This window comes from Leucopleurus acutus, assembly GCF_964270905.1.
Source record: "Leucopleurus acutus genome assembly, chromosome: 2".
NCBI lineage: Eukaryota > Metazoa > Chordata > Mammalia > Artiodactyla > Delphinidae > Leucopleurus > Leucopleurus acutus.
The window spans coordinates 96,096,096-96,168,184 of NC_139143.1; the positions used below are offsets into that span (position 1 = coordinate 96,096,096).

General features: G+C 39.1%; 2 protein-coding genes and 1 pseudogene across 3 annotated transcripts; 1 reads left to right on the plus strand and 2 right to left on the minus strand.

Moving 5' to 3' along the window:
- The first annotated feature begins 16,655 nt into the window (after positions 1 to 16,655).
- Positions 16,656 to 18,247, plus strand: LOC309957649 (polyadenylate-binding protein 2-like; annotated as a pseudogene). The gene has a single exon. The product of its transcript is annotated as a polyadenylate-binding protein 2-like (transcript).
- Positions 18,248 to 21,570: 3,323 nt separating this feature from the next.
- Positions 21,571 to 52,880, minus strand: CD53 (CD53 molecule). The gene is made up of 8 exons (XM_082833406.1): positions 52,802 to 52,880; positions 35,995 to 36,074; positions 34,914 to 35,102; positions 32,763 to 32,837; positions 32,093 to 32,188; positions 24,384 to 24,464; positions 23,271 to 23,354; positions 21,571 to 22,412 (listed from the first exon to the last, which is right to left on the minus strand). The coding sequence occupies exons 2-8, from the start codon at positions 36,055 to 36,057 to the stop codon at positions 22,341 to 22,343; spliced, it is 660 nt and encodes a 219-aa protein (XP_082689532.1). The 5' UTR covers positions 36,058 to 36,074; positions 52,802 to 52,880; the 3' UTR covers positions 21,571 to 22,340.
- Positions 52,881 to 66,161: 13,281 nt separating this feature from the next.
- LOC309958097 (olfactory receptor 1468-like) lies at positions 66,162 to 66,668 on the minus strand (the record flags this gene model as incomplete). Its single annotated transcript, XM_082833732.1, has 1 exon — positions 66,162 to 66,668. One exon carries the CDS (start codon positions 66,666 to 66,668, stop codon positions 66,162 to 66,164), a length of 507 nt encoding a protein of 168 aa, XP_082689858.1.
- Between the last annotated feature and the right edge of the window lie 5,421 nt (positions 66,669 to 72,089).

Genomic DNA, 72,089 nt, shown 5'->3' on the forward strand with positions numbered 1-72,089 from the left:
AAAACGAGTTTGGAAGTGCCCCCCCTCTTTTATTTTTTGGAAAAGTTTGAGAAGGATGTATAGTAATTCTTCAAATGTTTGGTAGAGTTTATCAGTGAAGTCTTCTGATTATAAACTTTTCTTTCTTGGGAGGTTTTTGATTACTGACTCAAGCTCTTTACTAGTAATTGGACTGCTCGTATTCTTCATGATTCAATCTTGGAAGGTTTTATGTTTCTAGGAATTTATTGCTTTCTTCTAGATTGTTCAATAAACAAGCATATACTTGTTTTTATGATTCTTTGTATTTCTGTGGCATCAGTTGTAATGACTCTTCTTCCATTTCCAAGTTTATTTATTTGAATCCTTTCTCTTTTTTTCTTGGTAAATATAACTAAAGGTTTGTATATTTTCTTTTTCTTTTAAAAAAACAGCTCTTGGTTTCATTGATTTTTTTTCTATTTTCTTTTTAGTCTCTATTTATTTCCACTCTGATCTTTATTATTTCCTTCCTTCTACTAACTTGGGGTTTAGTTTCTTCTTATTATTCTAGTTCCTTGAGGTTTACAGTTAGTTTATGTCAGATCATCCTTTTTTCTTAATGTAGGCATTTATCACTCTAAACTTTCCCCTTAGAACTGCTTTTGCTCCATCCCATAGTTTTGGTATGTTGTGTTTCCATTTTTATTTGTTTCAAGTTTTTTTTTAAATTTTTATTTCGATTTCTTCTTTGACCCTTGGTTGTTCAGGAACATGTTTATTCTCCACATGTTTGTGAATTTTCTAGTTTTCTTTTTGTATTTGATTTCTAATTTCATACCATTGTGGTAGGAACAGATGCTGGATATAATATCAATATTCTTAAATTTATTAAGACTTTTGTGGCCTAAATTATGATCTGTCTTGGAGAATGCTTCATGTGAGCTTGAGAAAAATGTGTATTGTACTACTGTTGAATGGAATGTTAAGTGTCTGATATGACCATCTGATCTAATGTGTAGTTAAAATTGAATATTTCTATATGGATTTTCTGTCAGGATGATCTATCCATTATTGAATTGTGGTATTTAAGTTCTTTACTATTATTGTATTGCTGTCAATTTCTCTCTTCAGATCTGTTAATATTTTCTTTATATATTTATGTGCTTCTATATTTGGTTCAGAAATATTTACTACTTTTATATACCCTTTGGTGAATTGATCCATTTTTCATTACAGAAAAACCTTCTGTGTCTCTTGTAACAGTCATTAGCTTAAAGTGTATTTTGTCTGATATAAGTATAGGTACCCCTGATTTCTTTTGATTTCTATTTGCATTGAATATCTTTGTTCCATCCCTTCACTTTCAGTTATGTGTGTCCTTAAAGCTGAGGTACATCTCTGGTACACAGCATATAGTTGGGTCTTGGTTTTTGTTTTCTGGGTTTTTTGAATCCATGTAGTCACTCTGTGTGTTTTGATTGGAAAATTTAGTCCATTTACATTTAAAGTAATTATTGATAGACGTGGACTTACTATTGCCATTTTTTTGTAGTGGTATTGTTTGATTCCTTTATCTTCTGTGTATCTACTATAAGCTTTAACTTTGTGGTTATTTTGAGACATATAAAATATATTTATAGCAGTCTCTTTTAAGCTGATCACTTGTCTTTGAATGCATACAAATGTTCTACATTTTTACACTCCCTCTCTCCACATTTGGTTTTGATATCACTAATTTATATCTTTTTACAATGTGTATCCATTAACAAATTGATGTAATTATAGCTGTTTTTTAATACTGTTGTTTTATACTTTCATATATTTTTCTGTTATTAATTAGAGCCCTTTTGTTTCAACTTGGAGATGTTCTTTAACATTTCGTGTTAGGTTATTCTATTGGTAATTAATTTCATAAGCTTTTGCTTGTCTGGAAAACTCTTTATCCTTCCTTCAGTTCTAAAGGCACACCTTGCCAGGTAGTGTATTCTTGGTTGGCAGATTTTTGTTCAACACTTTGAATACATCTTCCTGTCTGCAAAGTTTCTGCTTAAATATCTGCTGAAAGTTTATGGGAGTTCCCTTGTAAATTATAAGTTGCTTTCCTCTGGCTATTTAAGATTTTCTCCTTGTTTTTAACTTTTTGGCAAGTTAATTATAATGTGTCTTGGTATGGTTCTTTGGGTTTATTTATTTGGGTCCCTCTCTGGGATTCCTGAACCTAGATATCTTTATCTTTCTCCAGGTTAAGGCAGTTTTCAACCATTATTTTTTAAAAATAAGCTTTCTTCCCCCTTTCTCTCTCTTGTCTCCTTGTGGGACCTCTATAATGCATATATTGGTTGGCTTGATGATGTCTTCTATCATCATCAGGCTATATTCACTTTTTTCATTCTTTTTTATTTACTCATCTGATTGGATGAACTCCACTGCCTTGGAATTCTTTCTTCTACTTGGTCTAGTCTGCTATTGAATGCTTCTAGTGAAATTTTCAGTTTAGTTATATTTTTCATCTCTATGATTTCTTTTTGGTACTGTTTAATATTTTCTATCTCTTCATTAAAATTCTCCCTTTGTTCTTGCATTACCCTTCTGATATCAGTGAGCATCTTTATGACTATTATTTTGAACTCTCTATCAGGTAAGTCACTTATCTCCAATTCATTAAGATCTGTTTCTGGAGCTTTATCTTGCTTTTTTGTTTGGTACTTACTCCTCTGTTTCTTCATCTTCTTTGACTGTGTTTGTTTCTGTGCATTAGATAAAATAGCCACCTCTCCCCATCTTGATAGAGTGGTCTTTTATAGGAGATTGAACCTCATTGATGGTTTGGCCTGAGCTCCTAGCTGTCTTTCAATCTTCTGTGACTGTCCAAGCCTCCTTCTCCATTTTCAGTGGCTCCCGGTAGTTTAGGGTATGTTAAGACATCTCAGTGTCCCAAAAGGGAGGATTTCAATCAGCACCTAGATGCAGGTTGATTAGAACCTGGATCCTCAGGTAGCAGCTGGGAAAGTATGCATTTAACCTCCTCCAAGGGAGAAACTGGGAGATGGCCATTTTGCCTGTTCTGTCTGTACTGATCCTTGATGTACAGCCACAGAGAAGGGGATGCCCCTACACCTGTTAAGAAAGTGTTTCTATATTTGTTACAGTCCTGTGGGACTCATGAATGCAAGCAACACTGGCTATAGAGCCAAGTGATCCAGTGACCCATACCTCATATGGGACCTGCAAATCCTGGGGCACTATATGTGTGTACAAGCTCCTTTCAGGAAGACACTGTCAACTTAATCTTGTTATTGGATCAGGGTGTACATAAGCTTTCTTGGCCTCTGGGGAAGATGGCAGCCAGTCCCTAGTGCCTGCTAAATTAGAAGTCTGACCTTCAGACAATAGTTTTTAAAGTATGCAAATAAACCTCTTTCAGGGAAAGATTTGGAGATGTATGATTTTGCCTGCTCCCTTTGCACTAAGCCTTGGAGGATAGCCTGTTAAGAATTGTTTCTTTATATGCTGTATGAGACCTGTGGGACTTTTGAAGGAAGTCTCTTTGGTTATCAGAGCCACGCAATCTGGGGACATTCCCCTTTTGTGGAAGCTCTAAAAACTGGGTTGCACACATGTGTACAATCTCCTTCCAGTCAGATACTAATAATTTGGAATGGGCTGAAGGGAGAAGGTGGAATGGGTGTCTGCCATCTTCCCTGGTCTTTGGGGAGAATTGCAGCCAGTCCCTAGTACCTGCAAAACTGGAAGGCTGGCCCTCAGATAGTAGATTTCAAAGTATTCTGATAAGCTTCTTTCAAGGAAATACTAGGAGATGCGTGATTTTACCTGCTTCATCTGTGCTGAACCCTGGAGGGAGAGGCATGGTGAGTTCTCATGTGCCCATTAGGAATTGCTTTTTTGTGTTTTCCATTGTATTGTGGGTCTCTTGGACACAAGCCCCACTGGGTTTCAGAGCTAGGTATTTTGGGAACCTGTCCCTCTGATGGGAGTCCAAAAGTTGGGATCCAAACTTTTGTGGGGTCCAAACTCTTCACTCTTTGAGAAGAATCTGGGAGTTGGGTGTTCCCTCCCAACTGTATGGTACTGTGCTAAAGGTGGGGTTTATGGTGTAAGAGAGTGTCTCAGTCTTTCCTACCCATTTCAGTGTCAGTATTTTCTCATTAGTCTGTTGTGTAGAAATCACTCAGCTAGTTTCTGGATCTCTTTCAGAGGGAATTTCTATGTGTGTAACTGTACATTCATTGCATCCGTGGGAGGAGGGAAACTCAAGATCCTCCTATGTCAACATCTTGTTGACTCCCAATCTAGAATTTCTTTTAATGAGGTTTTCCTGGTGATAAATGCCTGTATTATTTTTGCCTCAAATTGTCTTTGCTTCACTTTTATTTTTTAGATTGCAAACTTTATTTTTTAAGAGTAGTTTTAGATTCACAGAAAAATTTAGCAGAAAGTACAGAGTTTCCATATACTTCATGTCCCCATACATGCACATCCTCCCCCCACTGTTGGCATCCTTCTCCACAGTTGTACATTTGTTAAACTTGATGCATCTATATTGACAAATCATGATCATCCAAAGCCCATAATTTACATAAGTGTTCACTTTGGTGAACATTCTATGGGTTTTGGCAAATGTATAATGACATGTATCAACCATTATAGTATCGTACATAATGGTTTCACTGCCCTAAAAATACTATTTGCTCTGCCTATTCATCCTCCTTTCCCCCAACCCCTGGTGATCACTAATCATTTTTACTGTCTCCATAGATTTTCCTTCTCCAGAATGTCATATAGTTGGAATCATACAATATGTAGCTTTCAGATTGGCTTCTTTCACTTTGAATATACATTTAAGATTCCTCCATGTCTTTTCATGACTTGATAGCTAATTTCTTTCTAGCACTGAATAATATTCTATTGCCTGGATGTACCACAGTGTGTTTATCCATTCACCTACTGAAGGACATCTTGCTTGCTTCCAAGCTTTTGCAATTCTGAATAAAATTGCTATAAACCTGTGCACAGGTTTATTTGTGGGCATAAATTTCAACTCCATTAGCTAGGGTGTCTGAGTGACTTCAGTGAGAAGTGGCCCTCTCCCAATAATAAATATGTAACACAAGCAAGAAATAAATCTGTGTTGTTTTCTGCTACTGTAGAATTATCTAGTTTATTCTAAAGATGGTGCTCTTATTATCTGTTTAATGTCATTGCAGCATCTGTAATGATGTCCCCTTTTCCATTCCTGTTATTTGCCTTTTCTCTCTGGCTTTCTCTCTCTCTCTCTCTCTCTCTCTCTCTCTCTCTCTCTCTCTCTCCCCCACCCTCTCTTTCTCCTTTCTCCCCACCCCACCCGAAGTCTCACCACCAGAAGTTTGTCTTTTCAAAGAGCATACTTTGGACTTTGCTTATTTTTTAACTTCTGCTCCTTTGTTTAATTTTCTTCCTTCTGCTTTAAAAAAATGTTTACGTTTAATTATTTTGCTTCTCTTTTTCTAACTTCTTGAGATGTTAGCTCATTAATTCTCATCTTTTCTCTTTTTCTAATATATGCATTTAAGGCTGTAAATTCTCTCCAAATTGCAGTGCCTTCCCATAGATCATGATATATAGTATTAGTGTTATCATTCAGTTCAAAATATATTCTAATTTATATTTAAAAATTTATATGTAATTTATATTTCTTCTCTGTTCCATGGGTTTCTAGGAAGTGTACTTCTTAAATTCTAAATGAATGCAAGTGCTTTTTTGTCTTTCTTTAGTAGATTTCCAGTCTAAATGGATTATGAGCAAAGGACATATCCTATATATTTTCATTCCTCTGAAATTTTAGATATTTCTCTTGTAAACAATATATAGTTTAATGTTAAAAAAATTCAGTATGATAATTTGTCCTTTGACTAGTTAATATCATTCATTTACATTCAATTTAATTACTTATAAATTAGAGTTTCTTTCTACCCTCTTATTTTGTCCTTTACATTTATCATATATGTTCACTCTTTTTTTTCTTGACTTTGCTTTAATTGACTAAATATTATTTTATCATTATTATATTCTCTTGGAAGTTTTAAAATGTTATTTCTCCTCTTATGGTGCCTACTCTAGAAATTATAACATGTACACTTTACTTTTCAAAGTCTGAATTTAAAAAATATTTATCTACCTCTTAGATATACAATGAACATTTTAACTCCATTTATCCTCTTCTTGACTTGTTGTTGTCTAGTGTTTTAAATCCATCTCTTTTTCCACCCCAATAATACATTATTATAATTATTTTATATAGAATCAATGGTCATTTACATTTACCCACATATTTACTACTATTTTTTTCTCCTTGATTCTATTTGTATTTCAGACCTTCCATCTAGGATCACTTTCTTTATGCCTGAAATTTATCCTTTATAATTTTCTTTAATGAGCATCTGCTGATGACAAATTCTCTTGACTTATTTCTCTAAGAACATTCTTATTTCAAACTCAGCACTTTGAAATCCACTGTCTTTGGAGAGATTTACTACTGATCAATGGTCAATCTGTCATTTCTTCAGAAATAATCTTTCTTTGGCTGCTGTCAAGATTTTTCTGTCTTTGGTTTTCTTCAGTTTTCATATGATAGTCATGACTGTGGATTTATTTTTACTTGTCCTTGAAATTAAATGGACCTTTTCAATCTATACATTGGAGCCTTTCATCAATTCTTAGATATATTCTCTTCAAATATTTCCTTTGGCTCATTTCTCTCTATTCCTTCCAGGACTAAAATCAAATGAACTCAAACTGTATTTTATGTATCTCTTGTCCTCTGTACATTTTCTATATTTATATATATCTATGCCGCATTCTCAATATATTTTTCTCTTCTATCTTCCTGGTCACATATTTTGTCGTTTGTTTGTATTCAATCTGTTACCACATACATCTGTTGAGGTTTTTAATTTCAGTTATTGCCTTTTTTCATTTCTAGATGTTATTTGGTTCTTTTTAAAGTCTGTGTTTTTTTATAGTTTCCTATTTCTGGTAGAAATTTTAACATTTGTGACTTACTTTTATAACATGGTAAACACAATTGATTTAAAACATGTGTCTGAAAAGTTCAACATCTGAACTCTGTCTCTGCTGACTCTGGTTTATGTTGGTTCTTGCTCATGTTATATTGTTGCTTTCTTTTTTGGCTCAGAAACTTTGATTACTTGCTAGCCATTGTCCTTGAAAAGTTATTTTGGGACACTTCCTGAGGCATAAGATGGATTTTCCCTCCTCAATATAGGTTTTTGATTTACCTCTCTTAGGTCTCTGAGCATGTTTAGTTGGGACAACTTCAAACCAAATTTAAGTTCTGTGAGTCATTACTCCACCTAGACCTTGCTTACCTAGTGTGCAACAACATGGGAGACTTGTCTGCTGTTATAACCACACAAGTATGTTTCTTTTTGATTTTCCTGTTCTTTTTCCTTTCCTACTTGGTTCAAAACCACAGCAGTCCATTCCACAAATAATCAGAGTTTGAAGGAAATATAGTGGGTCAACCTCTCTTTTGTTATGACTGAGGGTGTGGTTCAATATAAAGGTCTCCCACAAGACTTCTTCCCCACACCCAAAATATCAAAATGCAAGTACTTGTAGCATTAGTTCATACCTTTGGACATAGGCAACTTTGGTGTTCTAATATTATACTTCTGTTTGCCCATTACTAGAACCACAAATTCTATGGCTGTTTTAAAATTCTTTATTTTTACTGGGCGTCATCATGCTATGTCTAGGCATGAGTTTCTATTTTCCCTCATGAAAATAATTCATTGGACTTCTTATTTATTAATTGTATTTTCATCATTTCTGGAATACTCTCAGCTGTTATCACTTCAGGTATTGTGTCTACCATGCTTTGTATCTCCTCTCTCTGGAACTCCAGTTACATTTACGTTAGACTCTCTAATTCAGTCCTCATCATTTCTTAACTTCACTTTAATATTTTTCACTCTTTCTGTGTGATACTGTGTTCATTTGCTAGAGTTGCTGGAACAAATTACCGTAAATTTGGTGCCTTCAAACCACAGAAATTTATTCTCTCATGGTTCTGAAGGGTTGAAGTCCAAAATCAAGGTGTCTTCAGGGTTTGCTCCTTCTGGATGCTCTGGGGAAGAATCTGTTCCATGTCACTCTCTTACTTCTTGTGGTTGTTGGCAATTCTTGGTGTTCCTTGGCTTGTAGACCCATCACTCCATTCCCTGCCTCTGACTTTACATGGTCTTTCCTTATGGGTCTTCTCATCTGTATCTGTGTTTCAAATCTTCCTCTCCTTTCTCTTATAGAGACAACAGACATTGGATTTAGAGCCCACCCTAAATTTAGGATGAACTCATCTCAAGATTATTAACAATCACATCTGCAAAAACCCTATTTCTCAATAAGGTCATATTCATAGGTGCCAAGGATTTTCTTTAAGATTTATTTATTCATTAATTTATTTATTTTTGGCTGCGTTGGGTCTTAGTTGCAGTGCACGGGATCTTCACTGAGGCATGCAGGATCTTTCATTGCAGCACATTGGCTTCTCTCTAGTTGTGGCGTGTGGGTTTTCTCTTCTCTAGTTGTGGTGCACAGGCTCCAGGGTGCGTGGACTCTGTAGTGGTGCACGGGTTCCAGAGCATGTGGGCTCTGTAGTTTGTGGCACGCAGGCTCTCTAGTTGAGGTGTGCAAGCTCAGAGGTCGTGGCACGTGGGCTTAGTTGCCTCATGGAATGTGCGATCTTAGTTCCCTGACCAGGGATTGAACCCATGTCCCCTGCATTTTAAGGCAGATTCTTTACCACTGAACCACCAGGGAAGTCCCAGTGCCAAGGATTTGAACATATCTTTTTTGGGGACACAATTTAACACACTGCAGCTACATTCTGATTAATCTACTTGTATAAATCTTCCTGTTTATTAATCTATCTTTAGTTGAATCAAATCTGCTGTTCAATGTATTCATTTATGTTTTAAAATTTTCAATTATTAAATTTTCATTATTCAAAATGCTTAGTCTTTTAGATTCTTCTCTGCACATTTTGAAAACCAGTCCTTAATTTTTGTAAATATATAATAACATGACTATCTATATTTTGTGTCAAGTTACTGCAATATCTGGAGCTTCATGCATCCTTTCCTATTTTGTTGTTTCTCTTGGTTAAGAGTGCCTTGTTTTCTCATGTGTTTAGTGAATTTTGTCTGAGTAGTTCAATTTCATTGAAAATTTGCTTTTAAAAATTCATGGAGACCTGGTATTATGTGGGTTCCTTCAGAAAGTGTGTGCATTTTGTTTCTGCCAGAGCTAAGGATAACATTTTATTTGGAACTACATTAAATTTTTAGTTTGAGAGTTTAAGAATGATTCAGACACTATAAATTTGCACCTTAAGTGCAAATTTAATCTCACACCTTAAGCCAGATTATGAATTCAGTGTTTTAGGACTGTTGCTTTCCTCTGCTAAACTGCCAAGTTTCAGACAGATTTTCATGTAATCTTTGGTGAAAGTGAGCAGTATTTCTAGTTCTCTCTTACATTAAGGTGAAACCCTTTGGGGTCTTTGACTTAAATGGGGAAAGATCTCTTCTTATACTCCCCATTTTGAGCAGATCACAAAATTTTCCTCCTGTACTCCATGTGCCATGAGACTATGAAAACTGATACCCAAGTTCACCTAGTTTAGCAAAGGCCCTCAAATTCCTTTTACCTACCTGGTTCACACCATCACTATATCCCTGGATTGAGAATTTCTTACTTTCTTTGCTGCTCAAAAGTGCTTTTTTTTTTTTTTTAATATGGAATGCTTCACAAATTTGTGTATTATCCTTGTGCAGGGGCCATGCTAATCTTCTCTGTATCATTCCAATTTTAGCATGTTTGCTGCCAAAGCAAGCATTCAACAGTGTTCTTAATAAAACATTTTAAAGTTTTTATCTAGCAGCTTAGTTATTTAAAATAAGAAGTTTAGTCTAGTAATATTGTCTGTTGTCTTATCAGAAACAGAAATCCTCTTTTTCTTTTTTAATCAATTTGGATGATTTCTATTATTTTAGAACATTATCTCCACCACATACATTTAAAAAATTGATTGGCCTAATTTTTTTTTACCATGTTCTCTCAAGGGCTGTAAAATTTTAACTATATCTGTGGTTATGGCCCAATTTTTATTTATAGTTAATTTTTACATTTCCCCTCTCTTTTTCTAATGTGATCAGGCCAATATAATTAATATAGACAAATAGTTGATTAAAAAATGTGATAAGAACTATGGAATTTCTATGAGTGTGTTATGGAGGTAAACACAAGAGACATTTTGTCAAGACTAAATAGGAATATGTATGTAAAGTTCTTAGCACACTGTCTCATACTTGATAAAACCTCAATAGATATTGATGCTGAAATCTCAGCCTCTGTGCACCAATGCCAAATTGAATCTTGGAGACAGAGTTTTGGTTGAAGTAGAAAAGAATAGCTTTATTGCTTTGCCAGGCAAAGGTGGACACAATGAGCTCCTGCCCCAACAACTATGTGTCCCAACAGGGGAGGATTTGATGAGGAGTTTTATAGCAATGGTTCAAGGGTGAGGTTGCTGATAAGATTAGTGTGTATGCAGGGCCTCTACTCCTCTAATCTGATCTCAGGTAATCTTCTTGATGAGTTTCTCTGGTTCCTTTAATGTAGCCTCAGGAGGCCTTTCTCTGGTATGAAGAATAATGACATGTTAAAGAGCTTAAAGACATTGTTATGTGCATCCCTTGAGGTGGAACCAGGACCATGCCTTAAGGCTGCACTATTGTTTCCTGGCTGCCCCTCCCTTGTCTTTGCATCCCTTCCTTTCCCAGGTTAGCAACTGTTGGAATCTGCCCTTTGGAACTCAGGGAAGGTCATGGAGACAGAGCCAAGAAACAGGAGACAGAAAGGATTTTGTGCCCAGGAGCCCCTCAGGGGTTCTGCTCAATTTCAATATTAAACTTTACAGTATTAAGGAAAGCTTTCTTAGAGAAAGCAGAGGGTAAGAATTGTCCAGACAAAGGGTATCAGTGGATGAGTGGGAAAAGTTTAGTACTGATAAAACTTAGAGCAACTAAATAAATTTTAACATAATTAAAGCATAGAATAAAAGAGTGGTAATGGCAGGGGTTGAGGTTGAAGACCTAAGAGTAAAGCATATCATGTAGAGCCTGGTAGGCATAATAAGGAATCTGGACTTTATTCTAAGAGAAACATAGTTATTGAAGGGTTTCAAGCAGGAAAGTCTCCTGATTTTTTTAAAGTAATTTTTTAAATTGTGGTAAAAGTCACATAATATAAAACACATGATTTTAACCATATTTAACTGTACAGTTCAGTGGCACTAAGTACATTCACATTGTTGTGCAAATCTCACCATCATTCATCTCCAGAATTTTTCAACTTCCTAAACTGAAATTTTGTTCTCATTAAACACTAAATCCCCATTCCCCCTCCCCAACCCACCCCTCACCCCTTGGTCCCTGGCATCTTTCAATGTACATTCTGACTCTATGAATTTGACTATTATAGGTACCTCGTATAAGTGGAATCAAACAGTATTTGTCTACACCTAGTGTATATTAGAATGCATTTTTAAGGTTACCTTAAAATATGTCTAACAAACAGATTGTATCTTCTTTTTCTTTTCCCCTGTGCTATACGGGAGGTTCTCATTAGTTATCTATTTTATACATAGTAGTGTATATATATCAATCCCAATCTCCAAATTTATCCCACCCCCCCCCACCCTTTCCTCCCTTGGTGTCCATAAGTTTGTTCTTTATGTCTCTGTCTCTACTTCTGCTTTGCAAATAGGTTCATCTTTACTATTTTTCTAAATTCCACATATATGTGTTAATACGATATTTGTTTTTCTCTTGCTGACTTACTTCATCCTGTATGACAGTATCTAGGTCCATCCATGTCTCTGCATATGGCACAATTTTATTCCTTTTTATGGCTGAATAATATTCCATTGTATATATGTACCACAACTTCTTTATCCATTCCACTGTTGATGGATATTTAGGTTGCTTCCATGTCCTGGCAATTGTAAATAGAGCTGCAATGAATATTGGGGTGCATGCATCTTTTGGAATTATGGTTTTCTCTGGGTATATACCCAGTAGTGAGATTGCTGGGTCATATGGAAGTTCTATTTTTAGATTTTTAAGGAACCTCCATACTGTTCTCCATAGTGGCTGTATCAGTTTGCATTCCCACCAACAGTGTAAGAGGCTTCCCTTTCTCCACACCCTCTCCAGCACTTATTGTTTGTAGAATTTTTGATGATGGCCATTTTGACCGGTGTGAGGTGATACTTCATTGTAGTTGTGATTTGCATTTCTCTAATAATTAGTGATGTTGAGAATCTTTTCATGTGCCTCTTGGCCACCTGTATGTCTTCTTTGGAGAAATGTCTATTTAGCACTTCCACCCATTTTTTGATTGGGTTGTTTGTTTATTTGATATTGAGCTGCACGTGTTATTTGTATATTTTGGACATTAATCCCTTCTCAGCTGCTTCATTTGCGTATACTTTCTCCCATTCTGAGGGTTGTTTTTTCATCTCATTTATGGTTTCCTTTGCTGTGCAAAAGATTTTAAGTTTCATTTCATCCCATTTGTTTATTATTGTTTTTATTTTCATTACTCTAGGAGGTGGTCAAAAAGATCTTGTAATTTATGTCAAAGAATGTTCTGCCTATGTTTTCCTCTAAGAGTTCTGTAGTGTCTGGTCTTACCTTTATGTCTTTAATCCATTTTGGGTTTATTTTTGTGTATGGTGTTAGAGAGTGTCCTAATTTCATTCTTTTACATGTAGCTGTCCAGTTTTCCCAGCACCACTTATTGAAGGGGCTGTCTTTTCTCCACTGTATATTCCTGCCTCCTTTATCAAAGATAAGGTGACCATATGTGTGTTGGTTTCTCTCTGGGCTTTCTATCCTGTTCCATTGATCTATATTTCTGTTTTTGTGCCAGTACCCTACTGTCTTGATTACTGTAGCTTTGTAGTATTGTCTTAAGTCAAGGAGTCTGATTCCTTCACCTCCATGTTTGTTTGTTTGTTTTGTTCTGTTTTGTGTTTTTCTCAAGATTGCTTTGGCTATTTGGGGTCTTTTGTGTTTCCATACAAATTGTAAAATTTTTTGTTCTGGTTCTGTGAAAAATACCATTGGTAATTTGATAGGGATTGCATTGAATCTGTAGACTGCTTTGGGTAATATAATCATTTTGACAAACTTGTTGCTTCCAATCTAAGAACATCGTATATCTCTCCATCTGTTTGTGTCATTTTTGATTTCTTTCAGCAGTATCTTATAGTTTTCTGCATACAGGTCTTTTGCCTCCTTAGGTAATTTTATTCCTAGCTATTTTACTCTTTTTGTTGCACTGGTAAATGGGATTGTTCCCTTAATTTATATTTCTGCTAATTCATTGCTAGTGTATAGGAATGCAAGAGATTTCTGTGCATTAATTTTGTACCCTGCAACTTTACCAAATTCATTGACTAGCATCAGTAGTTTTCTGGTGGCATTGTTAGGATTTTCTATGTATAGTATCATGTCATCTGCAAACAGTGACATTTTACTTCTTTTCCAATTTGTATTCCTTTTATTTCTTTTTCTTCTCTGTTTGCCATGGTTAGGATTTCCAAAACTATGTTGAATAATAGTGTCAAGAGTGGACATCCTTGTCTTGTTCCTGATCTTAGAGGAAATGCTTTCAATTTTTCACCATTGAGAATGATGTTTGCTGTGGGTTTGTCATATATGGCCTTTATTATGTTGAGGTAGGTTCCCACCATGCCCACTTTCTGGTGAGTTTTTATCATAAATGGGTGTTGAGTTTTTTCAAAAGTTTTTCTGCATCTATTGAGATTATCATATGGTTTTTATCCTTCAATTTGTTAATATGGTGTATACGTTGTTTGATTTGCATATGGTGAAGAATCCTTGCATTCCTGGGATAAACCCTACTTGATCATGGTGTATGATCCTTTTAATGTGCTGCTTGATTCTGTTTGCTAGTATTTTGTTGAGGATTTTTGCATCTATATTCATCAGTGATATTGGTCTGTAATTTTCTTTTTTTGTAGTATCTTTGTCTGGTTTTGGTATCAGGGTGATGGTGGCCTCGTAGAATGAGTTTGGGAGTGTTCCTCCCTCTGCTATATTTTGGAAGAGTTTGAGAAGGATAGGTGCTAGGTCTTCTCTAAATGTTTGATAGAATTCTCCTGTGAAGCCATCTGTTCCTGGGCTTTTGTTTGTTGGAAGATTTTTAATCACAGTCTCAATTTCAGTGCTTGTGATTGGTCTGTTTATATTTTCTATTTCTTCCTGGTTCAGTCTTGGAAGTTTGTGTTTTTCTGTGAATTTTTCCATTTCTTCCAGGTTGTCCATTTTATTGGCATATAGTTGCATGTAGTAATCTCTCATGATCCTTTGTATTTATGCAGTGTCAATTGTTACTTCTTTTTCATTTCTAATTCTATTTTTCTGAGTCTTCTCCCTTTTTTTCTTGATGACTCTTGTTAAAGGTTTATAAATTTTGTTTATCTTCTCAAAGAACCAGCTTTTAGTTTCATTGATCTTTGCTACTGCTTCCTTTGTTTCTATTTCATTTATTTCTCCCCTAATTTTTATGATTTCTTTCCTTCTACTAACTTTGGGTTTTGTTTGTTCTTCTTTCTCTAGTTCCTTTAGGTGTAAGGTTAGATTGTTTATTTGAGATTTTTCTCATATCTTGAGGTAGGATTGTATTGCTATACACTTCCCTCTTAGGACTGCTTTTGCTGCATCCCAGAGGTTTTGGATGGTTGTGTTTTGTTTGTCATTTGTCTCTATGTATTTTTTGGTTTCCTCTTTGATTTCTTCAGTGATCTCTTGGTTATTTAGTAATGTATTGTTTAGCTTCCAAGTGTTTGTGGTTTTTAAGCGTTTTTCCCCCCTGTAATTGATTTCTAATCTCATAGCATTGTGGTCAGTAAAGATGCTTGATAAGATTTCAATTTTCTTAAATTTACTGAGGCTGGATTTGTGACCCAAGGTGTGATCTATCCTGGAGAATGGTCTGTGTGCACTTGAGAAGAAAGTGTAATCTGTTGTTTTTGGATGGAATGGCCTATAAATATCAATTAAATCTATCTGGTCTATTGTGTCATTTAAAGCTTGTGTTTCCTTATTCATATTCTGTTCAGATGATCTGTCCATTGGTGTAAGTGAGGTGTTAAAGTCCCCCACTATTATTGTGTTACTCTCAATCTCCTCTTTTATAGCTGTTAGCAGTTGCCTTATGTATTGAGGTGCTCCTATGTTGGGAGCATATATATTTAAAATTGCCATATCTTCTTCTTGGATTGATCCCTTGATCATTATGTAGTGTCCTTCTTTGTCTCTTGTAATAGTCTTTATTTTAAAGTCTCTTTTGTCTGATATGAGTATTGCTACTCCAGCTTTCTTTTGATTTCTATTTGTGTGGAATATCTTTTTCCATCCCTTCACTTTCAGTCTGTATGTGTCCTTAGGTCTGAAGTGGGACTCTTGTACACAGCATATATACAGGTCTTATGTTTGTATCCATTCAGGGAGTCTGTGTCTTTTGGTTGGGGCATTTAATCCATTCACATTTAAGGTAATTATCGATATGTATGTTCCTAGTACCATTTTCCTAATTGTTTTGGGTTTGTTTTTGTAATTCCTTTTCTTCTCTTGTGTGTCCCACTTAGAGAAGATCCTTTAGCATTTGTTGTATAGCTAGTTTTGTGGTGCTGAATTCTCTTAGCTTTTGCTTGTCTATAAAGCTTTTTATTTCTCTGTCGAATCTGAATGAGATCCTTGCTGGGTAGAGTAATCTTGGTTGTAGGTTCTTCCCTTTCATCACTTTAAATATATCGTGCCACTCTATTCTGGACTGAAGAATTTCTGCTGAAAAATCAGTTGATAACCTTATGGGGTTTCCCTTGTCTGTTATTTATTGCTTTTCCCTTGCTGCTTTTAATATTTCTTTGAATTTAAGTTTTGTTAGTTTGATTAATAGGTGTCTCAACATATTTATCCCTGGATTTATCCTGTGTGGGATTCTCTGCCCTTCCTGGACTTGGGTGGCTATTTCCTTTCCTATGTTAAGGAAGTTTTCAGCTATAATCTCTTCAAGTATTTTCTCAGGTCTTTTCTCTCTTTCTTCTTCTTCTGGGACCCCTATAATTCGAATATTGGTGCATTTAATGTTGTTGCAGAAGTCTCTGTGACTGTCCTCATTTCTTTTCATTCTTTTTTCTGCTCCTAGACAGTTATTTCCACCATTCTGTCTTCCAGCTCACTCATTCATTCTTCTCCCTCAATTATTCTGCTATTCATTCCCTCTAGTGTATTTTTCATTTCAATTATTGTGTTGTTCATCACTGATTGTTTGTTCTTTAGTTCTTCTAGGTCCTTGTTAAACATTTCTTGTATTTTCTAGACCCATGCCTCCATTCTATATCTGAGATTTTGGATCATGTTTACTATCATTACTCTGAATTTTTTTTTAGGTAGATTGCCTATTTCCTCTTCATTTATTTGGTCTTACAGGCTTTTGCCTTGCTCCTCTATCTGTAACATATTTCTCTGTCATCTCATTTTTGTTGATGGGTGGGGTTATGTTCCTGTCTCGCTGCTTGTTTGTCTTGTGGCATCCAACACTGGAGTTTGCAGGCAGTTGGGTGGAGTTGGGTCTTGGTGCCAAGGTGAGGATCTCTGTGAGAGCTCACAGAGATTAATGTTCCCTGGTGTCTGAAGTTCTCTGTTAGTTCAGTGCTGCCACCACAGGTGCTCAGGCTCAACTTCCAGCCTGGAAACTAAGATCCCACAAGCCATGAGGTGCAGCAAAAAGAAACAAAAAAAGACAACAAGCAAAAAAGAGCAGAACAATAACAAAGAATGAAAAATAAAATAAGAAAAATAAAAAATATATTAGGAAAAATAAAAATAAAAATGAAACAACAAAACACAACAGCCAAAAAAATTTTTTTAACTCTAGGGTGATGGTGGTGGTGGTGGCGGTGGCAGCAGCAGTGGAGGCTGCGGGTGGTTGGGGCTCCGGGCTGGGGCGGTGGCACCATCTTGTGCCCAGGGCTGGTGGGGAGGCCAGGGAGGGGGTCCCGGGGGGCACAGGGTACTATGGGAATGGCTTGAAGTCTGAGGAACTGGAGCCTGAGGATCTGCTGCTGGAGCCTGAGCCAGAGCCCGAGCCCGAAAAGGAGCCATCCTGGCCCCGTGTCCCCCTGGGAGCTCCAGGCCCTAGGCCCGGGTCGGGAGGCCCCAGCAGCCAGGAGGAGGAGAAGCCAGGACTGGTCGAGGGTGACCTGAGGGATGGCGCCATTGAGGACCCAGAGCTGGAAGTGATCAAAGCTCAAGTCAGGGAGATGGAGGAAGAAACTGAGAAGCTAAAGGAGCTACAGAACAAGGTAGAGAAGCAGATGAATATGAGTCTACCTGCAGGCAATGCTGGCTCAGTGATCATGTCCACTGAGGAGAAGATGGAGGCCGATTCCTGTTCCATCTATGTTGGCAATGTGGACTATGGTGCAACAGCAGAAGAGCTGGAAGCACACTTTCATGGCTGTGGTTCAATCAACTGTGTTACTATACTATGTGACAAATTTAGTGGCCATCCCAAAGGGTTTGCATATATAGAGTTCTCAGACAAAGAGTCAGTGAGGACTTCCTTGGCCTTAGATGAGTCCCTATTTAGAGGAAGACAAATCAAGGTGATCCCAAAACAAACCAACAGACCAGGCATCAGCACAACAGACTGGAGTTTCCCGCGAGCCTGATACCGTGCCCAGACCACCAACTACAACAGTTCCTGCTCTCGATTCTACAGTGGTTTTAACAACAGGCCCTGGGGTCATGTCTACAGGGGCCGGGCTAGAGCAACATCATGGTATTCCCCTTACTAAAAAAAAGTGTGTATTAGGAGGAGAGAGAGGAAAAAAAGAGAAAAGAAGGAAAAAAATGAATTAAGAAAAAAAAGAAAAGCAGAAGATGACCTTGATAGAAAAAAAATATTAAAAAAAAGGATGGGGCTTCCCTGGTGGCGCAGTGGTTGATAGCCTGCCTGCTGATGCAGGGGACGCAGGTTCGTGCCCCGGTCCAGGAGGATCCCACATGCTGTGGAGCGGCTGGGCCCGTGAGCCATGGCCGCTGAGCCTGCACATCCGGAGCCTGTGCTCCACAATGGGAGAGGCCACAACACTGAGAGGCCCGCGTACCGCAAAAAAAAAAAAAAAAAGATATACTGTGGAAGGGGGTAACTCTAACTGCTGAGGAGGGACCTGCTTTCGGGAGTAAGGGAAGGCCCAGGGAGTGGGGCAGGGGGCTGCTCATTCACTCTGGGGATTCGCCATGGACACGTCTCAACCGCGTAAGCTGCTCCCCCTGTTTCCCTGTTCCCCTTTGCCCCCTTGCGGGCTGCTCAAGGGTAGGTGGGCATGGGTGGTAGGAGGTTTTTTTTTTACCCAGGGCTCTGGAAGGACACCAAACTGTTCTGCTTGTTACCTTCCCTCCATCTTCTCCCTAGCTTTCACAGTCCCCTCCTGCCTGTTCCTGTCCTGCCAGGTCTACCACCCACCCCACCCCTCTTTTCTGGCTCCCTGCCCCTCCAGATTGCCTGGTGATCTATTTTGTTTCCTTTTGTGTTTCTTTTTCTGTTTTGAGTGTCTGTCTTTCTTTGCAGGATTCTGTAGCCAGAGGATCTCCTATCCACTCCCAGTGGCTCCAGTGTAATTTCCCCTTTCCCCTGGGGAAATGCACTACCTTGTTTTGGGGGGTTTTGGGGTTTTTTTTGTTTTGTTTTATTTTCCTTTGCCTTTTTTCCCCTTTTGTTTGGAGGGAATGGAAGGAAGTGGGGACATGGAGGTGGGAGGTAGATTTTGTTTATTTTTTTAGCTCATTTCCAGGGGGTGGGAGTTTTTTTTAATATGTGTCATGAATAAAGTTGGTTTTGAAAAAAAAGTTTTTTTAATTAAAAAATTAAAATTCCCTGGTGCTTCTGCTATCAGTTTCATTGCCCCCACAGTGAGCTACATCCAACCTCTGCCTCCCCAGGAGGGCCTCCAACACCTTTAGGTAGTTATCTGTACCCTCTGTGTCAGCCCCACTTCTGCGTGTGTTTCTTTCACCAGTGTCTGCTCCTGAAGTTGACCCAGAGCACATGTGCTCATGCAAGCCAGCTTGGGGGCAGGTTTCCATGGGTGTGTCCACAGGGGCCATCATGGCTTGAGGAGGCTTTGGAAAATGGTGGTGCTCGACCTGCCTGGACCCTCACAGCCCTAGGAGGGGCTTTGTCAGGGGCGGCACATGGGCCACCAGGACCTGCGCAGCCTTTGTAGGCTTTGTGGGGGACAGTCCTCAGGTCCACCAGGACCCGAGCGGCCCCCAGAAGCCCTGGGGGGTGTTGTACTTGGGTCCATTGGGACCTGAGAAGCCAGAGGAGGCCTCAGCAGGGGCAGGGCTCAGGCATGGGACCTATATGGCCTGAAGAGACCTCCATGAGGTTAGGGCTCAGGCCCAGCACCCTAGCAGGCTTGCTGGGGCCTCAGTGGTGGGGGGAAACCCTGGTTTGAGGGGTGGTTGAGCCTGCTTAGGTGTGTGCCCCTGCCACTGCCCAAGGAGGCCAGGCTGGTGGGCAGAGAAGGGTGTTGCAATGGTGGCCTTGCCCTCTGTGCATCACTCAACAATTGTGTCCCACTTTCCTGGTGGCCTGGGCCTCCTCCACCAACCTTCCTGGCTGTGGAACACTTCCCCCTGCCACCCCAGGTCATCTCCCCACCTCCCACAGTGGTCCCCTCCCTGGGTCCACCCTCCAAACCCCACTGTCCAGCACTCAGCCCTTCTCCCCACCAGGGGACACACAACCCAGGCTGGGGTGTGTAGGGGCCTGGCACAGACCACACACACAGGCCCCACCCCGTCCCTACCCCCACAGACCTTTGCAGGGCACCCCTCTGACCCCCCGCCCCTTGAAGGTCCCCCCTGTCCCTGCTGATCCCCCTGCCACTAGTGTGTCCCCCTGAGTGCTGAAACCTCTCTTCTCCCCCAGCCCCTCCCCTTAGGGGTGCCAGCCCTGTCCCGTCTCCATCACTCTTCCCTCCCTCCTTCCCTCTCTCCTCCCCTCCCATGTCCCACCCAGCTGCACAGAGACCCCTCCTGTCCCCCAGGTGTCCAAGGTTCCCCATCAATGCCTAGAAGGTGCTCGGCAAGAACTGTTCTGATGTACCCCTGCTGTACCTGTGAGGAGATGCAAACTCCACTTTCTCCTACTCTGCCATCTTGACCCAGGGTTCGAAAGTCTCCTGATTATATTTATGTTTTAGAAATATTATTTTGGCTACTGTATGGAGAATAGCTTAGATGGGGTCAATAGTGGGTACTAGGAGAACAGATAGTAGACAACTGAAGGCATATAGGTAAGAAATGAAATGGGGAGAGTGGATGAATTAGGTATTTTGTAGCTGAATCCTTAGACCTTTATGACTGACTGGATGTTGGGAGTGAAGGGCAGGCTAGAGTTAGGACAAAGCCCAGGGTTCTGGCTATGGCAACCAGAAGGTGGTCTTATCACTCACTGATATGGGGGAACAAAGAAGAGAAACAGGCTTGGAAGATATAATAAGTTTTATTTTGTGCATGTTGAATGTGAGACATGTTTGATACTTGTGATAATCATGAGAATGTCTCCTCTGCTCCTTTGCCTCAGGAAAGTGCAAAAGATATACATTTCCCTATAAACTACTATGAATTTGACCAATTTTCCTAAAAGAAAGTTGGAGATCCCACACAAATCTTTGAGAATAGAAACCAATTCTGTCACCCCTTTCTTTAACTTCTCTACATTTGACTCTGTATTAGATGTGGTCTGATCTTTTGCTTTCAAAGTATGGTTATCATATAGACAATTAAATTTAGCTTCTCCTGACCCAAGAAACATGGTGTAGTTGACCACCTCTAAGATAGCCCCCAGTGATCTCCACCCCATAGTATCTACACACTTGTGTAATTTCCTCCCCTTGAGTGTGAACTTTTCAACTTACTTCTAAGGAATAGTATACAGCAGGACTGATGTGATGGCACTTCTGAGTTAGGTTATAAAAGGAGTGTATGGCTTGTTTTGGGTGCTGTATTTCATGCTGTCTCTTGAATACCTTGCTATGGGGAGAATCAGCTTCCATGTCATAAGGCAGTGCTATGGAAAGGTGCATGTGGCAAAGAATTGATGCCTATCAGGAGCCATATGAGAACTTGGAAGTGTATCCTCTTCTAGTTGAGACTTGAGATGACTGCAGCTGACATCTTGATTGTAGTCATGTGAGCGATCACGAGCCATAATCACCCAATAAAGCTGCTCCCAGATTCATGATCAACAAAAATTGCCAGATAATAAATGTTCATTGTTCTCAGCGACAAGTTTTGGAGTAATTCATTATGCAGCAATAGATAACTAATATCCCTAACTTGCTGGCAGGGCAATTAGGCTGAGTCATGGAAATTATATTTGAGACAAAGGAATGAGAATGTAGTGATTGACAGAGCATAAGCTATTTTATTTATTGAAGAATTAAAACAGTACATTAACAAAACCTTATCTGAAAGAGAAATAACACCAGAACTCTTTTGAATGTAATTATTACCTAAACCACCAGAAATACCTATCCTGCTGAATTCCTTCATAGTTATGTAAATCAAAGGCTAAGAGATTGGCTGAAATCAGGGTGTGAGTCATTGGATAGTTTATTTTGGAAAGACTTAGATGAATCAATAAGACCCTTTAATAAAGAAATTGAAATGAAACCTAACCTTTGGAGAAAGGGTACTCTGTCATTCCTGTAGCCAAGGCCCCCAGTCAAAAGGAAACAGGATTGTGACAATGATCCAATGAACCTGGCCCCAGAGCTCCCTTAAGCTTATCTCTTGGTTGACTTTGGAGAGTGGACTGGGCATGATTTAGAGGCCAGAGACTTGTTTGACAATGGGAAGATGCAAAAACCCAAGCTGCAGACCCATCCTTTGATCTTGAGCCATTAGTACCACAGGTTCTCTTGGACTTTCATGTCTGACAAATGTTCAGTTATTAATGAGTGACAAGGCTGCTGCCATGAATGATAAAGGATTGTCTTGCTATCTGAGATGGGAAGTGCCTGACCAACACCCTCTTCTCTGGTTGTATGAGACAGGGACTCAACAGGGAAGAGGTGGGAGGGGGACAAAGACACCAGTTCAGGAGTTGGTCATTTAGAGCTTCATGTTACAAGTGGTTTTGGATTTCCAGTGATGAAACAAGTCTTTCCAGCACAAGGCAGCCACAGGTCATAATCCTAGGACCTGGCTGGTTTTGTCAATCTGGCAGTTCAACGTCAGTGCAAAGGACATCCCCAATACCTGAGGAAACAGTTGGGAAAGTGTGAGGTCTTTACAGGTGGAAACATCTCACCCACAGTCCCTGGAATCAGTCTCAGAGAAAAAGAAATTGTCCATCACACTGAGACTACCCTTCCTACTCTCACTTCTAATTCTTTCTCAGGAGTTTTCTCCTTTAGCTTTAGAATGGCAGTGGGGAGACAAGTGGGGGTAATGATGGCAAGACAGTAGAGTATAAAGTGTTGGGACATCTTTTGTCTCCTTAATAAATCACAGAAGTCCTGCTGCTGGTATAATCAAGCTCTGCACAGGTCAATAATGTGCAGTGAGTGATCTTTACCCTTGCCTTAGGCCTCCTTGGTTTTCAAGTAGAGAAAAATCATTTCTCTCTGAGCTTCTTGATTAGATCTTAGCTAATCTGTGATATACTTATGAAACTTGGGTATAAAAATGGTAGAAATATCACATAATAATAATAATAAAAAAAAACTATCACCCATTCACCCCTGACTTGTCAAACTAAGCAGAGAAGCAATGAGGAAATTGATTACAGTTTTCATCACCAATTCCTGCTTAGCACACAAGGCCAATTTTTCAAGCAGAATGCTTTATTCCTCACAGGCTTTTCCAGACCAGCTCTGTGAGGGACCAAAGTAAGGTTCTGCTTGGTGGCTTTTAATTTGACAATGAAACACTCATTTCTCTTAGGGATAAATTGACCAGATAGATCTTACAGCATATTTTCTGTATGCCTTAAACTGGTAATAACATCATTTTCTACTTTACTGGGGGAGCTCATATTTTTGTACCTGGTACCATTCTAAAAATTACATGACATCTCATTTAATCCTCAAAGTAATCCTCTGGTTAAGCTCTTACCTGGATTACACATACACAGATAGTGATGATTCCGATATACAGGAAATTGGAGTGAAACCACAGTTTTGCTTTTACATAGCAACCCTAGAAAAAATTACAAGTACAAATGACGCTACTATATTACTCAACTTTATCAGGAGGTTTATTTGGGAAGATAGTTTGTATTTTGCCTTATGCCAAGAGACTTAGGCCAGGCATTATATTTTTATTATTTTTATGTGGATGAAGAAATGGGCATAAAATAGAAAACATTAAACTAGAGACTTTTCTGGTATTATTATCATTACAGTGTCATCTAAAGTAGAAGTCTTAGATCTTTACACACTGAGTTAAACTAGATCCTAAGAGGCAGGTCAACAACATATGTCTTTGTGTTTTTTGAATATTCATTAGTGTCTTGGGATTGGCAAATGGGAATATAGGCTATGCAATCCTAGGACTGGTTGCATTTCAGCTTCTGCTTCAAAAGCCAGTAAACATAATAGGCCTGCCAAGCTGCAGGGCAGTTGCTGGTTGGTAGGTGTCCCAGTCCTTCTTCACAGACCCTCCCAAATTCCAGAGATTTCCAAACAACCTCAAGTGAGGACCTTAGGGACTTAGTCTATTTGAAAGTTGATTTGGGCTTCTTCTCTGGGTCTAGTCAGAAGTTCTGTCAACTCTCTCTTCCCCAACTCCTCACTCCTTCACTTATGATGCATTCTGCTAAAGGGTTGGATGCTGCCATCTCCAAGGAAGGAGAGCAGGGAAACAGGTAGAGAGAAGCTTTTCTGCTTCAACCTTACAATTTCACTTTCAACCATAAGAAGACCTAATTCTTGCTCAAGAAAAATCTAGACATAGTCTTCTGCCACTATCACATAAATTTTCCCCTCTAATGTAATAGTTTAGAGTAGCAAGATTCTTCATGGCATCTCTAATCTAGATGAACTTATTTTTTTCTTGTTTGTTTTTCTTATTTGTCTAGTTATATGAGTTGTTTCCCTGGTCTCTCTTTTGTTTAAGGTTTCCTGTTTCTGGCTGGGAGGACTAGGTCCTGTACGACTGGAGTTTCTAAGGTAATTAAAAGTTTAACCACAGTGGCCAATAGCAGAAAAGTTTCTGAAAATAAATTACCTTAACTTGTGGGTCTGAGGGGCAAGATGCTGGTGGGCTGCCCATCCAATCACTTGTGCCATTTACACCACAACATTGCAGCTGAAAGCCAAACCCCAAACAAGTGTTGGTTAGTAAGATAACAGAAAGAAAACCATGGGCCTTGGAGAAACGGTAGGCCCTTCAGATCTGACTCTCTAGCAGAAAATCCAGAATTGGCCTGACTACTATGGCTCCTTAGAACTAAGTACTTTCAAACCTGTGATACCATTCCCTTCACACAAAACTTCTTGAAGTAGAGAGGGCATATTTAATTTATTCACATTTTACAAATAAAAAAATTAGGCACACAGGAGACTTTATCATGGAGGGATCAGGCTGACCACACCTAGACCCACTGTATGGCTGTTAGCATAGCTGATGCTATCTTGGGCCCTTACAGTTTCTCCTGTCCTACCGCTGACCCTACCCAGGGTACAATAAATCACTTCTATGTCATAAAGAGCTTTGTAATTAATAGATATTGTGGCCTCTATGCTCTGTTAGTCCCAAAACAATGGTGATAACATTTGCTGATGTACTCCCAGTGCCCACAAGACTAGTTACCATTCATTCTGACTTAGGAATGAATGTCCTGTTCCCAAGCATCTACCTCCATACCCTAAGTTAACTATAAAATTGTCCCAACGGCTCCTTGGCAGTGTGGAGTGTAGCTGCGAATGCTTCCTGATCGTTGTCCTCCAGATCCTAATACTACCCTGTGAGTAAGTTACCCTATAATAAATTGATCCAGTGATTATATGGAGCTGCCTGCCTTGTTTTTTGGTCTCAAGATGCCTCCTCAGTTCACTGGGCACTTTTTGTTCCCTCCATCCTTGGACAATTGGCAAGCCAGGCAGGAGACTGAAAATAATGCAGGAATGGGTGAAGGGGCCAAACAGGGAAAACTTGTTGTCTGTGGGGGAAATTCCAGGCTGGCCAGCCATTTCCATGTGGGGTGATCTGGCTATATTTATGGAACACTTCAGGCTGGTGCAAGAGTAGAGGGATACCCTGAAAACACCAAAGGGCATACTAGATATATTAACCAAAGAGGTAGCAAAGCAAAAGTGGGGTGAAAAAAAAGTGAGCAAGCTATTGCAACTGTTGCATGGTCTTTGTTATGTACTCTAAATATTAGCACAGAAAAGAAATTACAGTTCACCTGGGAACTAGAGAAGACTAAAGAGGCGCTGGCACTAGAGAAGACCGTCTGGATGGCATGTTCTGCAACTTAGGACATTATGTCAAAGAAAATACAACAACAAGAAGAACATATTGAAGTGACAGAATGTAAGATGGTTAATCTTGACTTAGGAATGCATATCCTGTTTCCAAGTATCTACCCCCATACCCTAGGTTACCTATAAGACCATCCCAATGGCCCCTTGGCAGTGTGGAATACATCTGCAAATGCCTCCAAATCATCTGCCCACTCCCAATCCCACTCTGTAAGTTATCCTATAATAAGCTGATCCATTGATTATATGGAGCTGCATGCCTCACTTTTTGGTCTCAAGATGCCTTCTCAGTTTGTTGGGCAGTTTTTGTTCCCTCTGTCCTCCGACACTCACCAACAAGTCTTAAGATCACAAAAAGTAGGACAATCAGATATTCTGTGCCTGCTTACGTGATGCTGTAGGAAATATGTATGTTAGTCTCACCACAAATGGAAACTTTATCAAGCCTCTAGATTCACAAGTATAGGAGACAGAGACTCCCTGATGCTAAAATCCTTTGAGAAGCAAATAGCCAAATCCAGAAATTGGGGAATTCTATAGGACAAACAACCTAATTTATTTCCACAAGTAAATAGCATGAACACAGAGAGATACTATCATAAATTAAAAGAGATTTAGAAATGTATTATCCAAATATAATATGTGGACCTTGTTTGGATCTTGGTTGGAAGAAACCAATTAAAAATAATATTTTTAGATAAATGATTATAGACATTTATTAATGATATTAAAGAATTATTGTAAAATTTTAGATGTATTAAATAGACCTTATTTTACAAGAAGATTAAACAACACACTTCTAAATAACACATGATCAGAGAAGAAATCTCAAGAGAAATTTAAAAATATTGGAAAACGTATACAAAAATGAAAACACATGTGAAAACACAACTTATAAAAATATATGGGATGCAGCAAAAGCAGTGCTTAGAGGGAAATTGATACACTGAATAAAAATATTAGAAAAGAAGAAAGATCAAAAAATCAATAATCTCAGTGTATATCTTAGAAAACTAGAAAAAGAAGAGCAAATTAAGTTCAAAGTAAGAAGAAAAATAAATGAGAATTAAAGCAGAAATCAATGAAATTGAAAATAGGAAATCAATAGAGAAAATCATCAAAATTAAAAGGTGGTCTGGAGAGATTGATCAAGATGGTGGAGTATGAGGACGTGAAGCTCACCTCCCCCTATGAACACATCAAAAATACATCTACATGTGGAAAAATTCTCACTGAGGGCTTCCCTGGTGGCGCAGTGGTTGAGAGTTCACCTGCTGATGCAGGGGACATGGGTTCGTGCCCCGGTCCGGGAAGATCCCACATGCCACAGAGCGGCTGGTCCGTGAGCAATGGCCGCTGAGCTTGCGCGTCCGGAGCCTGTGCTCCGCAACGGGAGAGGCCACAACAGTGAGAGGCATGCGTACCGCAAAAAAAAAAAAAAAAAAAAAAAACACTGAAAACTAACTAAAAACTGGCTGAAGGAATCCTGTACAACCAAGGCTGTAAAAAAATACACATATAATTGGGTAGGAAGGGGAAAAAAGTGATTAGGTCAGGACCTGTGCCCCTGGGAGGGAACTCAGAGTAAAAGGGAGAATGCATGGGTGGGATACCGATGCTGGGGAGTGAGTGGTGAGAACCCCAAATTTGGAGCCCCAGTCGTGGGTTCCTATGCTTGGGAGAAAAGGTACCTTGTCTGACTGGAGTACTGGTTGGATCAACAGGAGGGCTGTGGAAGTCTGGACTCCACTCGTGAGGAGTGCATGCATGCTGGCTTGCCTCCAAGGCAGGGTGGAGAGATGTTTACTTTAACAGCTGCCAGATTTCTTGCAACCACCTGCTCACAGGTCCTAACCCAAGCCAAGCAAATGCTCTGGCCCCATTCATTCCATGTCACAGTGCAGCACTTGATCTGGGGTGGCCATGACCAAGGAGAAGATGGAAACCATGGGACACAGAGGTGACCCAGTATCGGGGTGGAGCCTGGGTGGAGCAGCAGCTGCCATTGTTGGTGTTTACTCAAGCAGTGCATCAGAAACATCCTAGATCTCTGATGGAGGCTGTTCCACCACCTTCCCTCCGCCCACCATACACTGAGAGTTCATGCGGACCCCACCTGCCCTGAAGTGTGGCTCCACAACAGGGCAGGGGAAGCAGAGGCTGGGGGCAGTGATTGGCTGTGAGGGACAAGGGGTTTTGCACCCAAGGCTGCTTCTGAGCAGAATGAGGGAAACAATTGCAGGTGTCTGTGAAGCAGCACATCAAAGACAGCTCAGATGCCTGTCTTCAGCTGACATGAGCCAAGAGCCCACAGGGGTCCCATTTGCTTCAGCACTTCCTCTTTCTGGGTCAAGGGCCCCAGTGCAGGCAGAGGGGAAAACACACACTTAAAGGGAACAGAGCCAGTTCAGGTCTGACTCTCAGGGCTTTGGCTCCAGCAACTGGATTAGACCCTGCCACTGATAGGGCAGTGATGATCACTGAGCAGAGGGGAAGTTCCACCTTACATCTGGCTCTAGATCTAGCCCTTCCATCTCTAGCCCCACTCGCCACCAAGGTGATAGCTGTCAGCACACACTAAGGAAAGATGTGACTTGCATCCACATCAAATCCAGGTCTCCCACCAAAGGCTTTGGGCATGCATAGTCTATACAGGGACACTCCCACATAACAACACCCCTTCAAGACTGCAATAGGTAACTCTTTCACCTAAATTCATAGAGGCAGAGAAAGTTAAGCAAAATGAAAAGGCAGAGGACCTGCTCTCAATTGAAAGAGCAAAAGAAAACCTCTGAATAAATAAATAATGCAATAGAAATAATTTACAGATAAAGAATTCAAAATATTGGTAATAAAAATGTTAACTGAATTAGGGAAAATAAGAGATGTACACAGTGAAAACTTTAGAGAGGAACACAAAAGTATAAAAAAGAAAGAAAGAAAGAGTATACAGAGTGGGAAGGAAGACATAAAACTGTTTTTGTTCACAGGTGATATGATCATCTATGAAGAGAATCTGAAAGAATTGACATAAAAAAATCCTGGGACTAACAAGCAATTATAACAAGGTTGCAGAATATAAAGTTAATATACAAAAGTCAATTGCTTTCCTATATTACAACAATAAATAAGTGGAATTTGAAATTAAAAACACAATACCATTTATACTAGCATCCCCCAAAACGAAATACTTAGGTATTCAATATAAATCTAACAAAATATGTACAAGATCTGTATGAGGAAAAAACTCATAAAACTCTGATGAACAAAATCAAAGATGAACCAAGTAAATGGGGAGATATGCCATGTTCGTGGATAGGAAGACTCAATGTTAAGGTATCAGTTCTTCCCAACTTGATCTATAGATTCAGTGCTACCCCAATCAAAATCCCAGCCAGTTATTTTATGAATATGAACCAACTGATTCTAAAGTTTATATAAAGAGGCAAAAGACTGAGAATAGTTAATACAATATTGAAGAAAAAGAACAAAGTTGGGGGACTGATGCTACCCAGCTTCAAGGCTTACTATAAAGCTACAGTAATCAAGACAGTACGGTATTGGTGAAAGAATAGACAAATAGATTTAGAGAGCCCAGAAACAGGCCTGCAAAAATATAGTCAAATGATCTTTGCCAAAGGAGCAAAGGCAATACAATGGAAAAAAGATAGTCTGTTTAACAAATGGTGCTGGAACAACTGGATATTCACATGCAAAAAAACAAAAAAAGAAAGAAAGAAAATATCTAGACTGAGACCTTACACCCTTCACAAAAATTAACTCCAAATAGATCATAGACCTAAAAGTAAAACACAAAACTATAAAAATCCTATAAGATAATACAGGAGAAAACCTACATGACCTTGATTATGAAGATATATTTTTAGAAGAAACACCAAAGTTATGACCCATGAAAGAAATAATTGATAAGCTGGACTCAGTTAAAATTAAAAACTTATATTCCGCAAAAGACAATATCAGGAGAATTAGAAGACAAGCCAGACTGGGAGAAAATATTTGCAAAAGACACATCTGATAAAGAATTTTTGCCTAAATATTTAAAAAAAAAAACCTCTTAAAACTCAACAATAAGAAAACAACCAACCTGATTAAAAAATGAACCAATGACCTTAACAGACACCTCACCACAGAAGATATACAGATGGCAAATAAACATATGAAAATCCGCATTATACGTCATCAAGGAAATGAAAATTAAAACAATGAGCTAGCAGTACACACCTGTGAAGGTGGTCAAAATCTGGAACACTGACACTAAATACTCATGAGATGTGGATCAACAGGAACACCCATACATTGCTGGTGGGAATGAGAAATGGTACAGATGCTTTGGAAGACCATTTGGAGGCTTTTTACAAATTATACATACTTTCACCAAATGAACCAGCAATCATGTTCCTCAGTATTTATCCAAAGGAGTTGAAAAGTTATGTCCACAGGAAAAAAACTGCTCATGGATGATTATAGCAGCTTTATTCATAATTGCCAAAACTTGGAAGCAACCAAGATGTCCTTCAATAGGTGAATAAATAAGTAAACTGTGGTATATCCAGAAAATGGAATATTAACGTTAAAAGTAAATGAGCTATCAAGCTATGAAAAGACATGGAGGGATCTTAAAAGTATATTAGTAAGTGGAAGAAGCCAGCTTGAAATGATTATATACAGTATGACTTCAACTATACGACATTCTGGAAAAGGCAAAACTATGGAGACAATAAAAAGATCAGTGGTTGCCAAGGATGAGGGTAGGAGGAGGTATAAATAGGCAGAGCACAGAGGATTTTTAGGGCAGGGAAACTACTCTGTATGATATTATAATGATGCACATATGTCATTATAAGTTTGTTCAAATGCATAGAATGTGCAACACCAAGAGTGAACCATAATGTTAACTATGGACTTTGGATGATAATTATGTGTCGATGTAGGCTCATCCTTCATCTAAAAAAATGTACCATTCTGGTGAGTGATGTTGATAATGGGGGAGGTTATGCATTTGTGGGAGTATATGAGAAATCTCTGTACCTCCCTCTCAGTTCTGTTGTAAACCTAAGACTGCTCTAAAAATATAAAGTGTTTGGGGCATCCCTGGTGGATCGGTGGTTGAGAGTCCGCCTGCCGATGCAGGGGACGCGGGTTCGTGTCCCAGTCCGGGAATATCCCACATGCCGCGGAGCGCCTGGGCCCGTGAGCCATGGCCGCTGAGTCTGCGCGTCCGGAGCCTGTGCTTCGCAGCGGGAGAGGCCGCAGCGGTGGGAGGCCCACGTACCGCAAAATAAATAAATAAATAAATAGTTTGTTAAAAAGGAAGTTATTATCTTTATATTTAATTTTAAATGATATAATATCTATTATTTGCTTTAATAAATACTAGCAAAAAAAGTATAGAGGGTTAGCTAAAACAACATTGGCAAAATGTTGACTATTGAAGCTGGGTGATATGTACCCAGAGGTACATTTTTCTATTATTCTCTTTTCTTTTGTATAAGTCTAGAAATTCTATAATAAGAAGGCTTCTAAACAGGAGTTTAAAAAAAAAAAAAAGAAAGAATTGGGGATCCAGAAAGGTTAAGTGACTTTTCCAAGACTACCCAATCCTGGTCTCTGGGTTTTAATTTCTGTGCTATTTCTTTCTTTCTTTCTTTTTTTTTTTTTTGCAGTACGCGGGCCTCTCACTGTTGTGGCCTCTCCCATTGCAGAGCACAGACTCCGGACGCGCAGGCTCAGTGGCCATGGCTCACGGGCCCAGCTGCTCTGTGGCATGTGGGATCTTTCCGGACCGGGGCACGAACCCGTGTCCGCTGCATCGGCAGGCGGACTCTCAACCACTGCGCCACCAGGGAAGCCCTGTGCTATTTCTTTTACTCCACACTAAGCAGGCATAGCAGGGCCACAGGCGGCTCCATGTGGTCATAATGGTATTGTCTGAGACACAAGCTATGCCAGTGTCATGCTGGCCCCCTGACCCCAACACACCAAGGCAGGAATACCAAGTTAATATATATGTTTGTTGGTGGGTTAGGGTATGAGGGATGGGGTGCTGGTGAGCTAGATAACAAGAATGATTTGGGCTACTCAGGACTTCAAAAGAGATTTCTTGCATTAAACAATTTCTGTTTTCAGAAAAATTTTGGAAAATACATAAACGAATCCAGTATAACATGTTTGGGTCTTTTGTACATCTTAGTAGGGCTTAAAAAATGAGCCTGAGTGGATGAAGTGTAAAAGAGAATGTAGACAACTTTGTACCACTCAAGCTGATTCCTGTGCTCTCCTGTTTGTGATAGCCAAGCATTATTCTTAACCTAGGAGCTGTGGACCTTAGAGTCTGAAACTTTCATGAAAGGAAGACCTGTCTAGTCCCCAGGGACTGAGGTTGGAAAATTATGTCTGGGCTGAGCCGAGGAGGATTCCACTTGTACTCACATATGACTGGATGGAGTCCCATGCCGCCTTGGTGCTGTTGTCTGAGTAATATTTCTGGATGCTGTCAGTCAGACCCTCAGCCACATAGTTATTCAGCTGGGTGGGGCACATTCCAGCAGAGAAGACATTGTAAAAAGCAAGTGAGTTCAAGGAACAAGGAATTTCTAATGTAGGCTAATAAAATAGTTCCATCTGCTCCTCCCTTCCAAATGGTCTCCTCAGAGCTAGGAAGGGAGGAGAGGGAGCTTATATATAGGAAGAAATGCTGAGGATGAGATGGCATTGAAGGAAGAAGTACACAGTGGTCTCTTGTCCTTCCAGAACTCTGGTTTTACAAAGGAGGAAAATGGACAATCAAACCATGAGTTCTCTTAGGCACTGAGATAGATATTCTGTACTGCCAAACACATGGAGAAAAGTAAATAGGTAAATAAGAGGAAGATAAACTTGCTTTTTTACTGTTCTTCCTATTCATCCTTCAAAACACCATTCAAATGCAATCTCCTTCATGATTTTTTTTCTCTCCCCAATTGCAATTAATCCTTCTTTCCTTCATCCTTCTACTTTGATTCTAACTCTATTATAGGATTTATTTTGTGCCAATTTCTTCTCCACTGCACACTACCCACTCTTAGCAATACAACAATGAGTTTGATTCTCTATAACTTACCTTCTGTTCATACACGAAGAGCAGGATGGCCAAGGTCACCTCAGCAAGGAGGATAATCAGCAGCAGGACAAAGAACTGGGGCAAAGAAAAGAGATGCTCACAGCACTGATCCTCATTCCTCCCCCACTTCTACTCCATCCTGGGAGCATCCAGGCATGTCTCTGCACATGTGCAGGAGGTTCTGTTCCTGCCTGTTTGAGCCTTCATAAGCTTTCTCTTGTTTTGTGAGGAATATTTGTTCTTTTCCTACAACTATACTCCAAGACTCTAGAGGGCAGATCAGCTGTCTTCTAACTTTGTTCTCTTCTTCCCATTGTGCTTCTACGCATTGTGCCCACTGAGCTCCATGTGCATAATGAATAAGCAATACCATTTGTTGAATCAATGAAGAAGTTTTAGCATCAGCCTATTGAAACAACTGAGCAAAAACTAGTAAACTGAACCATGTGTCTTTAGAATTTGGGGCCTGGTCCTTTCTGCAAGCAAAGGGCTATTTTAGGGTAGAGGAAGGTAATGGTAGAGGTTGAGAGGAGCCCTGTACAGATGGGGAGAAAAGGCACTCTAATCATGATCTTAACTCATATTTATCTCCAACTCTAGGTGCTTATGCCAATCACAATTAACAGAAAACACATTTTCACTTATTCACTTTCCTTCATTTTTTACCCCAACACAAATTTTGACTACTTAAAATCTTTTTCCCAAGTCTATAATCTTCCATCTTTTGCCACTAGTCTGGGAACTATCTGAGAACAAGGACTTTCTTATTCTATCCCCCCTTTTTATTCTTTTTTAATTAATTTATTTATTTTTGGCTGTGTTGGGTCTTCGTTACTGTGCACCGGCTTCTCATTGCGGTGGCTTCTCTTGTTGCAGAGCATGGACTCTAGGCGCATGGGCTTCAGTAGTCGTTGTTCGCAGGGCTCTACAGTGCAGGCTCAGTAGTTGTGGCACATGGGCTTAGTTGCTCTGCGACATGTGGGACCTTCCTGGAGCAGGGCTCGAAGCCATGTCGCCTGCATTGGCAGGTGGATTCTTAACCACTGTGTCACCAGGGAAGCCCTCTTATTCTATCTCTTGACTCCAGTTTAACAGTTGACCCATAATGGAAAGAAGATTAACCACATAACTTGAGGAAAAAGAAAGGTGATTGGGAACCCATATTTATGGATAGAGTGGCACTGTTATACCGAGCTCTGTTCTGAGCACACCAGAGGAATGAAGAGCTCTTCCTCCATAGATCTTACAGGAAAAACCTAAGTCTAAAGGTGCTCCTTAGGATAGGTAACTGACAGGGAGCAAGTGAAAAGCTCTAGCATCTCTCATGTTAGACCTCAATAGCTGCAGCCTAGGCCTTCACCCATTTGGGTCACTCAAACTATGGTGTATCTAGTGCAGATATCAGATAGGTAAGCATCCTCTGCCATTTTAGGAGGGTTACAGCACTCAGAAGAATCTAGAGACTATATTTTCCATCAGTTAGTGACTCTGAGTCAGATCCTGGAAATATATACTAATGTGAGGAGGATTTAGGCAGATGGATGACAGTTGATTTCAACCAGATATAAATAAGAAATGGGGGGAGATAAATTGGGAAATTGGGATTGACATAGAAACACTACTATATATAAAATAGATAACTAATAAGAACCTGCTGTATAGCACAGGGAACTCTACTCAATACTCTGTAATGGCCTACATGGGAAAAGAATCTAAAAACAAAAAAAGAGTGGATATATATTTATGTATAACAGATTCACTTTGCTGTACACTGGAAACCAATACAACATTGTTAATCAACTATACTCCAATAAAAATTTTTAAAATAAAATAAATGATGAAATCTATAGGAAAAAGAAAGAAGAAATAAAAGTTATGAAGGCAAATTATAATGATAAGTTCGTCATTAACAGTGTAAAATGGATGTCAAGGAGGATAGCAATGCCCTCTCTTATCTATCCCTAGGACTGCAGTCAAGAACAAAATACTACTGGTCTAGACAGAGTGGACTGACCTGAGGTGCCAATTTTATGTTCCTATGATTTCCCTGCACTAATAGGTGAGTTGCCAGAAAATATCTTGCTTGTGGCTTAAGCCAAGGCATCATGTCGCCCCACTTAGGGCACCACATCAACTGTGAGAGTAACTCACCGACATAAGCAGACACTTATTCTCCTTGATGGATCCCATGCAGCCCAGGAAGGCAACCACCATGATAATGGAACCCACGATGACAAGCACATTGCCCAGCGTGAGAGAGGGGAGGTTATGGAAGAGCACTCCAAAGTTGTTATGGATCAGGAGGTAGATCCCAAAGCCCAAAATGCAACAGCCACAGAGCTGAAAGGAAGAATCACATAACATTCTGAAATAAAATGTGGTCCTTGAATATCTCCTCATACTCACTTACATGAGATTAGAATCACCTTTTTCTATTGGTTCTACACAACAAACTATTTACCCAGATTTCCCCATGCCCTTAGAAAAAAAGTAATCATCTCCTGTGATGTCCCACTCATGCCTCATCCTACCCATATCAGATACCAGGGAAAGCTCATTCCTATGGGTAACACAGTATCTTCATGCTTCAGATTCCCACTCTTGCTTCCAGATCTTCATGATTCAGATCCCTACTCCTTGTTCCCTCAACTACTTATATATGGTCTTCCCTTTGGAAACCACAACCATGTAAAGGGAATACCCTGGTTGAGAAGTTCATCTTTCTTGGCAGAAAACTAGAGAAGCCAAACTTTTAAGAATCTTCTCATAGAAACATGAGTACCAACCTATCCTATGTCTGAAATTCAATTGCTTAATCTGGTATAGTGACACCTCCCCAGAAAAGGTGACTTCCTTTTCAATCATCTATTCTTTCTAAGGGGTTAGGTTTGGGCATCGGGGGAGCAAGAAGAAAAGAGCCATTAAATACAGGGAATGTAGAGTCTTAGGTTTCTGACCCATAGATGTCAGCAGTGAGCAGTAATAGCCTAAAGCTCCCAGAGAAACAGTATCCTCTACTGCACTGGTATCTTTCAATTTTGCAGGCTTATATTATGGCAGGATGGAAAGAGGGGAGAAAATTATCATCCCCTTCTTCTTAGGCTGTGTATACTGCACCTGACCTGGGCATGTGTGGGTTCCACTCCACACCAGGCTCTTCAGGAGAGGAGAGAGAAGTAGAGTGTAGCTAGGAAGAGGTGAGTTCAACCATGTTCAGAAGAGACAGACTTACCCAGAAGATCAAATTGAAGAAAAACAGGACATACTTCAGCAATTTCAAGCTACTTATGCCCATGCTGAGATATTCTTGCCCTAAAATGTAGAAGGAAGAAAAGAGGACATAAGTGACCTGGCTCTGCAAAGTGGCACCAGAGATCAGAGGACACATATGTCCAGGGTTCAAGGATCTCCAGCATCACCTTGGGTTTGAGCTGTGAATCTTTTCTGGAAAGTTTCCCCAAACTTCTTGCTCTTTTAGTCTCTGAACTGAGGAACCAATTGGTTCATCTTGGACACCACATTTGTTTCAATTCAGCAAGCTAAAGATGCTTAACATTGAATTAAGCACTCTAGAAGTAAGTAATAGAGCCATTCTTAGAGGAGGCTGAGTCAGTGACACATACCATGTCAGTGCTCAGGGACTGAAGGAAGCCCTGGGATCAGGGATAGGCTGGTCAATCAGCTGTGGAGAAGGTCAGTGACTTGATCTACCAGTTTCTTATATACCCTGAGTTGCATATACACTCTACATTTGGTCTATGAACTTCTCCAAATGAAAATGTGGGGAACATATCTATGCCTCATTCATCCTTCTACTGAAGAAACATATATGGTGTTTTCTGTTCTAGGTGCTGTGGGAGATATAAACATGACTAAGCAATAGCAATCCTCCAGAAAATGTCAACCTTACAGCAGAGATAATATTGAGCAACAAATATCCAGTGAAGAAACAAAAAGAGATTACAATGAGAGCTTGAAATTTTTAAAAATATAATTTTGTTTTTCAGTGAGGACATCAGTATCCACAGTCTGGTCCTCAATTCTAGAGATCCAGATACACAGTTTTGAATTTTCTCTCAGAAGTAATGAGTTTCTCTATAGTGACTCATATTTTAAAACTGCACATAAGACTGATATACAAAGCAATAAAGTCAATTTTTGTTTTTTCTCCCATTAGAACTATGCTTTTTCTAGTGCATAGATTGCTTTTATAATCCATCATACCCTCATTGCAGTGTCAAGATACCCAGAAACCAGATGGTCTTAAGTGATAGTTCATTCGGGCTATAAATAAGCCTGATGTACTATTGTGTTGGCCAAAAAGTTCTTGCGGGCTTTTTTATAAGGTTTTATCCAGATCAATACAAAGTTACAGTAATCAAAACAACATGGTATCAGCCCCAAAACAGATACATAGATCAATGGAACTGAATAGAGAGCCCAGAAATAAATCTATGCCCCTATGATCAATTAATCTATGGCAAAAGAGGCAAGAATACACAATGGAGAAAAGACAGTCTCTTCAAAAAGTTGTGCTGGGAAAACTGGACAGCCACATGTAAAACAGAGAGGTTAGAACATTCTCTCACACCATATACAAAAATAAATGCAAAATGGTTTAAATACCTAAATGTAAGACCAGAAACTATAAAACTCCTAGAGGAGAACATAGGCTGAACACTCTCAACATAAATCATAGCAATATTTTCTTGCATCAGTCTCCTAAGGCAAAAGAAATAAAAGCAAAGATAAACAAATGAGACCTAATTAAAGTTTTTGCACAGCAAAGGAAACCATCAACAAAATAAAAAAACAACCTATGGGATGGGAGAAAATATTTGCAAATTATGCAACCAAAAAGGGGTTAGTATCCAAAATATATAAACAGCTCATACAACTCAATATCAAAAAACCAGATAATCCAATCAAAAACAGGCAGAAGACTTGAACAAACATTTTTCCAAAGAAGACATGCAGATAGATGGCTAACAGGCACATGAAAAGATACTCAGCATCATTAATTATTAGAGAAATGCAAATCAAAACCACAGTGAGGTATCACCTCACATCTGTCAGAATGGCTGTCATCAAAAAGTCTACAAATAACAAATGTTGGTGAGGATGTGGAGAAAAAGGAATCCTTGTACACTGTTGGTGGGAATGTAAATTGGTGCAACCACTAAGGAACTATGAAGGTTCCTCAAAAAACTAAAAATAGAACTACCATATTATCTAGCAGTTCTACTCATGGTTATATATGGAGAAAAACCAAAAACTCTAATCCAAAAAGATAATTGCACCCTAAAGTTCATAGCCTATTGGCTATTGAAAATAGCCAAGACATGGAAGCAACCCAAGTGCCTATCAACAGACAATTGAATAAAGATGATATTGAATTGAATAAAGAAATATATATATAAATATATATTAGCCATAAAAAAGAATGAAATACTGCCATTTGCAACAATGTGGATGGACCTAGCGAATATTGTGCATAGTTAAATAAGTCAGAGAAAGTCAAATACTATATGATATCACTTACATGTGGAATCTAAAATATAATAAAAATAAATGAATATGCAGAACAGAAACAGATTCATAGATATAGAAAATAAACTTGTATTTACCAAATGGGAGAGGGAAGATGGAGGAACAAATTAAAGGTATGGGATAACAGATACAAATTACTATATATAAAATACATAAGCAGCAAGGATATACTGCATAGCACAGGGAATTATATGCATCATCTTGTAATAACCTATAATGAGTATAATCTGCAAAAATACTGAATCACTATGCTGTACACCTGAAATAACACAATATTATAAATCAACTATACTTAAATAAAGAAAGAAAATCCATAGTTCTTCTGCGTATTAGCAACAAATATTCAGAACTCAATTTTTAAAAAATATATTTACAATAGCATCAAACTATGAAATATTTAAGAATTAATCTTACAAAAGATGTGAAACACCTACACACTGAAAACTAAAAAACAAACATAAATAAACAAAAAAACATTGCTGAGAGAAATTGAAAAAGATATAAATAAATGGAGAGATATACCATGTACATGGGCTAAGAGACAATGCTGTTAAAATGTCAATTCTTCCCAAATTTATCGATAGATTCATTGTAATTGCAATCAATGTCACAGCAGACTTCTTTGTAGACATTTGAATATTGATTCTAAAATTCACTTGGGAATGCAAAGGTCTTAGAATAGCAAAAACAAATTTGATAAAGAACAAAGGTGGAGGACAAGCACTACCTGATTTTGCTACTTTCTATGAAGTTACAACAATAAAGAAGGCACAGTATTGGCATGAAAATAAACAAATAGATTAATGGAACAGAATAGAGAACTAGACATATATGAACAATTGACTTGCAACAAAGATAAAAAGTTAATACAACAGAGAAAGGATATTTTTTTCAACATGATACTGGAAAAATTGGATATTGCAAATATGCAAGAAAATGAATTTGGATACATATATCTCAAAAATTAAGTAAAAAATAGGTCATAGACCTAAATATAAAACCTACAACTATAATACTACAGAAGAAAATATAGGAGAAAATATTTGCAACCTCGATAGGCAAAGAATTCTCCGATAAGGCACTAAAAGCACAATCCATAAAAGAACTGATAAATTAGATTTCTTTAAAATTTTAAAAAAATTCTGCTCTTCAAAAGATACTGTTAAGAGAAAGAAAAGACAAGCCACAGATGAGGAGAAAATATTTCCAAATCACATATGAGATAAAGGGTTTCTATCCAGATTCCAAAAAGAAGTTATGGGAACCTCTGACTTATAGGAAGGAGGTCAGAAGCACAGGTTACAACCTGGGCTTGGGACTGGTATCTTAAATGGAAGGAAGTCTTGTGGGACTGAGCCCTTTACTCATGGAATACGATTCTATCTCTGGGTAGACAGTGTCAGAATTGAGTTGAATTCTTGGACACTCTGCTTGTCTCCAAGAATTGCTTGTTAGTATGCGGAAGCCGCCTCACACACATATGTTGGGATTAGGTCCAGGAAGCTAATTTAGAACCTAGAGCTCTAACAACAGGTGAATGGATAAATAAACAGTGGTATAACTATATAATGGTATACTACTCAGCAATAAAAAGGAATGAACTGTTGGTACACTCTAGAGCATAGATGAATCTCCAAATGATTAAGGTGAGTGAAAGAAGTGAGACAAAACAGAAGTACCTAATGTGTGATTACAGTTATATAACATTTTAGAAAATGAAAACTATAGCAACAGAAAGCAGATGGATGATTGCCTGGAGACTGGGGTAGAGGAGTATGGCATGGGGTAAATAGAGGGGGAGCAGGGAAGGACAGGAAGAAGAGATCACAAAAGACCATGAATAATATTTTGTGAGTGATGAATATGTTTGTTACTTTGACTGTAGTGACGGTTATTTTATTTTATTTTTTTAGGTAGCTACTGCATGCGGTTGGTATTCTTTTCCTATTGCTGTCACAACTTAGCATCCTTCTTTTAATTTTTGAATTTTATTTTATCTTTTTATACAGCAGGTTCTTATTAGTGATCAATTTTATACACATCAGTGTATACATGTCAATCCCAATCACCCAATTCATCACACCACCACACCCACCCACCCGTGGCTTTCCCCCTTGGTGTCCATCTGTTTGTTCTCTATATCTGTGTCTCAATTTCTGCCCTGAAAACTGGTTCATCTGTACCATTTTTTCTAGGTTCCACATATATGCATTAATATACAATATTTGTTTTTCTCTTTCTGACTTACTTCACTCTGTATGACAGTCTCTAGATCCATCCATGTCTCAACAAATGACCCAATTTTGTTCACTTTTATGGCTGAGTAATATTCCATTGGATATAGGTACCACATGTCTTTACCCATTAGTCTGTCGATGGGCATTTAGGTTGCTTCCATGACCTGGCTATTGTAAATAGTGCTGCAGTGAACATTGGGTTGCATGCGTCTTTTTGAATTGTGGTTTTCTCTGGGTATATGCCCAGTAATGGGATTGCTGGATCATATGGTAATTCTATTTTTAGTTGTTTAAGGAACCTCCATACTGTTCTCCATAGTGGCTGTATCAATTCACATTCCCACCAACAGTGCACGAGGGTTCCCTTTTCTCCACACCCTCTCCAGCATTTGTTGGTTGTAGATTTTCTTATGAAGCTAATTCTAACTGGTGTGAGGTGATACCTCATTGTAGTTTTGATTTGCATTTCTCTAATAATTAGTGATGTTGAGCAGATTTTCATGTGCTTCTTGGCCATCTGTATGTCCTCTTTGGAGAAATGTCTATTTAGTTCTTCTACCCATTTTTGGATTGGGTTGTTTGTTTTTTTAATATGGAGCTGCATGAGCTGGTTATATATTTTGGAAATTAATCCTTTGTCCATTGATTCATTTGCAAATATTTTCTCCCATTCTGAGGGTTGTCTTCTCATCTTGTTTGTGGTTTCCTTTGCTGTGCAAAAGCTTTTAAGTTTCATTAGGTCCCATTTGTTTAGTTTTGTTTTTATTTCCATTACTGTAAGAGGTGGATCAAAAAAGATCTTGCTGTGATTTATGTCAGAGTGTTCTTCCTATGTTTTTCTCTAAGGGTTTTATAGTGTCCGGTCTTACATTTAGGTTTCTAATCCATTTTGAGTTTATTTTTGTGTATGGTGTTAGGGAGTGTTCTAACTTCATTCTTTTACATGTAGCTGCCCAGTTTTCCCAGCACCTCTTGTTGAAGAGACTGTTTTTTCTCCATTGTCTGTCTTTTCCTTTGTCATAGATTAGTTGACCATAGGTGCATGGGTTTAAATCTAGGCTTTCTATCTTGTTCCATTGATCTATATTTCTGTTTTTGTTCCAGTACCATATTGTATTGATTACTGTAGCTTTGTAGTATAGTCTGAAGTCAGGGAGTCTGATTCCTCCAGCTCCGTTTTTTTCCCTCAAGACTGCTTTGGCTATTCAGAGTCTTTTGTGTCTCCATACACATTTTAAGATTTTTTGTTCTAGTTCCATAAAAAATGCCATTGGTAATTTGATAGGGATTGCACTGAATCTGTAGATTGCTTTGGGTAGTATAGTCATTTTCACAATATTGATTCTTCCAATCCAAGAACATGGTATATCTCTCCATCTGTTGGTATCATCTTTAATTTCTTTCATCAATGTCTTATAGTTTTCTGCATACAGGTCTTTTTTCTCCCTAGGAAGGTTTATTCCTAGATATTTTATTCTTTTTGTCACAATGGGAAATGGAAGTGTTCCTTGATTTCCCTTTTAGATTTGTCAGCATTCGTGTATAGGAATGCAAGAGACTTCTGTGCATTAATTTTGTATCCTGCAAATTTACCAAATTCATTGATTACCTCTAGTAGTTTTCTGGTGGCATCTTTAGGATTCTATATGTATAGTATCATGTCATCTGCAAACAGTGACAGTTTTACTTCTTCTTTTCCAATTTGTATTCCTTTTATTTCCTTTTCTTCTCTGATTGCCATGGCTAAGACTTCCAAAACTATGTTGAATAATAGTGGTGAGAGTGGACATCCTTGTCTATTTCCTGATCTTAGAAGAAATGCTTTCAGTTTTTCACCATTCAGAATGGTGTTTGCTGTGGGTTTGTCATATATGACCTTTATTATGTTAAGGTAGGTTCCCTCTATGCCCACTTTCTGGAGAGTTTTTATCATAAATGGGTGTTGAATTTTGTCAAAAGCTTTTTATGCATCTATTGAGATGATCATATGATTTTTATTCTTCAATTTGTTAATATGGTGTATCACATTGATTGATTTGTGTATATTGAAGAATCCTTGCATCCCTGGGATAAATCCCACTTGATCATGGTGTATCATCCTTTTAATGTGTTGTTGGATTCTGCTTGCTATTATTTTGTTGAGGATTTTTGCATCTATATTCATCACTGATATTGGTCTGTAAATTTCTTTTTTGTAGTATCTTTGTCTGGTTTTGGTATCAGGGTGATGGTGGCCTCATAGAATGAGTTTGGGAGTGTTCCTTCCTCTGCAATTTTTTGGAAGAGTTTGAGAAGGATGGGTGTTAGCTCTTCTCTATATGTTTGATAGAATTCACCTGTGAAGCCATCTTGTCCTGGACTTTTGTTTGTTGGAAGATTTTTAATCACAGTTTCAATTTCATTACTTGTGATTGGTCTGTTCATATTTTCTCTTTCTTCCTGGTTCAGTCTTGGAAGGTTATAACTTTCTAAGAATTTGTCCATTTCTTCCAGGTTGTCCATTTTATTGGCATAGATTTGCTCATAGTAGTCTCTTAGGATGCTTTGTATTTCTCCAGTGTTTGTTGTAACTTCTCCTTTTTCATTTCTGATTTTATTGATTTGAGTCCTCTCCCTCTTTTTCTTGATGAGTCTTGCTAATGGTTTATCAATTTTGTTTATCTTTTCAAAGAACTACCTTTTAGTTTTATTGATCTTTGCTATTGTTTTCTTTGTTTCTATTTCATTTATTTCTGCTTTGATCTTTATGATTTCTTTCTTTCTGCTAACTTTGGGTTTTGTTTTTTCTTCTTTCTCTAGTTCCTTTAGGTGTAAGGTTGGACTGTTTGTTTGAGATTTTTCTTTTTCCTTGAGTTAGGTTTGTACAGCTATAAACTTCCCTCTTAGAACTGCTTTTGCTGCATCCCATAAGTTTTGGATTGTTATGTTTTCATTGTCATTTGTCTCTAGGTATTTTTTGACTTCCTCTTTGATTTCTTCAGTGATATCCTGGTTATTTAGTAACAGAGATTTTAGCATCCATTTGTTTGTGTTTTTTATGTTTTTTCCCCCTGTAATTCATTTCCAATTTCATAGCATTGTGGTCAGAAAAGACGCTTGATATGATTTCTATTTTCTTAAATTTACTGAGGCTGGATTTGTGACCCAAGATGTGATCTATCCTGGAGAATATTCCGTGCACACTTGAGAAGAAAGTGTAATCTGCTGTTTTTGGATGGAATGTCCTATAAATATCAATTAAATCTATCTGGTCTATTGTGTCATTTAAAGCTTCTGTTTCCTTATTTATTTTCATTTTGGATGATCTGTCCATTGGTGTAAGTGAGGTGTTAAAGTCCCCCACTATTATTGTGTTACTGTCAATTTCCTCTAACAGTTGTTAGCAGTTGTCTTATGTATTGAGGTGCTCCTATGTTGGGTGCATATATATTTATAATTGCTATATCTTCTTCTTGGATTGATCCCTTGATCAATATGTAGTGTCCTTCCTTGTCTCTTGTAACATTCATTATTTTAAAGTCTATTTTATCTGATATGAGTATTGCTACTCCAGCTCTCTTTTGATTTCCGTTTGCATGGAATATCTTTTTCCATCCCCTCACTTTCAGTCTGTATGTGTCCCTAGGTCTGAAGTGGGTCTCTTGTAGACAGCATATATATGGGTCTTGTTTTTGTATCCATTCAGCAAGCCTGTGTCTTTTGGTTGGAGCATTTAATCCAATCACGTTTAAGGTAATTATCGATATGTATGTTCCTATGACCATTTGCTTAATTGTTTTGGGTTTGTTTTTGTAGGTCCTTTTCTTCTCTTGTGTTTCCCACTTACAGAAGTTCCTTTAGCATTTGTTGTAGAGCTGGTTTGGTGGTGCTGAATTCTCTTAGCTGTTGCTTGTCTGTAAAGCTTTTGATTTCTCCATCGAATCTGAATGAGATCCTTGCCAGGTAGAGTAATCTTGGTTGTAGGTTTTTCCCTTTCATCACTTTAAGTATATCATGTCACTCCCTTCTGGCTTGTAGAGTTTCTGCTGAGAAATAAGCTGTTAACCTTATGGGAGTTCCCTTGTATGTTATTTGTCATTTATCTCTTGCTGCTTTCAATCATTTTTCTTTGTTTTTAATTTCTGCCAAGTTGATTACTATGTGTGTCAGCATGTTTCTCCTTGGGTTTATCCTGTATTGGACTTGCTGCGCTTCCTGGACTTGGGTGGCTATTTCCTTTCCTATGTTAGGGAAGTTTACGACTATAATCTCTGCAAATGTTTCCTCTGATCATTTCTCTCTCTCTTCTCCTTCTGGGGCCCCTATAATGCAAATATTGTTGCATTTAATGCTGTCCCAGAGGTCTCTTATGCTGTCTTCATTTCTTTTCATTCTTTTTTCTTTATTCTGTTTCTCAGCAGTGAATTCCACCATTCTGTCTTCCAGGTCACTTATCCATTCTTCTGCCTCAGTTATTCTGCTATTGATTCCTTCTAGTGTAGTTTTCATTTCAGTTATTTTATTATTCATCTTTGTTTGTTTGTTCTTTAATTCTTCTATGTCTTTGTTAAACATTTCTTGCAGCTTCTCGATCTTTGCCTCCATTCTTTTTCCAAGGTCCTGGATCATCTTAATTATCATTATTCTGAATTCTTTTTCTGGAAGGTTGTCTATCTCTGCTTCATTTGGTTGTTTTTCTGGGGTTTTGTCTTGTTCCTTCATCTGGTATATAGGCCTCTGCCTTTTCATCTTGTCTATCTTTCTCTGAATGTGGTTTTTGTTTCACAGGCTGCAGGATTGTAGTTATTCTTCCTTCTGTGTCTTCCCTCTGGTAGATGAGTCTATCTAAGAGGCTTGTGTAGGTTTCCTGATGGGAGGTACTAGTGGAGGGTACAGCTGACTGTTCCTCTTCAGTTTTTTTTTTTTAGACGAAAATTTACAACTTTATTTATTTATTGTATTGTTAATTTACAATGTTTGTAGTTAGGTTTTATGCATGTATACATATGTTAAGAGGTCCTTCCTAATTTCCTCCTGTCCATCTCTCCAAATTCATAGCAAAGTTCTTGGTCTTATACTTTAAAATCTAGCAAGTAACATTGAATACTTTTCTCCATTCTTCCTTCCTTACCTTTGCTCAGCAGTCCTTTGCTGGAATTTGCCCCTTTCTTTCCCTGTGACCCCTTAATTAGGTTAGCTACTAATCATCCTGAGTCTAGGCTCCCTAGACTGTCAGCTTCTTGAGGGATTCATCTTTGAATCCTCGAGGCCTAACACAGTACCTAATTACACTAAAAAATTAAGATGGTTGAATGAACAAATGACTGGAACTTTGCTCATTAACTCTAAATTATCTTGTGTAGTGGAATGAACATGACACTGCAAAGTGAGGAGCTTTGGGCTTGAGATTTATTGTGCCATTAATCTAATCTTTTAGACATTGAAAATAACCGACCCAGAAGAAGACTGGGCCAGATGCCTCCTAGAGTCATCTCATGTCCAATATCTTCAGATCCTGTGACAGCTGCTTCAGGACCCTGTAATCTAATTGTCCACAGAGCACCAACTAATGAGGTGCCCACAAACCTGCGGATAGCCCCACTGATTCTTTCCTTCACAGACAGGAAAAAGAACCTCTTTCTCCTTCCTGATTTTCCACTTAGACTTGCACCAAACGGAAGGAGAAAAGCCGCCCATTTTGTGAAGATCATTACTACTTTTACCATATGCAACAATGAACCCAGTTTTTACATAAATCAAGAGAGAATTCCCCTTTCCTTTCTTCGCTGTAGCTGGTCAGTTATTGAGTTTCCACCCCTTCCAACCCCACTGGAAAAACTGACACCCCTCTGCAGTCAAAATCTGTGACTAATGTGGCCCTGTGAAGAAAGCCCCTGACGTCAGTTTCCAGGAAACCTCCGTGACTGAACTGCAGTTAATTGCAGCACCTCCCACACCCAACGTGGAGGCCAGGGAGGAAGTTCACCCTTTACTAATTTTCCTCCAAGCAAAGAGCTCAGGCTGATAAGCTGTCTCATGGATTTCTAGTTCAATCTCTTTCTTTTCTTTAACCCATACTTGCAGGTCATCTAATACAGTGTTGAAGGTAATCAAGCTTAGAAGTGGCTAAAGTTGGACAGAAGTTTCAAGAAACTCTCAATTCTTGCTCTCCAGCCTTATCTGATCCAATTTTAGATTTGGAGCCACAGCAAGACAGCTTTGGTGTTACACGGACTATTAGATTTATGAGATGTTAATAAATATTCCTCAAACAAACAAACAAAACCAAACAAAACCATAGGGAATGAGAGGTATCCATGGTCAATAATTTTGGAAGTGAGATTAAATAAAAATAAAACATAAAATAATGAACAGTTTTTTTAATGAGTGACTTCTGTGAAAACTGATATGTACTAATGTACATTGTGGGTGTCTAAGAGAAAAGTCTACTTATATAACTACAAACCTATTCATATATTACAGGTTACTTATTAACAGCTCAGAGAACATAGTGTTCCATGGAACACAGTTTGACAAACACTAGTAATGGATGCGGGCAAGTTTAGTTTTGAATTCTAGCAGTGGTACATACCAGAAGTATGGCCCTAGGCAATTTCCTTAATCTCTCTAACTTTTCCAATTTCCTCATCTTTAAAATGGTGATACATTAATACATACCTCATAGGTTGTTCTGAGAGTTAAATGAGATAATATTTCCTGGATGGTTCAGTATCAGAGTGCCTGGTTCAGTGAAAACTGAGGAAAAGATCAAGTTCAGAGCTTCCGTAACAGTCAATTCTTAAGGGTGACTCTGAAATTTCTGCTAGATTTTCAGGAATAAAATACATTGGGTGCCAGAACACCTTTTTAGTAATCCTTTGCTTGTTTCATTTTTTGTAAATATCTTTTTAAAAAAGTTTTGTGTGTTCTTGTGAAAAAATTTAAACCATAAAGAGAGTACAAAGAAGAAAACATAAAATCTTCTGAAACTCCACATCCCAGAGATAACCACCATTAACATTTTTGGTGAACATCTTTCCAGACATTTCTTGATATACAGATCTATTTGGTAATTTACATAGAAGAACATGTAATGTTCTTACATCCAGCAAGGTAAGTATTGGCTTCCCATTTATTCCTACACAGAGTCTGTGGAGGTCTTTAATTCATCACTGAACAATATTGGGGCCATTATTAACATAAGTTTTTTTCTAAATAGGAAAGGAAATCTGTTCTCCATGAGGGCTCCCAAATTATGGCTGTCTTGACAAATTAATTTTGATAAATGATATAGTTCACTGAACTCTGCAAAATGCCAAGCTCTTCGTAAATAAATTTTATTTATAATCCTCATATCAACCTCATAACTTAGGTGTCAATAGCCCCACTTTTCAAACAGGAAGTCCAAGACTCAGACAGCCTATGTAACTGGCACAAGATCACCCAGCTAATAATCAACAACGACAGGGCACAGGCCAAGGTCTTTCAGTCTCCCAAGCCTACGTTCCTTTCATTGTCCCAGGTTCTGAGTTCTTACCTCCCATTTCCCAACTCAACTCCCCCCACTGCAATGTGATGAGCCTCCAGGAGGACTCCTTCCATCTTTCAGTCTGAACCCCTGTGAGCAGTGACTGAGGTAGGATGTGGGTTTTGCATTTCTGTCTATTCATGGAGTAATAAGTAGTTACAGGGGAAAGGGTGATACTAAAATTAAACCAAATCAAACCATCAACTTTCATGTATTAGTTTCCTCTCACCTCTCCATCACTTTGTCAAAGGAATGTGTCTGTCATCTTATTCTTCCCTGAAATTGTGTTCAGGTGAAAATTTCCTTTCAAGGCTGTCCTCAAGGGAGAGGAATTGTTGATTTATAAAAGAGAGAAAGAAACAAGAAGCAAAGAGAAGAGAAGAAATGAGGAAAAACAAATCCAGATTATCTTGGGGGTCTCATTTTCCTCCATTTGGGAGCTTAGGAAGATCATCACTCAACAGAAAAATCATAGATGCTCCTAGCAGCTGAGCTGAGACAGGGACTTATATAACAAGGGCTCTCTGTAAATCAGGAACAGTTACATAAAACAGTTACCATTGTTCCAGAGTCAGTGGTTCTCTTTCCTTAGCATAAAATATGTAGAATTTTGCTGTGGAGGGTCCCTGTCCTAGAGACCTGTCCATGGTGTGTTCAGGCAAGCTATGCCCATGGTGGACAAGGCTCTCTGTGGGATAATGAAAGCCGTTTCTGTGATATTCCTAACAAAAGTTGGAATAGCCTGAATCTAGTGACAAGGAAACATCAGAAATACCAAAATGGAGAGACAGTCTAGAAAATACTTGCCTGTACTCTTCAAGAATATCAGCATCATGAAACACAAAGAAAGACTCAGGAACCGTTCCAGATAGGAGACTAGAGAGACGATGGTGTAAAACAATGTATGATCAGAGATTTCCCTTTGCTGTAAAATATATTAGTAGGCAATTGGTGGAATCTGAATAAAATCTATAGAGTGGTAATAGTATTGTATCAGTGTTAAAATCTTGATTTTGATATTGTAAAGTGGATATATAGGAGGATGTTTTCATTTGTAGAAAATACACACTAAAACACTTAAGGGGAAAAGATATCACGTCAGCAATTACTCTCAAATGAGAAAGCTGGAGAAAGATAAAGAAAATGTGATAAAACGTTAATATTTGAGAAATCTGAATGAAGGGGGTTCAGAAATTCTTGGTATTGTTTTTGTAACTTTTCTGTAAGTACAAATTTTTGTCAAAATAAAAAGTAAAAAAAAAAAAAGTTGAACATAAGTAAATGATCTGAAGGATACCTATCTTGAAATCATTACGATTTAAGTCCCTCATGGTATAAATACTGTGATTCTACAATAACTATGTTTAGAAGAATAAACCATGGGATAATTCTTTAAGGCCTCTATTTGTTTGTAATATAGAGTAAATATTAAGCCATGAGTTCAAATTTACTTGAATAAATTTTAAAAGATGTGAGTTATCAAAATCATTTCTCACCTTTATTCTTTAGTTCTCCTGAAATATAAAATGTCAAACAAAAGTTTGACAAATTAAATAGATATTAAATACTTGATTTGTTAGCATATTGATTTCAGATCATCTGGATTTATAGTTAAGTGTATTTTCATGTCTACCTATGTTAAAAACACTGGAAACTTCTTTATGTGAACAAATAACACAGTTTAATGATGCCTATTTAAAAAGAAGTCTATAAGAAAAGGTGTATAATGTAGTGTGGAGAAAAGAACATTTCACAGAGACTCAGGAAACATTCTAGATAACTAGTTAAGTAATTTTATGACTTTGGACAAGTCACCTGACCTGAAAAATATACAGATTGGAATGTTATAATAGCAAAACAGGGCTCCCACTATGAGTTGGACAATTTATTTAAGCTTAAATAATCTCTAAGTTCCCTTTAAGTGTCAACATTCTAACACTTGGAATATAGTGCATTTATTTTAAATGTTTGTGGAAATGTATCCTTGTGGCTGAACAACTTTTGGCCATAGCTAGGATGTATTGTTGCTACTGCTTGGGTAGGAACTCTACTGTGAAATGGGAAATGAATAGAGGAATTGCCTCTATATCCCAACACAGAGATGGATGGCCTGAGGGCTCACCCACTGGCTTTGGAAAAATGTTATCTTCCTCTTTCAGAAGGCCTACTTCCAGACGGCCTTCCCAAACTGACCACCCAAGCACCAGTTGCAACCCTCTCCTCCTCTGTCCCAGCAGCCACCCTGGAGACCCACTCTGCAGAGCTGTCTAATGTCTCTGCATTAGACATTCAGTGCTCTGCACCTGCAGTGGCAGCTGGGTCCTGGAGGTTCCTGAAGGCAAGTGTCCAGTCTCTAGGCCCATGGTGATCTGCACACATTGGATGCTCACTTGGTACAGGAAGTACTGTAGGCTGACTATTTCAGGAACATAAACCAAACCACCATGACTAAATCAACACAGCATTTCCGGAAACAGAAGCTGAGGGAAAGAGAATGTCTGTAACCTTGCAAAAAGCTCCACCTTTCACTTAAATCTAGGGGGAAAACCTAGGTTGAAGAAGAAGAAATCTGACTCTCACCCTCATTTCAAGCCACATTCCATCAAGCCTGTCAAGTGGAGGTTTCAGGCGTAGCTCCATCCAGGGCTGGGCTTGGGACCCTCCTGGTTAGAGATCTTGCCTTCCACTTTCAGGTGTTGGGGTTCTAGAACCAAGTAGGAGAAATTTCCTACTTCCTGTGGTCCTACAACCATGGTTTGTTATAGTCCAATCTCATTTTCTTACTCTCATTTCTAGCATGCCTGGGTGTTCACATTTCTTTGAGTTTGCATATACTGTGTCTTGTCTGAAATGCCATTACCCCCAGTCTCCATAGCAAACTCATCCTTCCCTGAAAATGAACCCAAGCAGTCACCTCTCCCAGGGAGTCTTTGGCACACTCCTGAACTCCTACATTTTGTGCACACACTTGCTCCATTATAGAAAAGTTCACATTGTGTCATATTTTTGTATTGCTGTGTCTGTCCTTCATGTTACTCTACAAATGCTTTGAAATTGATAACCACATCAGTTATCCTTGGGTCTCCAGTGTTTAGCATATGCCTAGCTGCTGGCATGTTGCAAAGTAGGAGTGAGGAAGTTTAAACAAATCTCAGGTCCTAGTCTGAAGCCCTCTGCACGGTCAGAAGTCAACCTGAGGACATAAGAAACTAAAGACCAACAGAGTTTGAGGTTTCCAGCTTGTGTCTCTTGTCAATTACCAAATGCAAGGTCACTTAGATAGTAGTAGATGTAAAAGGCTGGGCTTTGAATCATTCCTTGCTGGTATAAAGGTGTCCAATCCTTTCATTTAAAGGTTAAATACTCTAACTGGCCTACACAGGAAACATCACAGGAAATCATGTTTCAGTTCAACCTCTGCTCTAATTCAACCACAATTTCAAAATAGTGCAGATTCTGGTAGAGATTGAGAAAGCAAAACTTCTTTGTTTAGCCAGCAGCTAAGATTCTGCTTTTGTTCAGTTCTCTTCCAAAGCCCTTGCATACATATCTGATATTTCTTATCTCCCAAGGGAGTTCCTTAAGGGCAAGATTGTTTTTTGGACAAATATCTTCCTTCTACTTTGCCCCTTCCTCCCAGGCACAGTGCCTGGCCCTAGGAGGTACTTAACATCTGATTATTTTTTAAATTCAAAGTGCAATAGTACCTGAGGTGCTTTGGGAATCTACAGCCCTTTTCCCCATTCCCATGCCTCATTGTTAGGTGGGTGAGTGTGGTTCTAGGGGACTTTCCTCTCCATTCCCAGTAAGATCCTTGCAAATATTGGAAGGAGAAAGCTTTCATCTAGAGTTCCCTGTGGTAACCTTACCCCCAGTGACTATAGTGGTTACAGAAAGCCAGGACCAAAGCTTAGCTATCACTTTCTGAGTCCGTAAGACCTCAGTTATTAGTTATGGGCCCTGAATTAGAAATCATTGCAATATCAAGTTTGTTTTGCAAGTCATGCAAAGTTGGTGCACGTCATATTATATTTATCAATATTCTTGTTTTGAATACTAAGGATACTTTTATTTGGGGGAAACCTGAGGATCACAGTGGTCTTCCTGCCCTTTAAAAACAACAAATCTAAGCATCTCTTAGTGGTGTCTAGCTTTTACTTCTCGAAATACAGGTTCTGAGCATGTCCTGTGTCCTTGACTCTGAGTTGGGTATTGTGATTTATATCAGTCCTTCTGTTTAGTGTCTCTGAGGAATCACAGTGGGAGTCACTAACTTTACTTTTGAAAATTTCTCAGATGAAGAAGATCTGCATCTCCCAGCTACCTTTTAAAATAACTATGACTGTTGGTTCTCTGCTCACTTTAAAATCACAAGACAAATCTTCTGAAGATCAGCACATGTAGGAAATCTCCCCAGCTTCATCTTGTACAGATGGCTCTGGTCAACAGAAATGACCAGACCCAAATTCAAGCTCTGAAGCAATTTAAGCACATAAATGCCCTGACCCAAAGTGATATCAGATAGTGGGAATCCAGTTAATTGAAACTCCTTCCAGCCTGATTGCCTTTTGAGGGTCACTAGAATCTTGTTCATAATTTTACTACCTGCAGTAAATATTTGCAAAAGTTTCAGGAAATTGTAGTTACTAGAGAGGTATATAGAGATTTCTGAGAAGATACCCTAGCCCACATAATATGGTTCAGGTCTCTGCTCTCAAACAAGGTTAAAATATCACCAATCTTACCTTTTGCAGGCTCTTTTCCTCAGTCCTTTAGGCAGAATTGGTGATTATCAATGAGGCCCCGAGACAAGGCTGGTAACACGGAAGTTGGGGCTATTTGTGTAAAAGGAGAAGTGAAGGGGGAATAAATGTGATCACACTGTGATGACAGGAAGCCCAGATGAGGAGACAGAGGAAGTGGGGCTGGGCCCGCCCTCTTTAGCCTCAAAGATACAATCCTTCCCCTGAGGCTTTTTAGAAGCTTACTCCACAACCCACCCAAATGTCTAAACCAGTTTCTCTGCAACTCAGGAAAATCTCAACGACCAAGTTGGTTCAGGTAGGAATCTGTGAGAACTGGTGGGTTCTGGGGAGATTTTGACATTGTTTTTTGTCTAGAAAAGGGCAGTGCTTCTCAATCAAGGTGACATCTCAGAATTACCTGTGGATCTGTTCAAGGATAAGTAGGCCTGACCCCACCATACTTCTCCAGTCCCATTCAGGTAGACAGACTGGAGTGGAACCCAAGAATCAATATTTTAAGAAGTTTTCTAGGACTGAGACTTAGGAATGTCTCTTAAGCCATTCCACCTTCTCTCCACCCTCCCTCCAACTACCTTCCAGAAGATCTGTAGTCTCCAGTTTGATTGGGTCACTATTTTCAGATTTCCATGTCTCAAAAGCTGGACTGTCCTTATGTAAGGGTACTTTCAGGAGCAAACTCCAAGGCACAATCCAGCGGGCACTAGTAGAAATGATTTGGTTAGTAGAGGGAGCTCCAGGTTTAGAGTCCCAACATCTGGGTTTCAGTCTAACCTTTATTTCTGTTAGCTGTGAGATACTGAGAAACTCTCAACCTCTCAGCTTCAGTTTATTAATAGTAACATCCAATAATAATTCTACTATCTTTCTTTGCCCTGAGACATTAAGATTCTGGAATAACTTCTGGCCAGGGTTGGCTCATGGGGAAAGCTGAGTTAAACAAAGAAGAAAATGTTCTTTATTGCAGACTGTGCTGTGTCAGTCCTTAATATTCTCTTAACATTCCCTAAATATGTAGCTTTTCCCAAACTTGTTAGATCATAGAACAATGTGTGTGTGTGTGTGTGTGTGTGTGTGTGTGTGTGTGGTATTTCTCAGGGAACAATTTTTCAGTGTAATTGTACTTCAGGAAATGCTGTTATAAACTTTCCTCTCTTCAGCTGGCATCACTCTGAGAAATCACTGCCCCTCACCCGAGGCCGCTGAAGTGGAGTAATTGAGGAAAGACTTCTTGATGAGTTTGATTACTATGTCTCTGTGTCAAAGATTCACATCTCTATGTGCAACCTGGTCTCTCACTTGAGCACCACACAGGAACCTCAAGTACAGTATCCAAAATTCAGCTTAGTAAACTCAGCTTCCTCCCAATCAGCCTGATTTCCACCCCCTCACCCCCATTACCATCTCAGGAAAAGATTGACTAAACTCTCAGTTGCCGAAGTCAGATTCAAAGCATCCTTTTAGGCTACTCTTTCTCCCACACTACCACATATTATTGCTAAAAAATGATTAAAGAAGACAATTTTGGTGACAGGAGCAAATTTTATTTAACACTTCTTGAAGTAGACAGTCTCCATTCAGAGAACTGCAAAGTGGGGCAGAAAGCAGGAAGCTTTTATAGAATAGAAAATAAAGAGCAAAGAAGAGAAAAAGAGAAAAATATCTGGTTGACTGGGGCCACATAGTCAAACTTGCTTGGGGTGAGAAGGAACAAGGAAATAAGTATAGAGCCTAGAGTTGATGTGTTGACCAATCAAGCAAAGCATTTACAAAGACACAAAAGTTATAAAAAATTTCAGTTTGCTGACATGGCACCTGGGGCAGGAGCATCTCCATCTTGGGCCTAAAGAGTTATGTCAATGTTATCAACCAAAAAGTGTTTTAAATTATACCTTTGCCTAAATGTTTTTCAAATCAGGCTACTTCTTATCACTCCAGGGCCATTACACTAATCCTTATCTCTCTCCTGGGTCACTGGATACCAGCCTCCTTCAAGATCAGCTTGGATGTTTTCTGCCTCAGTCCTGAACAGCGCTTTTAAAAATGCATATTTAATCATGTCACTCCCCACTTTAAAACTCTTCAATGGGACAGACTCTGGGAGGGCTCACACCAAGGAGTACATCCCAGAACTTCTGCTGCCAGTGTCCTTGTCCCACAGTGAAACAGAGCCACTCCCGGCCTCTGCAGGAGACCCTCCAACACTAGCAGCCATTTCAGGGGAAATGTAAGCAATCTGTCCTGTTCCTCTGATCTTAGCCTGGAGTTCTGGTGTCTGCAAGCACTTTTCATCTCTTAGAAAGCTGCCCCTCCAAGAGCAGAGGCAGCAAGAGGATGTGTGTGCATGGGTCCGCATGGGGAAGCAGTAGGGACAGAGCCTGGAACCACCTCCTGGTTCTCCCTCCAGAGAAACAAGGAAAACAAGAACTAGCAAGAGCTTGACAAATGCCTGGCTTTGAATTGGAGACCATTCACCTGCCTATTGTTTCATTCCTGGAAATTTCACTGCAACTAAGTAAGGAAAAAAAAAATACCTGAAAGAAAGAAAGCAAAGAAAAATATACCCAAGAAATCCTAAAGAACACCGTGTGGATGAAAGGCTCTTGGTGCTCCAGCCAGAAGTCAGTGCTGTGCCTCTGAGGTGGGAGAGCCAACTTCAGGACATCAGTCCACAAGAAACCTCCCAGCTCCACTTAATATCAAATGGCTAAAATCTCCCAGAGATCTCCATCTCAATGCCAAGACCCAGCTTCACTCAATGACCAGCAAGCTACAGTGCTGGACACCTTATGCCAAACAACTAGCAAGACAGGAACACAGCCCCATCCATTAGCAGAGAGGCTGCCTAAAATCATAATAAGGCTACAGACACCTGAAAACACACCACCAGACGTGGACTGGCCCACCAGAAGGACAATATCCAGCCTCATCCATGAGAACACAGGCACTAGTCCCCTCCACCAGGAAACCTACACAACCAACTGAACCAACCTTAGCCAATTGGGACAGACACTAAAAACAAAGGGAACTAAAAAACTGCAACCTGAAAAAAGGAGACCCCAAACACAGTAAGTTAAGCAAAATGAAAAGACAGAAAAACACACAGCTGATGAAGGAGTAAGTTAAAAACCCACCAGACCTAACAAATGAAGAGAAAATAGGCAGTCTACTTGAAAAATAATTCAGAATAATGATAGTGAAGATGATCCAAAATATTGGAAATAGAATAGAGAAAATGCAAGAAACATTTAGCAAGGGCCTAGAAGAAATAAAGAAGAAACAAACAATGATGAACAACACAATAAATGAAATTAAAAATACTCTAGAAGGGATCAATAGGAGAATAACTGAGGCAGAAGAACGGATAAGTGACCTGGAAGATAAAATAGTGGAAATAACTACTGCAGAGCAGAATAAAGAGAAAAGAATGAAAAGAACTGAGGACAGTGTCAGAGACTTCTGGGACAACATTAAACACACCAACATTCGAATTATAGTGGTCCCAGAAAAGAAGAGAAAAAGAAAGGGCCTGAGAAAATATTTGAAGAGATTATAGTTGAAAACTTCCCTAATATAGGAAAGGAAATAGTTAATCAAGTCCAGGAAGCACAGAGAGTCCCATACAGGATAAATCTGAGGAGAAACATGCCAAGACACATATTAATCAAACTATCAAAAATTAAATACAAAGAAAGCACATTAAAAGCAGCAAGGGAAAAACAACAAATAACACACAAGGGAATCCCCATAGGTTAACAGATGACCTTTCAGCAGAAACTCTGCAAGCCAGAAGGGATTGGCAGGACATATTTAAAGTGATGAAGGAGAAAAATCTGCAACCAAGATTATTCTACACAGCAAGGATCTCATTCAGATCTGATGGAGAAATTAAAACCTTTACAGTCAAGCAAAAGCTGAGAGAGTTCAGCACCACCAAACCAGCTTTACAACAAATGCTAAAGGAACTTCACTAGGCAAGAAACACAAGAGAAGGAAAAGACCTTCAATAACAAACCCAAAACAATTAAGTAAATGGGAATAGGAACATACATATCAATAATTACCTTAAATGTAAATGGATTAAATGCTCCCACCAAAAAACACAGAGTGGCTGCATGGATACAAAAACAAGACCCACATATATGCTGTCTACAAGAGACCCACTTCAGACCTAGGGACACATACAGACTGAAAGTGAGGGGATGGAAAAGATATTCCATGCAAATGGAAATCAAAAGAAAGCTGGAGTAGCAATTCTCATATCAGACAAAATAGACTTTAAAATAAAGACTATTACAAGAGACAAAGAAGGACACTACATAATGATCAAGAGATCGATCCAAGAAGAAGATATAACAATTGTAAATATTTATGCACCCAACATAGGAGCACCTCAATACATAAGGCAAATACTAACAGCCATAAAAGGGGAAATCAACAGCAACATATTCATAGAAGGAGATTTTAGCACCCCACTTTCACCCATGGACAGATCATCCAAAATGAAAATAAACAAGGAAACAATAGCTTTAAATGATACATTAAACAAGATGGACTTAATTGATATTTATAGGACATTCCATCCAAGAACAACAGAATACATATTTTTCTCAAGTGCTCTTGGAACACTCTCTAGGATAGATCATATCTTAGGTCACAAATCTAGCCTTGGTAAATTTAAGAAAATTGAAATCATATCAAGTATCTGTCCGACAAAAACACTATGAGACTAGATATCAATTACAGGAAAAGATCTGTAAAAAATACAAAAGCATGGAGGCTAAACAATACACTACTTAATAACGAAGTGACCACTGAAGAAATTAAAAAATACCTAGAAACAAATGACAATGGAGACACGATGACCCAAAACCTATGGGATGCAGCAAAAGCAGTTCTAAGAGGGAAGTTTATAGCAATAGAAGCCCACCTTAAGAAACAGGAAACAGTTATGGGGCAGAAACTAACACACCATTGTAAAGCAATTATACCCCAATAAAGATGTTAAAAAAAAAAAGAAACAGGAAACATAAATAAACAACCTAACCTTGCACCTAAAACAATTAGGGAAAGAAGCACAAAAAACCCCCAAAGTTAGCAGAAGGAAAGAAATCATAAAAATCAGATCAGAAATAAATGAAAAAGAAATGATAGCAAAGATCAATGAAACTAAAAGCTGGTTCTTTGAAAAGATAAACAAAATAGATAAACCATTAGCAAGACTCATCAAGAAAAAAGGGAGAGGCCTCAAATCAATAGAATTGAGCTATTTGTAATGAGGTGGATAGACCTAGAGTCTGTCATACAAAGTGAAGTAATTCAGAAAGAGAAAGACAAATACCGTATGCTAACACATATATATGGAATTTAAGAAAAAAAATGTCATGAAGAACATAGGGGTAAGACAGAAATAAAGACACAGACTCACTAGAGAATGGACTTGTGGATATGGAGAGGGGGATGGGTAAGCTGTGACAAAGTGAGAGAGTGGCATGAACATATATACACTACCAAACGTAACGTAGATAGCTAGTGGGAAGCAACTGCATTTCACAGGGTGATCAGCTCGGTGCTTTGTGAGCCTGGAGGGGTGGGATAGGGAGTGTGGGAGGGAGGGAGATGCAAGAGGGAAGAGATATGGGAACATATGTATATGTGTAACTGATTCACTTTGTTATAAAGCAGAAACTAACACACCATTGTAAAGGAATTATACTCCAATAAAGATGTAAAAATAAATAAATACTTAAAAAAAAAAAAGGCTGCCCAAATACCCTCAGATGAGCACACTCAGGAGAAACAAGCTCCACCATTACACCATCATCAAGGTCACCCTGACCACTGAGTCAGCCATAAAGAAGATAGAAGATAACACACACTTGTGTTCATTGTGGATGTCAAGGTCAACAAGCACCAGATCAAACAGGCTGTGAAGAAGCTCTGTGACACTGATGTGGCCAAGGTCAACGCTCTCATCAGGCCTAAAAGAAAGAAGAAGGCATAGGTTCCACTGGTTCCTGACTATGGTGCCTTGAATATTGCCAACAAAATTGGAATCATCTAAACTGAGTCCAGATGACTAATTCTAAATATATATTTTCACCCATATTTTAAAAATAAAGAATAAAAAACATAAAAACAAACAAACAGAAAAAGAATGCTCAACATCATTAATCATTAGAGAAAGGCAAATCAAAACTACAATGAGATATCACCTCACACTGGTCAGAATGGCCATCATCAAAAAATCTACAAACAATAAATGCTGGAGAGGGTGTGAAGAAAAGGGAACACTCTTGCACTGTTGGTGGGAATGTAACTTGATACAGCCACTATGGAGAACTGTATGGAGGTTCCTTAAAAAACTACAAATAGAACTACCATACGACCCAGCAATCTCACTACTGGGCATATACCCTGAGAAAACCATAATTCAAAAAGTGTCATGTACCAAAATGTTCATTGCAGCTCTGTTTACAATAGCCAGGACATGGAAGCAACCTAAGTGTCCATCAACAGATGAATGGATAAAGAAGATGTGGCACATATATACAATGGAATATTATTCAGCCATAAAAAGAAATGAAATTGAGTTATTTGTAGTGAGGTGGATGGACCTGGAGTCTGTCCTACAGAGTGAAGTAAGTCAGAAGGAGAAAAACAAATACCATATGCTAACACATATGTATGGAATGTAAGAAAAAAAATGCTTATGAAGAACCTAGGGGCAAGATGGGAATAAAGACACAGACCTACTAGAGCATGGACTTGAGGATATGGGGAGGGGGAAGGGTAAGCTGAGACAAAGTGAGAGAGTGGCATGGACATATATACACTACCAAATGTAGGGAGGATAGCTAGTGGGAAGCAGCCTCATGGCACAGGGAGATCAGCTCCGTGCTTTGTGACCACCTAGAGGGGTGGGATAGGGAGGGTGGGAGGGAGGGAGACGCAAGAGGGAAGAGATATGGGAACATATGTATATGTATAACTGATTCACTTCGTTGTAAAGCAGAAACTAACACACCATTGTAAAGCAATTATACTCCAATAAAGATGTTAAAAAATACCAAACAAACTCTTTAATGGCTTCCCATAGGTTTTAAGCAGGTCCTATTAACTCCTCACACTCAGCTGGCCAGTCCTTCCCCACACCCACCCCCACTGTACTGCCATACTGGTTATTGAATTCCTTTTAATTGCTTGAACAAATCACTCTAGTTCTCTCTCTTTCTCTCTCTCTCTCTCACTCTCCCTCCCTCCCTCCCCTCTTGTCTTTGGAATATTCTCTCACCTGTAGACTCAAAGCTCTGTAAACCTCTGTGTTGCTCTGTGTATGTTGAACAATTGTGTCTGGAACATAAGAGGTGCTCTATAAATGTTTGAATAACTTCAGGCCTGAAACTTAGGAGAACTGGAGATTTGGGAAGGGAGGAGAAAATAAGAGAAGGATAGAGAGATAAGTAGAGTGAACATCTGTGGAGAGAGAAGTGGTTATTAGAGAGAGGATTTTAGGAATATCAGGAAGAATACCTCAAGACAAGAGTTCCTCATAGCAGAAATGAATGATCATTTTGATGGAGAAAATTTATTTAATGTACTCCTCTCCTTCATCCCAATTGCTGATCCAAGTGCTTGACAACCAGAGGCAGCTGTGTCCTGGGAGTCAGGGAAGGGTAGAGAGCTCTATACCCACTCACACCCAAACCTACAAGATTTCATTGAGAACTTAATGTTGTTTCTGACCATTAGATATTTACAATCCATTTGGAGGAAGAAGAAAAAATATGGAGAATAAGACAATGTCAGGGCAGCCCATGTTTTTGAATAATCCAGAAGAAAGCTCAAAAACTATGAGAAAAACTAAATTAGAAAAAGGATATAGCAGAAGGTCAGACCCATGGTTTGGTTTTCTCAGTGCATGTTATTGATCAAGTATGGTAGGTGATAACAGAATCTGGGTGTTTAGGAGACCTGAAGTTGGTCAGATAAGGAGTGGGAACACAAAATATTGATGCTGCGTTATCATGTAGTAGTACCTGCCAAAATGCCTCCTGAATGGACAAAACCTCACATAGACATGGAGAAATCACTGGGTTCCCATTTAAGCCTTCTTTTTTTTTTTAAGATGAGTGAGTCTGTTTTTATTATTGGAAAATATTGAAATATGAGAAGAATACAGATAAAATTCCAAGCTGAGGGTAGAGAGCATTTTTTTTTAATTCCAGCTATAATAACCAACAATGATACTGCCTTGCTTTTAAGGCATAATCCAATGTGACATTGAGATTGGGAAACCTGCATCCAAAGCAGCCCCCTACTCACATCATTGTCCCAGATACCATACTGCCAAAAAGTTTGGCACTTTTTTTTTTTGGCTGCGTTGAGTCTTCGTTGCTGCATGCGGGCTTTCTCTAGTTGTGGCGAGCGGGGGTTACTCTTCATTGTGGTGCACAGGCTTCTCATTGTGGTGGCTTCTCTTGTTGCAGAGCATGGGCTTTAGGCACGTGGGCTTCAGTAGTTGTGGCATGCAGGCTCAGTAGCTGTGGCTCGTGGGCTCTAGAGTGCAGGCTCAGTTACCCACGGGCTTAGTTGCCCCACGGCATATGGAATCTTCACAGACCAAGGCTCCAACCCGTGTCCCCTGTGTTGGCAGGCGGATTTTTAACCACTGTGCCACCAGGGAAGTGCCTGGCACTTTTTAACATAATGTCTATGATATATTATGCCTACCTGATTTAGGCCCTAGGAGTGATACGGGCTGTAGAAGTACAAATACAGTGCTGTACGCTGAAACTTATAGTGTTATAAACCAATGTTATCTCAATAAAAAATAAATTTAAAAAAATTAAAAAGTACTGTCTTAGTATGTTCAGTCTGCTATGACAAAAATACCATAGATTGGGTAGCTTATAAACAACAGAAATTAATTTCTTGTAGTTCTGGAGACTGGGAAGTCTGAGATCAAGGTGCCAGCAGGTTTGGTGTCTGGTGAGAGCTTGCTTCCTGGTTGATAGAAGGTCGTTTTCTTGCTGTGTCCTCACAAGGCACAGAGGAGAGATGGAGAGCTCTGGAGTCTCTTTTATAAGGGCACTGATTCCATTCATGAGTGCTCCACCCTTATGACCTAATTATTTCCCAAAGGCCCCACCTACTAATACCATCACATTGAGGATTAGGTTTCAACATATGAATTTGGGGAACACTTTCAGTTTATAGCACATACCCAGAAGAGAAGAACTGAATTATGGAAGTCAGAGCTAGGAGTACACTGTAAAGGAAATAACAGAGGGTTGGAAATCAAAAGGCATTCAGAGAGATACTTTAAGGAAGTCATTTAATATCTTTGAGTCTTAGTTTCTTCATCTGTGCTGTGGGGATCGTTTCTACTTTATAGCCAAATGAGGACCAAATGAGAAACTATGTGAAAGAGCTTTATAAAATTTAAAGTATGATATGAATGTTACTTGTTATCCTCAGCATATTCCTTGGAAAACACTTAGCCAATCTTCCCAATTTTTCAGATTCAGAGCCTAAAACCTAAAGTGCTGAAGAGACTTGCCTCAGGTCCCTCAGCTAAGAAAGAACTAAGCAGATACCACAACCCTCTACTCTTTCAGTGGTTAGGGGTGTGGTCAGACCCCAGGAGCATGCACAAGGAGTGGACCCCTTGTGCTGAAGACTCTTGATTTCTGCCTGAAAGTTGTGACTCTCTCTTACTAAGGTCCCAAATTCTTTGAGCTTGAGCAGGTGTGGACCAGTGAGAAACCACAAAGATTGTATATGGGTTTTCTTGCCCTCCTGCCTGAGATCAGAGAGAGCAGGGTGGCAGGTCTCTGTGGAAACACAGCTACTCCCTATGATGGCAGGAGTGGCTATGACCTTTTCTTCTGACTCCATCTAGTTGGTTGTACATCTATATCCCTCTCATCTACCAGTAAAGGCCTGCACAGCCCTGGGATAAGAATCAGAAATTTACAGGTCATCGTGTAACCTTCCCTTCACTTCTCCTCAGAAGGAATCTAAGTCTGTGAGTGACAAAAGGCTTCTTTTGCAGACTAACCCACTCCTGAGCCTAAAGGCACAAATATGTCAGGGTGTGGTCATGCTACCTGGAGGTGTCCAGTGTCCCACAAGGACAGGCATCCCTGATAAACCTGGGAAAGTCACTGACAAGTGTTGCTTCAACCTGGTAGAAGTCAGTTACAGAGATTCAGAGGCTTAAAAAATACAGTGCAGGTAATTGACATACAAAATTTCCTGCAGAAATCATCATCCTAGAAGCTGTGGTCTTCTCTAAATACTTTCTCTGTCTTGTCCTCTTAGTCAGGGTACACCAACTGTCCTTGACTTTATGGGACGTAAACTAATCCAAACATGACCTTCATGTTTTTGTATGTTTTCCAGCAGGGAAAATAAGGGAAGCTATAATGGAAGGAAAGGTCTAATAAAAAAGAAAAAAGTGTGTGTGTGTGTGTGTGTGTGTGTGTGTGTGTACACATATTTAGCAGCAAAAGTCTTTATTCAAATGAAGTTTTAAATGGAATAAATAAGATACATCAAAACAGAATTGCTCAGTGAGTGCAGGAATGGGGCTTAGAGACTGCTCAACCTCTTCCTCACCTTTGGTGGCTTCTCAAGCACCTTTGCCCAGCTCTAAGGTCAGAAAACCACTGGTTTGGGTGAGATGAGACTCCTGGGTTCTTTGGCAGTATTGGGGCTTATTTTCAGTTGTGGGAGCAGGGCTGTGGCTGCTCCATTCCTGCAGCCCTCACTAACTTGGAAGAGACTCCCCAGGCTTCATGTTTCATTGCCATGTCTCAGTGGAAATAGGAAGCCAGTTCTACCCGCAACATGTCCCCTTCCCCATTTGAGAGGTTGAGAGCTGTGGCTTCCTGCAGAAGGAGTAGTGGAGAAGTTTCTCCCAGTTGATGGCAATTGTGCTGGCCACAAACATCCTGAGGCTTTGTTACCTGAGTGGAGCTGCAGGCTTGTAGGAGATGGAATGTAAGACTTGGGGCTGGAGGGGGAGTTCCATGGCTCTGGCATGTGCTGTGATACACTACACTCTCTCCTAGCCAAGTATAACCAGTGATGCCGGCATATACAGAAATGTTCCTTATGTGTCCCTAGGCAAGGAGAAAACCTACTGAGTTGGTAGGTGGTGTGGTATAGGGGAGAGAGGACAGGACTCAGATATAGAATTTCTGGATTCTAGTCTGTGTTACCTGGGGAAAGTCCACTTAATCCCTTAGGAGATCACTTCTTGTGAAGAAGATGTTGTATAATCCATACATTCTCTCTGGGCCTTAAACATTCTGAATATTTATTACTTTGTAATGTCAAAATGAAATTTGACTACATAATAGTTTTGGCTGGGATTTGGTACAGAAGGTGGAACCTAGAAGAAGAGTTACAAGAGCTACCATTTACTGAGCACTTACTATGGGCCAGACAGGCAGTGCATGTTCTCACTTAGGGACAGTGTGAGATGGGCATGGCATGTCCTCCTTTACAGATGAGAAAGACTAAAATTGGTGAGTTTAGGTAACTTTCCCAAAGCACATTACAAAAAAGTGGCAGAGCTAAAATTAAAAACTTTCCCATGACACAAAAGCCTGCTCTCCTATCCAATTTCCTGCAGAGCTAGTCTGACATTAACCTTGGCTCCCAATGAGCCACCTGTGGATAAATGAAAGCTGACAAGTTTTACTTTTACTGGGAGTACCCTAAGATGATCACACAATATTTTCCTAGTTTACAAGAGGAGCAAGAAGAGGGCAATTCTCTCTTCATAAAGCAAGGTCTGAGAATGTTTTCAGATACCCAGCATAGTCTCATATGTGCTGTTTCCAATCCAAGGTTCTGAGTAACACCCACGCATGGTGAACATAATCTCTTTGCTTAACTCAAAAAAAGAATGTTTCAGAAGAAAGTTTAGGCAAGAGATAATCCTAACCTCAGCACTAGGGGCGCATAATTTGTAGGAGCCAGAAAAGAAGTCAGGCAGCATCTGAATGTGCAATGTTGACCTCAGCTTTTCTATTCAGAAGTCAACTCAGCTCTTTAGAGTTGCAAAGAGCAAAAAACACATGCCCACCACACCCTATGCTCTAACTTACTAAGAACATGTGCCAGTAGGAGAGGGAGCAAGTGCAGGCAAGAGCCTGGTAGAGGGCCTGGCAGGAAGAGGTGGAACTCAATAAATACAATGTCCCAGATTCCAACTGAGCCTGCTACCATAATAGCAGGGGAGATAGAGAATCATAGATTCATCATGGGTCCTCTGCCTAGCCCTCATTTCCCCAAATCTTTGTTTCCCACTTCTAAGTCTTGAGTGCAAGACTGGCAACCACTGATCTTTCTACTGTCTCCAAAGTTTTGCCTTTTCCAGAACATCATATAATTGGGATAAAACACTATATATCATTTTCAGATTGACTTCTTCCCCTTAGTAATATGCATGTAAGTTTCCTCCATGTATTTTTATGGCTTGATAGCTCATTTCTTTTTAGTGCTGAATAACATCCCATTGTCTATGTATCACATTTTATTTTTCCATTCATCAGCCGAAGGACATCTTTGTTGCTTCCAAGTTTTGGCAATTATAAATACAATTGCTACAAATAGGTGCAGTTTTTTGTGTGAACATACGTTCTCAACTCATTTGGATAAATACTAAGTGGTGTGATTGCTCAAACATATGGTAAAAGTATGTTCAATTTTGTAAGAAATGCCCAAAATGTCTTCCAAAGCATTTGTACTGTTTTGCATTCCCACTAGCAATGAATGAGTTTCTGTTGCTCCATATCCTCACCAGCATTTGGTGTTGTCAGTATTCTGGACTTTGGCCATTCTAATAGGTGTGTAGTAGTCATCTTATTATTTTTAATTTTGAATCACAAGTGTAATTTTATATGTGTAGTTTTACACTAGTTATTTGATTAACGTTTGTCTTCCCCCATGACTGTGAATTTAGTGAGAGCAGGGACTTCCTCTGTTTTTGTTTATTTTGCACTTATATTTTGTACAATGCCTTGAACATAGTAGACCCTCAATGAGTATTTGAACAAATGAGTGGCCAGCATTACCAGTTCATTTTGGAGATGAGCTTCTACACAAGGATCCTGGAGCAGAATGGAGCAGAATCTGACCCGCTTAGACCATTCCTGGAACACCAGTTCACTGTCAGAATTCAGCAGTGTCCACAGCCATACTCATAGGCATCTGGTCATCAGTCTTTGGTAGCTAATAGTTTAGGTAATTGCCTTTTATGTTAACTCTAAATTACTCAATCCAGTTTATGAACCATTGAACAAATATAGTTCTTTTCCTTTTTGCATCATCTAAGGAAACCTGGCTTCTTACTCAAACACTTCTTCAGGGCTTCATGGATATCTCTGTTTCTCAGGCTATAGATAATGGGGTTGAACATGGGTGCTAGGATGGTATAAAGTAGAGAAAATCCTTTGTGCAAGAGTTGGGAAGAGTTGGCTGAGGGCATGAGGTATGTGGCAATCAGTGTCCCATAGAACACCATGATCATGGTGAGGTGAGAGAAGCAGGTGGATAAGGTCTTTTGCCAGCCTGTGCCAGATGGAATTCTTAGGACAGCAGCAAGAATGAAGGAGTAGGAGGTTGTGATGAGAGGAAATGGGATCAGAGTCACTGCAGAAGAGGTGGCATAGGCAATGGTCTCGGTCAGTGAAGTGTCCATGCAGGAGAGATGGACCAGAGGTGTGAAGTCACAAAAGAAGTGATCAATTTCATTGGCTTCACAGAAGGTTAGTCTAGACAGTAGGACCATCGTGATTGCTGTGAGAAGGAAGCAGCAGAGAAATGTGGCCATTTCTTTTGCCACATCCTGCAGTGTGTGAGCATGTAATTGTGTGAGTAGTTAAGCTCGTCCTGCTATCACTTATCATACAAAAGCCTTCAATACATTAATCCCATTTTAAAATTGACCCAGTGTCCTAGGTACCATTTTGTGGAGATCTGGTTCCAGCTTTTCAAAGGGGCTCACAGAACTAACCTGGAATCTGTACTGACCAAAATTCCTGGTGCCCAGAAGATGTCCAGCAACTGGTGATTCAGACTGAGCTCATTCAGTGGAGCATGGAGAAGGCACAAAGAGAGAACTTCTCTCAATCTCCTGCAAAGTGCAAATAACAACCTGAGATCTCAGAGAGAAGGCTTCGGTCTGACAGAATACAACAAAACTCCAGGATGTTACTGCTTGTTTCTGCTAATGATGATGTTAGGACTTGATCCCAGGTACTGTCCTAAGTGCTGAAAATATGTAACCCACTTAATCATCACAACAACCCTATGTAGTGAGTACTCTTATTATCTTTACTTTCCAGATGGAGTCACAGAGAAGCTAAATAACTTAACCATGGTCATCAGCTAGAAAGTGGAAGGAGTGAGATTCAGACTTGCTCTGGATCTCTCACTCCTAACCATGAACACTGCCTCTCATGGGGCTTGGGTACATGGCTAGTTTGCATTATCTCACAGAGGTGGGAAGGGGAAGGGTTCCACAAGGAAGCCTCTCATCCAAGTTTTAACTTCAGGGAAGGTGAGACTTGCTTTGTCAGTTGGTGAGGGAACAATTCCATAAAGGGTTACAAACTCTGACAACCTTCTCTACCTGTCTCCTGTACTTGTTTTCACACTACTACTTTTATGTCCTTTCTTTATTACCTTAAAAATAAATCTAACATTTTTTGGATATGTGCATAGGAAATTACTACTTTCCCTCTACCAGGCAATTATAGAGCTGCTGCACTACCTTGATGCAGTACAGGAAGGCATGATAGAGAATAGAAAGCAGGTGAAAGGTATGAGATAACTGACTAGAAAGGCAGTGGAGCCTGGTTAAGAGCACAGCCTCTAAAATTAAACTGGCCTAGATTCAAATTCCTGCTCAACCACGAATATATGTGAGTGAAACCATTTTATAACCTTTAAGGGAAGAGCAACTCTGCTGCCTCTAGGTCTGAGAAGATGAATCTTTTAAGGGCAGCAGAGAGGTTGATGATATTAATCCCCCACCTCTGACCCTAATATACAACTACTATCTCTCCCTCTATCTCCCTCGCAGAAGCGAGGAAATCAAAAAAGGATATTATTAAAAAAGATAGAGATGTGGACTCTGCTAACACGCTCCTGTGTTAACTCTGCTCATGCACACTGCTGGACTCTAGAGCCACAACCCCAAATCACATGATATGTCTGTGCTTCATGTCTGCACAGAGCTGGGTCCAGAGTAAGGGCTCAATAAATTGTAGCACATTTCACCCCTCCTCTCTTCTTCATCTCTTTCTCTTCCACTCCTTCCTTCCTCCCAAGTATGCCAGCCCATTTAATGCTATCTATAGGTAGATGAGCTCTTATGCTAAAAGAAAAGCATCTGCTTCCCTTCATTGGAGATATTGAGAGGACAAATTATAAAGACAAAGAGACTAAAACACTGGAGAGTTATTTGGATTTGATGATTTTTAACATCCCTTCCAAACTTGAATGTTTTTCCTAATTGGGACACATTCCATTCCCTCAGGACACACACATAAAGCAAGCTTGTGGGAAAGAGAAGAGACTTATCACAAAGCAAAGTAAAAACACAAATACTCAGTAAATAATCAGAGGTTTTATATCTTCCACTAACAAAAATCAAGGAAAGACATGAAATGACTCAGGTGCTATCTGAAAAGGAGCCATTCTCTTAACTGAATTCAGTGGTCAATGAATTAACCAATCAAGTCAGCCAACATTTGGCTTATTGATAAGGGCTGTTGTCTCTTGCCAGCTGCTGGTTAATTCAGCTGAATAGTTGGTCTACCAGACAGACAAATAATTTGATTTTCTCACTAAACTGATAACTGATTTAGTATGCCAGGGAATTGTATCTCTCTGACCTCATCTAGTAAAGGACAGATTTAAAACAGGGAAAACTGAAGCATACACCAGCAGAATAGATAAGTTCTACTTGTCAGTGCCTCAGAGGGGTCCACATAAAATTTGGGGAGTCAGGCCACAGAGACAATGCATGTAAATCTCCTCTTGATTCATAGAACTGGGCTAGACAGCTGGAATCCTGCTTTTATCCAAAAATACACCTCCCTGTGCAATTGACAAAAACAAAGTTGGAGCTGTCTTTCCACATGAACCTTAGGAGGCCAGTTGACTTTTGGCCCCATCTTTCAACCTCCTTCCTCTGTGTAAACTTAAGTCCCTCTGTGGGCAAAGCCATAACCTCCTCTGATATTGGTGCTCATGGGCATTTCCCAAGTGACATTTGTGGGGAATTGTTCTTATTTTGGAAATAATATGAAACCAAGTTACCTTAGAGGAAATATCTTTTTCCCCTTGCTTTGTGTTAAGTTTCTACTTTAATAATGACTCTGTATTTATATGACCTTTGTAAAGAGCTTTAATTTGTAAAGAGCTATTGAAAATGTATCATTATGTTATGTTTTGGTAGAATGGATTAAAGTAACATTTTGAAGGAAATATTCAATTTTTTTCTATCCTCAGGAAGAAAAATTACTGTGCACATCTTTATTGTGTAGGTTTGGTGGAAACTGAAGCAAGTATCTGTGATAGTAAACATTTATCACCAAAGCCATTAATTAGGATTCTAAAGAACTTGTGTTGTCTTGGATTCTTGTTATTGATTAAAAATAGTAAGCAAGGCTAGTCCTGTTCTGGGAAGTGTACATTTGTGAGTGGAAACCTTACGGAATTAAAGTTATCATTTACTGATAGACATTAACAAACTGGAGAGCTATTAGCTCAAACTAACATATTAATACAGCTATCCAATAAGTGTAACAAATGAAACAGTAATAAAATAATCAATGAATTGAAACTACCTCATTTGTTCTTTAGAACTGAAATATTTTCCTCTAATGAACTATCTGAATACATGAGGCCTCTGGGTAGGATATCCTTACTGAAATCTACTAAGTAACCACCATATGCCAGACATTGTGCTAAGCCTATGCTATTATCTATATTCCGCACAACGCTTCTTACATATTGCTTATTTTACTCATGAGGAAATCCAGGCTTTTAGAGGTGATATGACTTGTTCAGAATTACCCAGCCAGAAGAATGTGAGGGAACTGGAAATGGACTAAAAGCTCCATGAGGACAGAGAATGTCTATTTCAGCCACTACTCTATCTACCTCAGAGCCTGGCACATAGTAAGATTTCTAATAAATATTTATAAATCAATGAATGAATAAATACGTGAGCAAATATCTGACTTCATATAAAGTGTTCTTTCTGTTTTATCAAGCCCCTTCCTCCAACCTTCACAAAATGATACTGTAGCCCTGTTAAGTTAAAGGAAGGGCTCTAAAACCTGAATTAAAGTTGACTAGGTAATGGAAGCAGTTACTGATGCTAAAAAACTTTTAATGGCAAATTATACCTTAAAAAAAAAGCAAAGATTATTTTATTTACAGCAAAGTCATTTAGGAGAAGCCTGATTCAGTAATTAAGCCAGTTAGTTATTTTTCAGAAAGGCTACTTCTCAATTTCTAAGAGGTTGTGAAACCATTTTCTACTCTTAAAAATAAAAGATATTTATTTTTTGGAAACCAAGCCACTGATGCAAATTTATTTAAGATTACAAGCTTCAGATATGTTCTGCAGCTGGTACATATTCCAGGTAAACACTTTGGACTCTCAAGCCATATACCACAGTGCAACAAGCAATTATAACTCTGTTCCTTTGGCTTCAAGAAGAATTTAAATTATAATGTCTACATACTGTAAGTCTAAAAAAGGTAAAAATTTCTAAAAAGAAAATAAAAAGTGTTAAAATAATAGCATGTTTGAGCCTAATGTGTTAAGTTCAGTTATTCAAGATGATTGGGAAGGTGACTTTGTGGATATAATGGAAAGTTCACTGTATGTTTGCCTATTACATCTTCTCTTTTACTCCCTTGTCCCCAGCCCTTAAGAACCTCAAGCCCCCTTCTATCTCAGAGACTTTGTAATTGTTGACTCTGTCTAGACTATGCCCTGTTTCTATTTCTTTGTGTCAGGTGTCACTATTTCATTTCATTTTACTTGTTTACTTGGTTGTTGACCATCTCCCCCTTAAGACTATAATCCTACAAGGGCAGGGATGTTTCTATCTTGTCTGCTACTATATCCAGTGCAGATCGTCTGTGTGTCTCCACACAGTAGGTAATAACTGGCACATAGTAGACAATAACTATTTGCAGGAAATAATGAAAACAAAAATCTATAGTGTTACCATGAAGTTTGCAGTTATTCTAAGTGATTGGATTTTCAGCCCCTTTAGGGACTGGTTATTTTCTTTAGGGACTTTGCCTTCAGGGGGAAAATGGTACTTGTGTGACTATTGTGACTTTGTTAAATGAGCATTTGTTAAGTAGAGCCCTGGGTATCTGGTTGCTGAGCCATAGTTCAAGAAAAGGAATTGAAATAGAGAAGTTTATTACTCAGAGGTCCTGGAGGAGGTGCACTGCATGCCTCATGGGGCCATGAGAGGTCAAGGCAGGGTACAGGCAGAGAGAGCATGGCAGGACCTGGGGCATATGCCTTTATTAGGGTCTACAGGTGGAATACGTTGGTGTTCCCTGGCTAAGTCCAGATTGGTTAATTCAAACCAAAAAGAGTGGGATTTTGGTGAACTTTGTGGGGCATCTTATTTAAGGGGTATGCAAGGAGAAGGCCTTGGCAGGCACGGGAGAGTAATTATCCAAAGGTGGCTGGGGTAGTCATATCAGGATCTTACATTTACTTATGACTGTAATGGTGTTATCTAGGGCATGCACTCACAGGATGGGGGCTAGTCAGTTCAAGTCCCCTGCAGGCTGCTTGGCCACACAAATGGATGCTGGGGCAGCAATATTATAGAGTAGTCTAGCAAAACTCTCAACAATGACTAACCAGTCAAGATTCTTCACATGCAGACCACAGACAGAGGAAATGTCGACCACACAATCCTACTCCTTAGCCATATTTTAAAATAGACATGTGAATAGTAAAGAAATAAATTACTTGCATTGAATAAAATTTAACTGAAGATAAAGATTTTAAAAATATATATAAACTCCAGCTCCAGTTCCTCATAGGTTATTTTATTTATTGTCTGAGCCTCACATCAAGGTGAATTTTTGCGTAAGACCAGAAGCACTGTGGGGAATGTGGACTGCTCCAGAACCTGAGCTTCAGGGTCTGTTGATAGGTGGCTCTAGTCCAGTCTTACTTCCCTGTTCATAACCTGTG

Coding starts and splice junctions, on each gene's coding strand:
- CD53 (XM_082833406.1), bottom strand. CDS start 36,057: ATGGGCATAAGTAGCTTGAAATTGCTGAAGTATGTCCTGTTTTTCTTC. Junction 35,103..35,994: donor TCTTCAATTTGATCTTCTGG/GTAAGTCTGTCT, acceptor TCTTCCTTTCAG/CTCTGTGGCTGTTGCATTTT. Junction 24,465..32,092: donor GGGACTCCATCCAGTCATAT/GTGAGTACAAGT, acceptor TTTGGCTTTCAG/CTGCAATGTTGTGGTGTAAA.